This window comes from Coffea eugenioides, chromosome 10 (genome assembly GCF_003713205.1).
Source record: "Coffea eugenioides isolate CCC68of chromosome 10, Ceug_1.0, whole genome shotgun sequence".
Classification (NCBI taxonomy): Eukaryota; Viridiplantae; Streptophyta; class Magnoliopsida; order Gentianales; family Rubiaceae; genus Coffea; species Coffea eugenioides.
The window spans coordinates 37514982-37586250 of NC_040044.1; the positions used below are offsets into that span (position 1 = coordinate 37514982).

Genomic DNA, 71269 nt, shown 5'->3' on the forward strand with positions numbered 1-71269 from the left:
ATGGTAGATTATCCTAATACAGTCATTATAATGACACTGAAATTTCAAGACACGACTTTTTGTGAATTAGTGATCCGTTTTTATCTGTCGAGCCAACACATGTTGGCCAGCAGATTTAGAGGTTGAAGTGATTATTAGATGGATAATTAACTTGAATATTCATGTGCACATGTTTTTCAACAAATTTGTCAAGAGCAACAAGATTGTAGGTCTTATGACTTTATTTTATTTTTCATGTAAAAAATGCATCATTTGTATATTTATACTAATCGTGATTTGCGCACAATCTAATTATTAAAGACCCTTGATTTGAAATTTCAGTTAATAAGAAACGGTGACTTTTTTTTTTCCTTTTTGTTGGTCATCAGATTCACGTCATATCTAATCTCTGATTGCAGCTTAGCTTAATTATCAGCTTCATTAATCTTTCATTTGTATGCATCAATATAAACAAAGATTTCCTGCATGCTGATCATTACGTATGGATGATGGACTATGGTTTGACGCAATTCATACCATTTTCTTTTCCTGCCTCCAACCACTGTACCTGAGAATATAATACAAACCAAAAGCAGCCATTCCTTGTTCTCAAAAAAAGAAAAATTCTTGTTCTTCCAAAATCTGGACAAAGTAATTGGAGATATATGGTCCGCAAATAGTGTCAAGTGTGGAGAAATTGGTGAGCTTCTTGCATTGTTAGTTTAGAAAATTAACAATTTATTGATACTTTAGGTTTTCCCAAGATTTCATGACAATTTGAGCCTGCTAGACGTTATACAGGTATAACTGGTTAGGTATTCATTGAACTCAGCCTATCGTATACTATAACGTGCAAGCCTCGAAAACAAGGAGAAGATTTGAAAGTGTTTAAATATTAGTGAAAAATTTACTGAAATGGTTAAAATTTAATGACGTGTGTGCATGTGAAAGCATGAGGGAATAACCAAAAAAAAAAAAAAACGCCATGTTGAAATACTATGACAACTTTGTAATTAAATTTTAGCAATCAACTTTGAATGGCAAGAAATAACATATGTGAAACTCTATACTTTCACATTTCCAATTCCTCCCTTCACAAGAAACTATTATATATTTCTTTTGCTTGCGTACTTTGTCTAACTGCAAAAACCTTCAACTCCATATATTTGAGATTGTCTATTAAGCCAATCATCAAGGGAAGAATTCAGGGTGCCAATATATTGTTGATTTCACTAATTCTTTTGACCAAATTTTAGATGTGCAGATCAACTGCAGAGTATGAACGTATGAGCAATATAAAGGTGAAAATATGGAGATTAGAGATGTACATTGTTTGAAACTAAAAGTTATAAAATGGTGTGCTAAAACACCATGAGTACTTGGGTACAACTTCAATCAACTATTGTGTGTCCCATGTTTGTTATACAATTAACTTGTGCATCTTAATCATAGGATATGGGCCCTAAAACATAGATATTCATTCTCACTTGTGACCCTTTGTAGAAAACTTGTAGCAAAAAAGAAAAGCTAATTGTACATGTAGGTTTACTTAAGAAAAGATAAAATGTACATTTATGGGATGTATTAAAGATTTAATTGGTCTACTTGAAATTCATATATACATGCATATTAGGTAAATTTTAAATCTTCCTACAAATCTTAACACACTTTTCCACACTTTGAACTAAACTGAGAGATGTATTTGTCCCCCTAGTCACTTGCATGGTCCTTATTACAAGATTGTTGTAATGTATGATGGGATATTGTGGGTATTTCTTTGGTCGAATCAAGCCTGTGTTTTTACAATCACTCTTGATATTCCAATCTTTCCATGAAATCTTAACTTAGCAAGGCTAGAGAGGTACAGGTGACACTAGTATTTGGGAGATAATCTTTTTGACAAGAGCAAGAGCTGCATGTAACAGCTAATTCTGAATATAAGAATCTCAACAATTGCACCTAAGCAAAAAATAATTTACGTTCTAAGAAGAAAGATATGATCCATGGTGAGGCCATTGACCTACAACTCAGCAATTCGAACTAAACAAAAATTTGGACAACTGGTTGTGAAGTACAATTACAAGTACAATCGATGCATTGCCCATGCATGATAAATAAATTAAGTATATCTGAACAGATGTTTTTCATCAAACGGTCAATTTCATCTGTCCACACTAATTATGTGCCCTAATTCTCGGACAATTAGAATCAGATCAAAGGTCCAAGATCTGCCAAGTGTGTGAAGAGCAGGGACGTTTGAATGACAGATCATTCCTTTTGTATCTTTTATTAATCTATTAACCAAAGAACTTAATTAAAACTTAATCTATATACAATATAGTAATGATAGTTGACATTGAAAAGATTAAAATAAGGATTTTGGGATAGCTGTGTCTACTTTATATTTTTCTTCCTTAATGCTCAAACTGTGCCTAGAAATAAGGGCAAATTTTCTATATGTTTGTCTGATCTATCTCTAGTCATTCAAAAACATTTCATGTGATAAAAAGTCAAAGGGGCTGTTAAAGATAGTTAGGGGCAGTCAACGTTGTGAATTATGCTGAAATTATGTTAGTCGGCAGAGGTTTCCATGACAAGTAATTAAACTACTAAGCATGCATGCAACATGTAGTGCAGTGACAACTACTTCTGTGAAGGAAACCGTGTTGCACTGTAAAATTGCCGGTTACAATTGGTTGGCAAATGGCAACTACCAAGCCTTCAATTAATTCAATTGCACTCCACCCCAGAAGAAAAAAGAGCAAGATTAAGAATTAGAGAAATCGAAAGTACACTCTTTGAAGCTTGGATATACATAAAGAAAAGGTAAGGAGTACATTCATGGGATTTTGGGATGTAAGAGAAAAGGTTAAATTGCATCTCTGATAGGCAAACAATTTGAAGTTAGACCAAGTATTTTGCTCTCCTTTCTTATATGAGGCTATGATGCTTAAATTGTTCATGTTTTCCACAAAGAAATTTATGGTTGATACATGAAAATTAAGCAAAGTGGATAGAAGTATAGAATCATTCCTATTTCTGTCAATAGGATAGGTATTCATAAGTCTTAGCTACAATTTATATCATAGGGTTAATAACACTTTGCCCCCCTAAACAAAAAAATACACTTTACCCCCCCCCCCCTATTCTAGTAAATGTTAGGCACTCAAGACGTGAAAATGTTGCTTCCAACTTTGCCCTAAATATTATTTACACTTTGCCCCCTTCAATAAAAAAATTTACACTTTGCTTTAATAATTAGCAACTCTATCTTTTTTTTTTTTTTTTTTTTTTTTTTTTTTTTTTAAAAGGATACCATCCCTTAATATATTAAAAACCGAGAAAAAAATACATCAAATTAGAGGGGGGCCAAACCTGACCTCTGTTAAAGAAAAAGAAACATGTAATGATGGAAAATAAACACACATATAAAGGAATTGTAAAGACATAACAGATCAATCCAAAGAAATCATCCACACGAGGGTGCTCCACATTTGTGTGATTGCGAGTGAGCATTGGAATTTGGTTTGAGATCTTGACGTGTTTGCATTGTTTTACCTTTTTTTGAAAGCTGTTTCCTCGCTTTCTTTGAAATCACTTGGGTAAATTGCTGTTGTACTAGATTCTGGTCTTGATCTTTGTGTTTGTCGTGTTGTGAATCGTCTTCCTCTTCTTCTTTTTTGTCGTTATTGCATGTTATACTTGAACGAATAAAACTAATTTGATGTGGTCGGGGAAGTGTACCATGTAATTTTTCCCATTTAACCTCTTCGAACACATCTTTGAAAGCTGGCACTGGATTTTGAGGCACCGTGGTTTTCGTTTCTGTTCTTGTACTTGTACTTGGAACCACAAGGAGTGGTAAGGCAACGTCGGGGTCAGTGGTGTCGACCTTTTGATGATTATCGTCTCCCAAATTCTGCTTCTCAAAAGCTTGGGACCCATCACTTTTATTCCAATTAGAATTTTCAGCATTTTGATTTCTAATTGAAGTATTGTCGGCCATTTGCTGCTGACCATCTCCCAATATTTGCTCCACTAGAATATGGGACTCCTCACAATCATTTCCAGCAATGTGATCGCATGGTCCCTCCCTTTGGTCATCAACAACGAACTTTGCTTTTCCATGCTTGACAGCTTTTTCGTTGCAGTTTTGCCCTGGCACAGCAGCCCCCTCTATGGGCTCCATCATGCCTGGGCCTGCTACCACGTTCAGCTCCACCAGCGCCAATTCTCCCGTATTAGCAGTCCCTTCCATCACTTCCTCTGGTTCGCCAATCACGCGGTCAGCCATAGCGTGAAGAATGGCATCAGCAGCAGCCTCTATCCCCTTCTCCACAAGCACAACCGTAGACCCTCCAAGCTGGTTCAGTAAGCACGATGCATCTCCCACAGCAGTAGTAGGGGTGTCAACGTGCAGTGACCCCTCGGAATGGCTCTTACCCGAATTCTGTGTCGCACCAGATTTCACCCCATCTCCTTCACTCACCCCCCTTCGCTCCTCATCCTCTGTACGCTGCGTGTTAGCTGGTGAGGAGCGAACCTTTGCGCCCATCACCCCTGTGACCAGATCCTCCTGCGTCTTGTGCAAGCGCAAATCAGGGTGCTTCACACGGCAATGATTCTCGCCATGCCCTTGACGATAGCAGTGGCTGCAATAATTAGGGAGGTTCTCAGGGATAAGAACCTGCCAAAAACCATCCCCATCTCCCATATCGACCCACACCCTCGACGGAATCGATTTGAGCAGATCCACCTCAACACATACCCGCGCCACATTCGGTCGCGAAAACGAAGACGTAGCCGCATCCACGAATAGCGGCGTACCCAAGCAGGAGACAAGATGAAATAGACATGGCTTAGCAAATAAGTGAATTGGGAGTTTGGGCAATCTAAACCAGACGGGAGCAAGGGAAGACTCTCTGTTCACATGGAACTTAGATGTCCACTTAAAAACCCTCATGGGGGATCCATTCACATACCACAAACTTCGTCCCCAAACGCGAAGGAAATCCGCTTCACACTGAAATTTCAGCAACACATGCCTATCATCTAACAATCCCACAGTCGCCGTATCCTTCAAATCAAGAGTCGACAAGAATTTCCTCAGGTCAGGCAGCAGCGGCCGCCCCTTAGAGAACTTCCCAACCAAAGTGTAGCGGAATGGAGCAGCAACCACTGCTATGTCAGCCGCACTGAAGACCACCGCAGGCTCTCCACGGTGTGTTGTCATCCTCGCTTGAACTTGCACTACCTCGGACGTCGGTTGTGGCTCAAACAATGCAGAGAAGGCCTTCTTCCTAAAGGGGGAGGAAGAGGCCGACAGCCCCCCACCCGGAGGAGGGGGGGCAGTCTCGGCTGCCATGGTTAAGAGAGAGTCACAGAGAAGAAGCCCTTAGCCATACAACTATTATATTTGAGAATTAGCAACTCTATCTATTATATATTGAAATGATAAGAAAGTTATATATTTAAAGTATAGTCATAATACATAAAACTAACATACTTTTCACCAAAATATTATTGATGAAAAATACCACTATATATATAGTTCTTCAAGATAGAATAAAAAACTTCTATAGTAAAAAATGTACTATAAATAATCTAATGTGCCATAATATTTTTTGAAATGTGTAAAATAAATATTCAAATCTTTAATCTCGAAAAATAAAAAATGAGTTATGTACAAATTTAATAAATTTGATATGAACAAAATACATATACCCTTCCTTACTCTTGGAGCAAATATCGTAATTTAAAAACATATTTATATCTTTTAGGTTAATTAAGTAAAAGCACACAATTGTTATTTTTTATGTTTAGACTTATATTGAACATGATCTTTTTAGCTTTTAAGAAGTGCTTTTAAATTTTTTTTATAATGTTTTGTCAACATGTTTTGTTAATATCAATTTTATTAAATTCCTGCATAACTTTTTTTTTTTTATTCTTTGAGGTTCAAAATTTAAAAGTTAATTTTAAATATTTCAAAAGATATTATGGCATATGAAATTATTGATAGCCCATTTTTAACCATAAATTTTTTTAATTCTATCTTAAAAAAACTTGCAAAATTACATCGTAAAAAATGTTATAGAAATTTTATTTTGAAGAACTATATATATGATACTTTTCATCAATAATATTTTAGCATAAAGTATGTTAGTTTTAAATATTAAAATTATATTATAACTTTCTTAATGCTTCAATATATTTTATATAGAATTGCTAATTATTAAAGCAAAGTGTACATTTTTTTTGAGCTAAAGGGAGGAACAAAGTGTGAAAAGTGCTAAGCAAAGCTGGAGGAAAAATTTTCAGATGTTTTTATGGCCTCACATTTACTAGGGTAAGGGACAAACTAATATCCTTTTTAGTTCATGGAGGCAAAGTGTGACTACCCTTATGGTTCAGGTGTTATTAGCCCTATACTATATTCTTAGACTTTGGTGCCTAGCTCTTGTTTCTCATTTTAGATCGATCCTTTTTTCTTCCATTGTCATTGCAATATTGCCAAGTGTCATCATAACTCTATCATTATGCAATTAAAAGAAATCAAATAACAATTATTATTATTAATGAATAAAAATGCCATCACCTCAGGCAGAATGCTTCTGTTGTGGGCTAGCAATACCTCATGAACATTGACCGTATTTCTTTATTCTGAAGTTATTATTGTGTCACCGTCCGTTACCTTACTCTTAACGGCCAACAAATAACAAAGTTGTAATAATTGACTAAAATGTATGAAAGTGTTGGCATCCAAAATGGCTGGAGGAAATTGTTATAAATAGCTAGCTTAAGCCAACATCTTCATCACCAAAAAGTATCAACTCTAATTTTGCCAAAAAGCAAAAAGAAAAAAGAGTCACTTCTGTCTTTTGCTTCTCACAAAGTTTGTGAACTTTTTGTTGCAATGGCAATTCCAGTGATTGATTTCTCAAAGCTTAGTGGAGAGGAAAGAGCCAAAACTATGGCACAGATTGCTAATGGATGTGAAGAATGGGGATTCTTTCAGGTACTTTGTTTAAATTATTGTTCATTGTTTTTTTGGTTGAAATATTTCAAATTGTTTGGAGATCTTTACATTCTTTTCTGTGCTGTTGGCTATAGTTGGTGAATCATGGGATTTCTGAAGAGCTTCTTGAGAAGGTGAAGAAGGTCGCATCCGAGTGCTTCAAGCTGGAAAGAGAAGAGGGTTTCAAGAATTCAACCAAAGTAAAGTTGCTGAATGAACTGATGGAGAAGAAGAGCACTGACAGATTGGAGAATGTGGACTGGGAAGATGTCTTCCTTCTCTCAGATAACAATGAAAATGAATGGCCATCAAAGACTGCCAAATTCAAGTAAGCATAGCATGAGAGATTCTTTAAATAAATGAAACCAACCAAAGTTGACATTTTTCTCCGATAATTCTTAGATGAATGCTATATAAATTGATCAAATCTAGAATGAACTTTTTCCATGATGACTCATAAATCCTCAAGAAAATAGACTGATCATTTTATTTAGCACTTGGTCATCACCTTTTTACTCGAACAACAATTTTCAGATTGGTTAAACAAATTTTGAAGAATAATGAGGCGATCTTGTTTCGAATATCTGACTTCTGATGTATGGAATTCACAGGGAAACCATGGAGGAGTATAGAGCAGAACTTAAGAAACTGGCAGAGAATCTCATGGAAATAATGGATGAAAACCTGGGCTTACCAAAAGGTTACATCAAAAAGGCTTTCAACGGTGGAGAAGAAGATAATGCATTTTTTGGCACTAAGGTCAGCCATTATCCACCATGCCCAAATCCTGAAAAAGTCATTGGCCTCCGAGCTCACACTGATGCTGGAGGTGTCATCTTGCTCTTCCAAGATGATAAAGTTGGAGGCCTGCAAATCCTGAAAGATGGCGAATGGATCGATGTTCAACCTCTTCCCAATTCTATTGTCATCAATACTGGAGATCAAATCGAAGTCCTGAGCAACGGGCGATATAAGAGCGTTTGGCACCGTGTTTTGGCCACCCAAGATGGAAACAGAAGATCCCTTGCTTCATTTTACAATCCATCACTCAATGCAACGATATCTCCTGCTCCTGAGTTAATCGAAAAAGCTCAGGGTAAAGACAATCAAGAAGGTGCCTACCCTAAGTTTGTGTTTGGTGATTACATGTCCGTTTACGTTCAGCAGAAGTTTCTTCCAAAAGAACCAAGATTCCAAGCTGTTAAAGCCAAGTGAATGTGAGGCTCAGGCCAAATGAATCTAAATTTCTCCCAAAAATTAAGGGTGGGGCGTGTAGGCAAATTGATCCTGTTGAGGTGATCTAAAATAACAGTTAGCTGCATAAGTGAATAACAAAACAAATATCAAGTGTTCATTGTATAATGTTCTGGTGGCCATTGCTTCATGAAGAGGTGTTGAGAAAACTAAGGAGAACTGGCTTTTAGCAGTACAATGGACATTTTGCTTTAGTTTTTTCGCATAGAGGCCCTGGCAACTTTGTATAAATTCTCCATCTGCTCTGTGTTATGCAATATTGTTCCCTGTAGTTGGTTTTTGTTTGTGTGACTGAGGTCTATGCCACTCTCAGGATCCGTTTGGTTCAATGTAAAACGTTTTACCCTTGAAAATATATTCAATGCATCCAAATTATTATCCAAGAAAATATTTGTTTTTATTTTTTCAATTATTTAAAGATTCTTGAATAGGTTTTTAAATGCTTCTCGTGAAACCAGCCAATTTTCTATTGGTATTACCTACCTCTTGTACTACTTGACACCCTTGCTCACCTCTGGCAAAGGCAATTTCTGACACAATCATTCATAAATTTTAGATGTAAGGTTAAGATATATCATCCCACATATATTTCTAGTGCAACCGACATTGATGACCCACGTTCACAGTAACTTAATAATACATGCATCTTTGTTAAAAAAAAAAAGTTTTAATAATATTGGCGAGAAATTGTTTTACACTAAATAATGTTTGTAAAGAATTTACCGTTGTAAAACGTTTACCAACCACCAAATTGCTTGGAAAATCATTTTTTGAGAAACTTTTACATTCAAACAAATAGAACCTATTCTAAATCTGTACCTAAAAGAAACTCAATTTGGTGTTTTTTGTTTTTTAATTATTTTTGTGCTACGACAAATAAAACATGAATTAAAACTAAACAATCAAATTCAATGAGAACCCTTGGATGTTAATGGGACATCTAGAAGTGGCGTAAGCATTGACCCTTGGGTCTTTGTGTAAGTTAATTGTTTTGTATATTCATTAACAATTCTAATCATGTTCCTTATCAGTTATTATTGGAAAAAAAAAAAGGACCAGAAATAAATTTTAAAAAAAAAAGCATTTTCTTATTATAAGAGTACTTTTGAAACATGAATTCAGATATAATTGGGATTAATATTAACTAACCGTCTAGAAGTTTTTTTTTTATGTCTATTTTAATTTTGATTATAAGATTTTCTACAGTCCCTTAATCTTATGTCTAAATCGATTATGGACAAAAAGTACAAACAAATTACAGGATCTTCAAGTGATCTTTGTCTTTCTCTGACAAGAAGGATCAAAGCCCTTAACATAAATTCAAAAAAAAAAATGGAAAAAAGTAAACACAAATAAGATTTGGATCCAGTTTGTGAATCCTTTAATTCTACTTTTTCTATCACCAAAATCAAAATATTATTAGCAGAACTGATGTGGCTTTTGACATACAACGCCTATACAATATTATAATCTGCATGTATAGTTATACTTAAAAAACAGGCTTGACTTCTTTAATGCATTTTCTAAGTTGGATGTTGACTCTATAATGTATTTTTTTTTTTATCTAATGTCAACGTACCAATTAAACAGAAATGGCCAATCTCTGTTTGCTCAAACAACTACCACATAATCATCAGATTCTTTGATTAGCCAAAGAAAGCAAGGCAACTATATATAGCTAGACATGTCTGCCACTGTATTTCTTTTCTATTCTTCTTCTTTTTCTTGAAGCTGTACACGTATAGGTTATACACGTTCTGATGAAATTAATTGATTGATGAAGAATAAAAGACAGTCCGTCCAAAAAGGAAATCTATGTACATGCACCCTAGACCATTTCCTTTGTCAGCTCTCATATCTGGATGCTTTCAGAGGAACACAATTAGTCAGCAACATGTGCGAACTTATCTCTTAGAATTGAAGGAAATGGAATTTGATCCTTCTGTTACGGAAGGAATAGCCTTCGACATATAGATAGGAAATATCAGCAGTGTTATTCCAACTTAGCATCTGCAACCACAACTTTTATACAAGGGATTACAGATAGGAAATGTTAAAAACTGTCATTCTTTGTACATCTATATATAAACGCGGGTTTATCAAGAATATGCAAGAAAAGCAGTAAATGTGAATTTAAAGGGAAGATTTTATCTTACAGAATTCTAAACAAGAGTCTTTTTCTGTTCTGTCTTGACATATAGATGTTTCTTTTTAAAAACACCATAACCTATTAGTACATGCATGTTTTCGTTAATGTGATGGAAACGGGTTATATTAGCATTCATACACCTGAAAAACAAATTTGAAAAATTATACGTATGGAAATAGTATGTGTACAGAGTCTTGTGAGCATTTTAGCTGTATATTTTTTATTTTAAATATCCTATGTGGGTCTGTAATAAATAGAGCTATTTTACCTTTGCCTCATGCATATATGATAACATGCATGAACGTTACCCGGCGTCACTTCTACTAGGGCAAGCTTGATCTTGGCAGGTTATGAATTGATAATATCAAATTCTGAACTTTTTTTTTTATTTTTTTTTAAAGAAAAAGGATCAAATCAACATCCTCTTACAATTTTGCTGCTGATTCTTGCGACTGATTGATTATCAGTTATGATTTTCGAATATAATGATCCTTTCTTCTTTTATCTAATCAGCAGTTTCAGCAGCACTAAATGGTACTTCTGCATTTGACAATATTCGAAACCAGGGACTGAAACTATGTGATTTCTTTCTCTCTCTACGCCACCCTTTCTCTCATCTGCTCTAGTAAATCATTTCTTTCTCATCCATGGCAGCCCTTCAGCCGTCGGCTGAGGGGCAAGCATTTTCTCCTACAACAAAAAAATCTTTCTCTCAGCTCTTCTCACAGCCGGCAACATCTCCAATTCAACTTCGACAGGCTTCTGTTTATAAGGGTGAAGCTGTGGTTGTTTTTTCCAGAGTAGATGCGGACAGACTTGCGGCGCCATTCAGATGGACTTTGGTTGGCAAATTCTCTCACGGACGACCTTCTTTGGAAGATATTCGAAAGTTTTTTGCCTCTTTGAACTTGAAAGATCAAGTTTCCATTGGATTGTTGGATTATAGGCATGTCCTTATTAAATGCTCAGCTGAAGTAGACTTTAACAGAGTTTGGTCGAGAGGAACTTGGCAATTGGGCAAATATCCAATGCGTGTGTTTCGATGGACCAGGGAATTTCATGTGCATAAAGAATCATCTCTAGTACCGGTATGGGTAAATCTTCCATCTCTACCTATTCATTATTTTGATAAACATTCTTTGTTTTCAATTCTTTCTCCAGTAGGAAGACCTTTGTTCTTAGATTCGGCCACGGCTGCTGGGACTCGTCCTAGTGTAGCCAGGATATGTGTAGAGATAGATGTAGCTAAAATTGTTGTGCCAAGGGTGTGGGTTGCTGTCGAAGGTGAATCAGGTTTCTGGCAACGTATTGTCACAGAGAATATCCCTCCATATTGTTCTTTTTGCTCAAGGCTAGGACATCATCATGAGGGGTGCAAGAAGAAGTTGAATAAGGATGAATCTCGGCTCAAATTTAAACAGGCCATGAATACGCAGCAAGATCTACAATTACATGGAAATCAAATGGTTAATCATCAACCTGAGACTAATCCAGCTGCTATGGCAAACGATAGGGTGGCGGAAGTGGCTGCTGATATTGCGAAAGATACGGCTGCGAATGCAACTGCTGCAACTGGGAACGAAAATGCAGTAAATATTTCTGATTCTCATGAAGTGCGAACTACTGCTACGGTTCAAAAAAGAAAAAATATCTTAGCAGCAAAAACCACTATTGCTGGGTCTGCCGTGCAAGTGGAGGAAGGGGAAGTAAATGTTCTGCAACATTGTGCTATTCATGATGATCATGCGGTTGAAGCAACCAATAACCAAACCGCTGATGCTAACGAAAAAACAGAAATAAGTAACATGATGAGTTCGACATTGCATAGGGGACAAAGAGAAATGGACTTCCAACTGGATAATCATCATGGTCTTCAACTTGAAGGGTCCCATTCCCACATTGTGAAGCCTTTTAACACCGATCCAGCGCATGTGGACAGTCATCAAAATGAAGGGTCCCATTTTCCCATTGAAAATCCTCTTAACACCGAACCAGAACATTTGACCGGCAATGGTTCAAACTGTAAAGATAATCTGACCCACAACAATGTGAGGGGTGAACATCACTTGCTAGCTGACAATGACAATGCTGATCATGAACTGATGGCCGACATTTCTGTTTCGGAGAATCTCTATGTTGATTTGCGAGGAGGAAAGGATTCTACACACCAAGAGGTTTTGGAGCAGTCTGCTGGTGATGTGGATAAACAGGAGAACCTTGTTGAGGAGGGATTATTGGATGGTGGGTTTGCATCCCTATCAGAGGGGGAGGCTGACGATGGCGATAGATTCTATGGTGGGAAGACACAGGAGCGCATGGGCTCCTCTGGGGTTGTAGATATTTTTAACCTTGACCCAATTATTCAACAGGTTAGTGACAAGCTCCAGCATGGGGAAGAATTCCAGTTGGTTAAGTATGGCAAGAAGAGAGGAAAGCTACCTCAAATTTCGTCGAATAGGTCGCTGCGATCGAAAGCTAAGGCAACCTCGAACTCTTTCTCTGCTGTAAATCAATGATTAAGTTCCTTTTCTGGAATATCAGGGGTGTGTCCCGTGCCCCAAATTTTCGTAGATTGAGATTTTTAGTTAATCTTCATGAGATTCAATTGGTTGCTATCTGTGAACCGAAAGTCCAAGCAGTGGATATTCATTCGATTAGGATGCGTCTTCACATGGATCAAGCCATCTGTAATAGTAGGGGGGATATTTGGGTTCTTTACAAATCCTCTATCTTGTGTAGCTTGGTTGGAGAATCGAGTCAACACATGTCTCTATATCTTAGCTCTTTGTTATTTGAGAGACCTATTACCTTCTCAGTTACTCATGCAAAGTGCACAGACACTGAACGGCTAGAATTGTGGTCTAGTCTCCTAGTGGACAACCCGGATCAATCCCCTTGGTTGATTGTGGGGGATTTCAACGTCATCGTGTCGGCGGAGGAGAAAAGGGGAGGGTTGCCTTTTAGACCAGCAGAGGGTTGGGATTTTTTAGATTTTATGTCTCAGGCAGGGGTTTTTGATGTGGGGTACTCGGGCTCTTGCTTCACATGGTGCAATAACAGGCATGGTCGGGCGCGTATCTGGAAGCGATTAGATAGGTTGCTAATGAATCAAGTTGCTTCTAATTTCGCTCTGGATTTTAGCATTCGCCATTTATCTAGGGATCCTTCGGATCATGCGCCATTATTATTATCGGCTACGACAAAACTAGACAACAAGCCGAGGCCATTCCGTTTCTTAAATTTTTGGGCATCTAAGCCTGGGTTTTTGGATGTGGTCCGATGCAACTGGAACGTGGCTTTCTCGGGGCCTCCGTTAATGGTCCTTGCTGCTAAGCTTCGAAGTGTCAAGATGGCGTTACGTGCCTGGTCTCGGGAGGTTTTCGGAGATATCTTTGGCTCGGTACGGGTGGCAGAGGACATGGCCCTCAACGCTGAGTTGAGCTATGACACTGATCCATCGGAAGACAAGCTTGTAGCATTACAGAAGGCTCGGGCTCATCTTCGGCGGTCGCAAGGGGTGGAGCATATGTTTTGGCAACAAAAATCAAGGGTCAAATGGTTGAAGGATGGAGATCGAAATTCGAGATATTTCCATGCAGTGGTGGCAGAGCGCCACCAACGGTCGGTAATCCATCGGATTAAATCATCCACTGGGGATTGGCTGGAGTCTGCGGATGCCATTGAGAGTGAAGCCGAATCCTTTTTTAAATGGTTATTTACGGCAGAGTCCCCTAGTGCATCCTTTAATGCTCTTGACGTTATACCGAAATTGCTGACGGACCAGGATAATGACATGCTAGACGAGATCCCTTCTAAGGAAGAAGTTAAGTTAGTGATTTTTGCAATGGATGGTGGGAGTGCGGCTGGGCCGGATGGGTTCTCGGGTAGGTTTTTTACGTGTGCATGGGACATTGTGGCAGAGGATGTCCATGCGGCTGTGGTAAGTTTCTTCTGTGGAGAGGTGCTGCCTAGGAGTATATCTTCCACTTCAATAGTGCTGGTTCCGAAGGTCCAGTCTCCGCAGGATTTTACCCAATTCCGTCCGATTAGCTTGTGTAACTTTATCAATAAGGTGATATCCAAGGTCTTGTCGGACAGATTAGCATGGATCTTGCCGAAGATTATTTCCCCTCAGCAGAGTGGCTTTGTGAAAGGTAGGCATATCTCTGATAATTTTCTGTTGGCTCAGGAGCTTATATCTGGTATTCGTCGCTCTAATAGGGGAGGGAATGTGGTGTTAAAGTTGGACATGGCCAAGGCTTACGACCGCATTTCATGGGTTTTCTTGTTACAAGTACTGCGTCGATTTGGTTTCACGGAGAGGTGGATTGATATGATTTGGCGATTAATCTCCAATGTTTGGTTTTCGGTTCTGGTCAACGGCTCTCCTTGTGGCTTTTTCCAATCTACTAGGGGGCTCCGACAAGGTGACCCCATTTCACCGGCTCTTTTTGTTATTGGGGCAGAGGTCCTGTCTAGGTTGCTTAACTCTTTGGTTGGCCAGCGTGGATTCCTGCCGTTTAAGATTCCTTCCACATGTCCTGTCATTACACATCTAGCTTTTGCAGATGACGTAATTATTTTTTGTAGCGGGATTAAGAGTACTTTGCGGCATGTTATGAGGGTTTTGGGGTTGTATTGTAGTACGTCTGGGCAGCAGGTAAATTGTCTGAAGAGTTGCTTTGTTACTCATGATAAGTTGAGCCCTGCTCGTCGACGAGTGGTGTCACAAGTTTCTGGTTTTCAGGCCAAGTCCCTCCCACTTAAGTATCTTGGATGCACTCTCTATTCCGGAAGACGGAGATGTAGCTACTTCTTGGACATCTGCTCCTCAGTTGCAAAGCGGGTTCTATCGTGGAAGGAAAAGTTATTGTCGCCTGGTGGGCGTTTGGTTTTAATCAGGAGTGTTTTGTCGTCGTTGCCTCTGCACATCCTTGCTGTCACGGATCCTCCAAAGGGTGTGCTTCATACCCTCGAGAAGGTTTTTGCAAATTTCCTTTGGGGAAGGTCTGTGGGGGGTAATCGCTACCATTGGATTAGATGGGAGACTATGTGCAAACCGCTTGATGAAGGGGGGATTGGTGTTCGGTCCCTGGCGGATGTGTTGGAGACATTTTCAGTGAAGCTATGGTGGTCCTTCAGGCAATGTTTATCCCTCTGGGCGAAATTTATGCACGATAAATACCTCCAAGGCGGTCATGTGTGTGAAGCGGAACTTCAGCGCTTTCAATCTCCCACCTGGAGGAGGCTAGTCAGGTGCCAGCCTCTGGCAGATTCCCATATCCGGTGGGTGTTGCAGAATGGAATGGTCGACTTTTGGCATGAGAATTGGATGGGTGAAGGGTCGTTGTGTCAACAGGTTGAGAATTTTGGTGATCACGCCGTAGCGGACTTCGTGTTGAATGGGAGCTGGAACGTTTCGATGCTTCATCAATGGCTACCTGATAGCATTGTTTCTACGATTATGCAAATACGCCCTCCTGATATTTTTTCTACAACCCCAGATAGGATGGTGTGGGACTTGGAGACAACTGGTTCCTTCTCCTTCTCATCTGCATATAATTTGGTCCGACAGGAATCCAACATTTCCATCTTCTCCTCTAATATTTGGTTGTCAGCTTTGCCTGTAAAAATCTCTTTTTTTATGATTAGGATGTTATCGGGCCGCCTGCCTGTGATGGAATCGCTGCAGAGGCGGGGTGTCTGCGGTCCATCTCGGTGTTCTTGCTGTGTCAACCCAGCGGTGGAGTCAGTTGATCATGTCTTGTGTGTTGGAGATGTCCCACGGTGGGTATGGAATTCTTTTCAGGTAGAGGCAGGAGACTTTGCACATGTCTCAACGGTAAAACATGCAGTCATTCAATGGTGGATGCGCCCGGCTAAGAACAAGTTGATGAAATTGTTGTATCAGATATTGCCTTCGCTTATTTGTTGGCATCTCTGGAAGGCTAGAAATGTGGCGGTGTGGGAAGGAAAGGTGTTGTCAGCGATACAGGTACATGGCTTTATTCTTTCGGATCTCTGTGATATTCTTCAGATGCACTTTAAGGATATGGGGGTGGGACGTTATTCGTGGCATCGACTACACATTTCGCTGATGGGGTGGAAGAAGGAAATGAGGGTCACTTTAGTCAGGTGGCTGCCTCCGGCTTCTACCCTCCTAAAACTGAACACTGATGGGTGCTCCTTAGGGAATCCGGGGAGGAGTGGAGGTGGTGGGATTTTGCGAGATAGTGCAGGTTTTTTCAGACTTGGTTTTGCGGGTTATTGGGGAGAGACGACGAGCCTACATTCAGAATTGAAGGCCTTGTTATTTGGGGTTAAGTTGTGTGTCACGCAAGGCTTTTGTTGCTTGCACCTGGAGTCTGATTCCATTCTTTTAGTCCAAATGGTCACAGGGGTTGGTAGATGCCCATGGGCCTTGCAACGAGAGCTGGACGAGTTGCTTGCCTTTCGGAATGCTTTTCAAGCTGTCTCCCACTGTTATCGCCAAGCGAATGTGCCAGCAGATCGGCTTTCTAAGATTGGGACAGATACCCGCTCTACTGTTATCTATAACTCGTTTGCGCAATTGCCGCGTTTGGTTCGAGGAGACCTTAGGTTGGATAGGCTTGGCTATCCTAACTTCCGTGCTTCTTGAGCGCCGGCGTGCTTGTGTTTAGTGATGTTTCCATGTACTCGTTCAGCAAAATGGGGGGAAAAGGGGAGGATAGGTCAAGTCTTTTGTTCATGGCCATGCTGCAAATCTTGTAACTTTTATGATTCTGTTTGAATAATAACGATGAGGGCTGTCCTCTTTAATCAAAAAAAAAAAAAAAAAAAAAAAGAAGAAAAAAAAAAAACCAGGGACTGATGAATCTGGTCATATTTGACACAAAGCCTTGCTTCTATGTCATGTAAAACGAACTTCTATGACTTTTTTATAATTAGGGTTAGGGACCACTTAAATATAATCATAACTTGATTGATAAATAATTTGAATTGTTTATTTACGTAAAAGATAATAAAATTTGACTGAGATTTGAGATACTATCTTATTAGGAGATCTGATTTAGGATGTAGTTTATGTAGTTAATTAACATTTGTTGCCCTAATTGAAATAGAACTAGAGGTAATTAAGAAGGTTGAAGTTTTCAAAGAAAGTCTCATATTTGGAAGATCAACTTGGAACAACCACAAGCATTCGTGATCTATATTAGCTTATCATTTTTTGCATCAAAAGAATACCCCATGCCATGGAATAGGACTAGTTCCATTTTGCACCTTTTAAGTTTACACTAATTCTCACATTTCACTATTAAAGTTTACTTTTTTGGGGTAGGTAAAAAAAAAAAAAAACTTTTAACGTTTACTTTGGTAATGTTAAAGGGTTTGAAGCAAAAATTTAGGGTGCAAAGTGAGAATCGTTAAATATAATGGGGGTGAAAGTTGAGCTAGAGCAAGGATAAGAATATCACTAGGAAAAGATATAGGAAAACGTTACAGGTTTGTAGTAAAAAAGCTAGCTTGTTACCTTTTAGTTGGACCATACTATTCAGAAAATGCCTTATTTATATTCCTCTACGGCCTAAGCATGTTTCTCTTTGTGTGTGTGACACTGATTTCAATCAAACAAACAAACATATGAAATATTGTTTGCAAATAAAAGTTCCTTTCAAGTTTTATCTAACCAATGAATTAGTTAGCATGAGGATTAGGCAATAATGGTCTTATAAATTCAGAGGTGGGAAGGGTGTGGCAGGAGGGGTAGGAAGGTAACAAAAAAAAAATCTAGTGAACCAAACACACCTTAATCATATTAGTTATTAATACTAGGGAAAATGATTCCAATCCTCCCTCACATTTTACCAATTTTAATTTTTTTGTCTCTCACGTATAAATTAAATAAAGCATTTTAGTCCCTTACAAACCCAAAATTTATACATTTTTGTCCCTCCTCAACCATGCATACACCTCTCTCCAATCCCGTTTATAGAAATCCCTCCACCACTCTACCCTCCCCTTCCCTCTTTGTACCACTTCCAACCCTTTCCTAAACACCCCTTCTCCTCCTCCTCTTTCTTTCGAGATTTTAGGGAAAAAGATGAGGAAAGATGAAGAAGATTTTCAAAAAAAAAAATATAAGCAAATATGAAGAAGATTTGTAAATAAAGAAATTTTTTATTTATCAAACTTGTCATTACTATTCATTTTGAATTTTGATTGATAAGTTAAAATCTCTTCAATATGGGTTTGTTTAGATTAAATAAATTTATGGGGAGCTTTATTAGTTTCATGAGATTTTTTGTGATCATGGTTTTGATTTGTTTTCTTAGGTTTTATTAAGAAAGGTATTAAAAATATTTGTGGAGCATTTCTAAATTTTTATGAAGAAAAAACTGTGATAAACACAGTTGAAAGGAGCTGTGGGATAATAAAGACAAAGTGGATAATGAGATAAAATACCAATTTTGTCCTTTAAATTTTTGGAGTCTGGTTTGCGAGCACTATTTTCTTCTTTGTTCGGTTAATCAAATCATCTATTTATAAATTAAGCTTCAACTGCACCATAATCACACAAAAAATATCATCTTGATTCTTATACTGCTTTTTTTTTTTCTCTTAGCAGCCGGAGCTTCAATTAGGCATCAACATGAATCTGTCTCCATGCATGTGGACAATTACCTATACATAGCCGGACAAATTTTTTTTACCAAAGCTTTCTTATCTCAAAACCATTATTCTATCTGAGGAATATAATGAAAATAAAAAAAGCCGCCATCAGACGTTAATCCTGATTAGAGTTCATTGATTTTTCAGTTTCTTTTAATTAAAAGAATACCAGATCTCAATGTCGCTTTTGGAACTTTGTTTTGTTCCTTAGTCAAATATCGGCTAGCTGATGGCCAAATTTAATATGCAAAATCGAACTATTACTTTGAACAACAAAAAATCAACCCAAGAAATTCTCCTCAAAGTTGAAATTCAAGGTCAACACAGCATACCACAAGATAGTCTTGAGGGCGTGTAGAAAAACAATTAGCTGCTAATTTGTTAGTTTAAGAAAGAACCGACAGATGCTTTCGACCCTTCCAAGTTTGTGTGACATATGAGGCTGCTAGACGATTTTGATCAGGGTTCACTGGTTCAGTATTCATTTGATCGTTGGACAAGGAGGGAGAATACAACGATTTCAAGAAGAAAGTAAATCTATAATTGAACCACAAATACATGTTTGCTAAGGTCGAGAAGTCGAATCCCACCTCAACATGAAATTTGTGCCGGTCCAAGTCTGAGGATATATTCAAATGAATGGCCCTTTAACTGATTCTAGATTTAGATTCTAGTAATGGATTTTAAATGATAAACTGGTTTTGCTACTAACCAATGCTATACAAGTTCAACTTCACCATTAAATGCATGACAAAATATGCCGAACATATCTCTCTTCATCTGAGTTTCCCTTTGGCTTCCTTGTACATTGAACTATTGGTTTTGCTCGCATATCTGACAATTTGCTAGCATACTACAAATCTGTACATTTACATGACAAATCGAATTAATATCTGAATAGATGTTTTCCATCGGACGGTAAATACTACCTGTCCACATTAATTTTGTATCATTATACTCGGACAATCAGAATCAGATCAAGGGTCCAAGGTTCGCCAAGTGTATGTTAAACAGGGAGGTTTGAATTACAGGTCATTCTACCTCTAATGTATGATACATTTTAGCAATGAATTTTAATTTTTAGACAAAACCCTGATCACATATTATATAAATACTTGTGGAGTTGACAATGTAATGATTAAAAAAGGGTTTAGGGGTAGCAGCTTTATTTGAGTATAATATTCTTTCTTAATCCTCAAAATGTGCCTAGAAGTCAGAAGTGTCTGATCGATCGCAAGTCGTACAAAGGCATTAAATGAGAAAAAAAAAAGTTAAAAGCGCTGCTACAGGATAGATAAATAGGGGTAGTCAACGTTGAATTATCGTAGTCGGTAGAGGATTCTATGACAAGTAATAAAATTACAAAGCATGCATGAAGCATGTAAGTGAAGTGACAACTATTGTTGAGATGGAAACCGTGTTGCATTGTGGATTAATGTTGGATTGCTGGTTAAAATTGGCTGGCAACCAACAAGCATTCAACCCATTCAATTGCACTTAACCCTAGAAGCAGGAAATATGAAAAAAAAGGGGGTTTTTTGTGTGTGTGGGAGGGGGGGGAGATGGGGGAGTAATTTCAATTTGACAGATGAATTTGGATTCGAGAAAGGATTTTAAATGAATAAATTTGCATAAGTTTTATTTTTAGAATTAGGAATTTAACTAATCCTAATCAAGTAAAATACTCTAATTTTTAGTTTTTTTTTTTGTTTACAATACGAGCTTGAAATTGCATTCAATTTATAATTTCGTTGTTTATTAAGCTGAACTTTTAGACAAGTTATCAAATCATGCATTTAAAATTATTACGCATCCGTATGTTTGAGATTTTTACATATACGTATTACATTTTATGCTTATTGAGTCAAACTCCAGTCTAGTTAAAATTATTACAAATACTAAATATTTTTTATGTTTGAGTTGATTGTTTGTTAACTAAAATCGATTGAGCTTTTAACAAATCAAATTCGTTTGAATATCAAATAGTTTGATTTCAACCCTACACAAAAGCACATGTACTTTAATGTATTCAATTTAATAAAGATATCAAATTTTATATTAATGTAGGTAAACACTACCAAATATTGCTTGTCTCTAAACAATATGGATTGTTAGTAGGTGATTAAGTTAATCTTTATATTCCTTATTGGAAATGACAGATACCCTTGATGTCTAGTCTCCACATAATTATTTGGCCAGTAATGTTTGCAAGGAATAGTGTGAGACAGTGCAAGGAAGTTAGTCATCCCTTCAAATATGCATGATTGTCAAGAAAGTTTGAAAGTTCTCCACACCTTTCAGCAACTTCTGTCCAACAACATTTGCATGTTCCATAGGAAAATAATTGATCAGATACAAAAATGTTAACCATAGACTACAAATTTCCTTTTATGGATACAAAAATTTTAATTTCCATTTTATTTCAAACTCTTTCTTGGAAAAACAAACATGCATGACAAATGATTTTGACTTCCTTTTATCTCACTTTCTTGTACGAAACTTTCTCATACAACTTTCCTTCCCTATTCAGACGAAGAGGCAGAATCATAAATGGGACAAACAAAAGATTGTATTTAAGAGACAAAGAGGCAGAATTGTAAAAGAGCCAAACAAAAGATTGTACTTAAGATACAAAGAAACCCTTCAAATCCTTTTGACGCACTTAAAATTGCTTCATATATTATCCATTTTGATGTGCTTCATATATGATCCAAATAATTTTGATACTGTGAAAAATTAAGGTCTCATACAATTTTCTAAGGAAGCTACAAAAGAACACATGTAGAATAAGCTATTGAAAAATTTTCTAGTTTCCCTTATTCATGCAATTGTCAGAGTCATAGCTAGCAGTTAGTCAATTTCTCTTAACACTTTGCAGAAATTAAGAGACCCTCAGTTATGCTTTCCTTAGTCATTGCAAAATTGCCAAGTGTCAAACAAGTTCAAGCATCATGTAATGCAAGTGACTAAGTAACCAATAATTGAGTTTAAGACATGCAATCACCTAAGGGAGAATGCTTCTGTTGTGGGCTAGCAATAATACCTCATGAAACATTGACCTCAATTAATAATTCTAAAAAGAAAATATTGTGTCACCGTCCATTACCTTATTCTAACATCCACACGATCATGAAGTTATAAACAAGTAATTATAGTTATCAAGAGTTTTTTTTTTAAGGCATAGTTATCAAGAGTTGACATCCAAGATGGTGGAAAGAATTGAAGTTTCTATAAATAGCTAGCTTAATGCAACACTTTTATCACAAAACAGCGTGAACTCTGATTACCAATAGCCAAAAAAGGGTCACTATTATACCTTTCATCTTTTCTCACTCCTTTGCTTCTTCTTTGCAATGGCTATCCCTGTGATTGATTTCTCAAAGCTTAGTGGAGAGGAAAGAGCCAAAATTATGGCACAAATTGCTAATGGATGTGAAGAATGGGGTTTTTTTCAGGTACTTTTTTTTTTATTTAACATTACTTCTTTGATATTTTTTGCTTTCATAGAATGAAGTTAAAGTGTATCAGAACAAGATTAATTTCTTCAGCAAAACCATCTCTCCTATACTCTGTCAATCAACATCTTCATCGACTGAGTGACATTTTTTTTTTATTTATGCAACAGGGTTTCTAGATTAATGGTTGATTATCACATTTATAATTGTTTGAAAATATTACTAACATTTACTTTCGGAACTTTTTTGTTTTCGGCTATAGTTGGTGAACCATGGGATTTCTGAGGAGCTTCTTGAAAGGGTAAAGAGGGTCGCATCTGAATGCTATAAGCTGGAAAGAGAAGGAGGTTTCAAAAATTCAGCTAAAGTTAAGATGCTGAACGAATTAGTGGAGAAGAAGAGCAGTGATAGACTGGAGAATGTGGACTGGGAGGATGTCTTCCTTCTCTCTGATGACAATGAAAATGAATGGCCATCCAAAACAGCCCAATTCAAGTAAGGATAAGAAATTCACCAGAATCACCGCTACATACATATTATGTTAAAAGATGTAAACCAAAGTCGGCATTTTCCTTTCTCCAATATTTCTTGTATATACAGGTGCTGCAAATTGATGAAAACGTGAAAACGAGTTAATGGCAGTGGAATTGGACAATTGAAACTAGTAATTAAAGTTCTATCCAAGGAAAATAGAAGTATTGTAGTTTATACTTCAAGTTATGTGTTATAGATTGTCAATTGTTTCACTCACGACATGACCTATAAATTTGAAACATTTACAATGATATATAATTTTCACTTAGCACTTGGCAATCACCTCTTTGGTCCGATTACGATTCTTGAGATTGGCTAGCAGAATTAATTTCAATAAATTTAGAAAAAAAAAAAAAGATAAGCATTTTTTCCCCTTTTTCTGGGTTTATCTGACTTAGTGTTGATTCAAATCCACAGGGAAACCATGAAGGAATATAGGACAGAACTAAAGAAACTGGCAGAGAAACTCATGGAAATAATGGATGAAAATTTAGGCTTACCAAAAGGTTACATCAAAAGGGCATTCAACGGTGGAGAAGAAGACAATGCATTTTTTGGCACTAAGGTCAGCCATTATCCACCATGCCCAAATCCTGAAAAAGTCATTGGCCTCCGAGCTCACACTGATGCAGGAGGTGTCATCTTGCTCTTCCAAGATGATAAAGTTGGAGGCCTGCAAATCCTGAAAGATGGTGAATGGATCGATGTTCAACCTCTTCCCAATTCTATTGTCATCAATACTGGAGATCAAATCGAAGTCCTGAGCAACGGGCGATATAAGAGCGTTTGGCACCGTGTATTGGCCATGCCAGATGGAAATAGAAGATCCATTGCTTCATTTTACAATCCATCACTCAAGGCAACAATATATCCTGCTCCTGAGTTGGTGGAAAAAGCTGCGGATAAAGAAGTCAATCAAGAAAATGCTTATCCTAAGTTCGTGTTTGGCGATTACATGTCTGTTTATGTTCAGCAGAAGTTTCTTCCTAAACAACCAAGATTTCAAGCTGTGAAAGCTCTGTGATAGCTCAGGCAATGAAGCTGAACTCTATAAGAACTACTCAAGAAGTAAATTCTTGTTTCTTCTTTTTTTTTTTTTGGTCTTTTCTTCTCTTGGTTATGGTAAAGCTGATAATCAAAGCCAACTAGTGCATCGGCTTCTGATAATCAGTGCATATGCGTGCTTCTGATTCCTGCTCTTTTGCTATAATTTAATTTGGTCGTTAACGTATTTGTTGAAAAAGAACTGTAAATTAATTATTGTTCCATTTCCACCTTTTTATTTGCAACGTTATTTCTTTAGCTTATAAATGCAAGTTCATTTTTCAAAAAAAGAAAAAAAGGAAAGGAAAAGTATCTATGAATGGTTTTTTTCTCCTTTAATTAATTGGTGAAGACGCTCGTTGCCTTGAATTTCAGACAATTAATCTCTCAAGGAATCCAATAGAAGCAAGCCTAAAATAGATTGTTAGTGTTAAATGAGAAAATTAGATTTGAACGTATAAATATATCGAGCACAGTTATCTTTCATGATAGCTATACTTATATCACTAATTATGACCTTTTTTTTTTTTACATTAGCTATGACTTTACGTGGCAAACTATTTATGGTTTCCAGTCAACAATTTTATTTTTGTAAGTTACAGAGGAATTATATACTCTACCGTTGAGTTCAAGATTGATGTGGAAAATGTTCTAGGACTATGCAGCCGTCTTGTCTCAAGAAATCCATCGAAATCGCAAACGTGGACCTAAAGAAAATATCGCAAATGTAGATCTTTTTTAATATTCTGAGACTAAGGTGCATTTGATAAAATTGAAATCTGAAATTTGAATCCATTAAATTATTGAATTGTTAAATATTAAATCTAATACATTTGAGTACATATCACATTCAATAATAAGTGGATAACATATCACTTAATTTTGGGAGCAAGTTTTGATTAAAAAATTCAGTGCCACTTAATTAATTCAGATGTTCAATTTTTTATTATCAAGCAGTCTGAAAATATTTAGATCTGAATCCATTAAATTTAAGTGTTGAATTGAATTATCAAACAAAGCCCGAGTTATTAAATTTGTTCTGGCAACCATTTTTCTTAATTCTTTCCTTTAATTTTTTTTTTTTGGCTAAACTATTCAACTACATCTCAATTCTCACTTTGATTCTTAAATCATAAATATGGATACTTTAGTCCTTAAACTAGTAAGACCATTCCATTCAAGTACTAATGTTAATGGAATCTCCAAAGCGGAATAGTGGATCTTTCAGCATCATGGTTGCATGTTGCAAGGACATAGAAGGAAAATTAGATTAAAAAATAACTAATAAAAAAATCTCCAAAATTAAAGGCAAGAAAGGATTTTGGGACTCCAAAATAGGAGTCGAGTATAATTTAGGGATTGAAATAATTCGTTTTAGAGTTTAGTGACCAAAGTGGGAATCAGAATATATAGTTTCTGAACTAAAGTGCTTGAATTTAGAGTTTAGAGATCAAAATAAAAATCAAAAGTATGCTTGAAAGCTGCAAGATTGTTTAGGAAAGCAAGAGGATGATATATTATTGGGTTAGCAGTTAGCAGTGACAATGTACACCCTAAAAATGACTCTGTATAAGCTTTCACTGGCCTGTACTAGTATATATATATAGTCCTGTTACCTTCTAATATGTACAGTGATTTACAAAAAAAAACATAGGAACAGCTGAGGATTCAAAGAGCCTTCTGGTCAAGTCTCTCATTCCAGTTCAAGCAACGAATTAAGCTATGAAACCAGTCACCAGTCTGGTCACACTTGTTCACAGTTGGAAGTGGATGCTGGCTCATTGATATTCGGACAGAATCTCCTCTTGATAATTGTTGCCTTCTCTTTCCATCAAAAGAAACCCAAGCATTACTACGTGCATCCTCAGGAATCTGCAAGATGGAAAGAAGATTTTGAAGGAATTGTTCAGAAACCGAAACCAGAATCAAGTTTCACAAAGAAGGGCTATCCCAAACATCTGGTAACTTCTACACTTCGTTCTTCCTAACAAGTGACACTCTTCAATTCTATTTTCTTTTTTTTTTTTTGGGCCTCTGACAATTGCTGGATTTGAAGGTTTTGCTGACTAGTACTCCCTAATCACTACAGGAATTCAAGTGAAGCATCCCAGTTCAAGAAGGTGACTGTGTTATATGTCAGATCTAAAGGACCACTTACTGCTGTCCATTTACCAGACTTTACATTTCTGATGACACACAGACTTGCAGCTGAAAATTCAAATGTACAATGAACACACTAAGACAGTCCCCTTCTTGTAGCACTTCTAAAGTTCTTAAAGACCAAAGAACCTATTCACGCCAACATCATCAGATCTGTTTTGGAAGAATATAATGTCAAAGCAATTGATACAACTCCTTTGGCACATTGAACGTTGATAATGTTGCTAAAACGCCATTGTCTAAAACTTATTTCTAGAGCTCCCAGACCAACAAACATGAAGACCCAAGAGAGCCGAAATATTATAATTGCATTCCATCATGCAAAACTAAGAATTAACCACATTCAACAGAGAATCAATAAAGAATAAATCTGTTTTCCACCAGCTATTGAACTTTTCATAAAAACTAAAAGTTATAAATATCACCTTTAGTTCAAGCCGGGCAGAGTCTGGAAGTATGACAGGTCTAAATGAGAGGGAGTGGGGGCAAATTGGAGTGAAAAGCATGCATGGAACATTTGGATGCACCTGCAATGGAAGCACCATTTGTTACAGGCAATGGTCTACTATGCGTTGAGCAGAATAATCAAAATTAGGAAACAGCATGAGATTAAAAAATCTCAGTTTCATCACTTGTGGTTTATCTTTCCATCATTGATTGTATGATTATCACTCACACATCACAAATCAGATGACATAAAAACCAAGGAAAATATACAAGACCATTAATAGATATCCTCAAAGAAAGTAGATCAAAGAAAACTTGGAAGAATAGACATCAGCATATGAGGAAAAAACCATAGGTTATGATTACATGGTAAAATCACAGTCGACCATGCAGACTGAGTGTTCACTGGTAGTTACTCTTTTACTGCTCGCCGCTATGTGGTCTAAGCTCTCATCTCTCATGTTCATTGTTCGTGATGATGCAATTAGCCAGCCTTCCTACGAAGATGTTAGAAGTCTAACTTGTTGACATCGACCCAAAAGAAAACTATATATTCTGATATTTCGAATATATTTCTCTGCTTCTTGCTTCAAGTTTCTTGTAGCAGGGAAATCTATGGACACGTACTGTGTCCTTGAGAAATTGAAGCATTCCATATTCTGTCTGTTTCTAGTTTCTCTTTGTTGATTTGTCATTTAAAGCTCTGCATTTTTTTTCCCAAACATAAAGTTAAGAAATTTTGTTTGACACTCATGCTTCTGCTAAGAATTGTGCCCTCTCAGAATGTAATTATCTCACATGCCAAAAAATGAAAAAGGAATTTGGATGTTGAAAATCCTACTCTGCTTCTAAGGAAAATGCACATACACTGATATTACAATCATTGAACATACACAACATAGTCAAGTAAAGACAACTTGACAACGGCTAGGGAATACGAAAACTAGTACAAATTTGATGCTCAAATTGATTGGCCTTGCAGGTCATAGACAGCATAATTTGTGAACTCCATGCACTTTGCACCCAAAGTATGATTCCAGTCACAACAATCTAAACATTTGAACAGCTGATACAAGCAGACTGCTCAAATTGGCCCCTTAATTCAACTTTACATACCAAAGCCAACTTGCAGTTTTTGACGTTATTGCAGATCTCAAAAAGTTTCCCAGCAACTCCTCCCTCCCCCCCCCCCCCCCCCCCTCTCTGAAGCCCAAAATAAAAGGTGAAGACCCCTGCTCTAGGTAATGGCCTGAATAAGATAAGAACCTTAAAAGTCTGTAGGGTTACCGCTCCTGCACTTGCTCTTAGTCTGCAAACTGTTTCCCAGGAAGAATAGCAAATTTGAGCAAATCAGCTAAGAAATCCTTGCATTTTCAACTTTCATACAAAACCTAGTAATCATCAAACCTTCTAAGATCCCTTCCAATAGTCAGATTAACCTCAAACATCTAGTAAAACCTTTCAGAAACTCCATCCCTTGGAAAATTCTTACAGAAAGTCTGTCCTCGAGTGTAATTTTGTTAATCTTGTATTAGCTCATTTGTAATTTCCCAGAATTGTAAACCAGCATCAGTTGATCATTCAAATCAAAATAGGCTGTCCAAACACACCAGAAGTTAACATACAACATGTAAGAAAGGACCCCCAGTGTAGGGAGGCAACTGCCTTGGTAGGTTAGGGGCAGCAGTAAACGCTTTATCGTTATTTTACTCAGCTTCAAAAAGCCCTTGAAACTCTTTTTCAAATTTTTTTTTTTTTAAGTTTCTCAATTAGTTTAGTGGAAAAAAATTGTATTTATTTAAAGCAAGGAATTGAGGGAAATTTAAAACATTTGTGGGTTCTGGCTCCACCCTCCTTCAGACTAACAATCAGCATTGTAATTCTTTGACTTGAAGATGATGTGCACCGGTACAATAATTGTCATTTTCAAATATCCTAAGTTTAATGACAATTGCACACGCAAAAGTTTCATTACAAAGTTTGACCTTGATTTCAACCATTGGGGACATATATTTACTCATTCTGTACCGACATATATGCACTCATAGATGATTTTAAGTTCTCAAGCAAATCTCCCTTGGATGGACAAAAACATATGCTAATAACTAATGACCCCACTGTTTCCCCCAACCCCCCCCCCCCAAAGGGCCCTCTTCCAGTCCCACCTCTGAAACCATTTCTTTTGAATTTCTACATCAACAGGTTCATATCTTTGCATTCAAGTACAAGCAAGCCTTACCATTGAACCTCCAGCAGCTGTAGAGTAAGCAGTACTTCCTGTCGGTGTGGCCACTATAACCCCATCACCTTGCACCTATCGAATTAGTAGACAACATCAAAGTTTTCAAGAATTTCTGGCCTCAAAAATCACTCAGTACTGAAGTTTTTAGAACATGTACCTTTGTTATAAGCCGGTCATGTTCATAGCATTCAATTTTTGATAGATATGGATTAGAACCACGATCAACTACCACTTCATTGAGGACATCAAACAGTTTTCCTGGCATTGCTTTTCCATTTCGAAAAATCTCACAGCGAAGACGCATTCGAAGAGTTATATAAACACCATCCACTGTGTTGTTACCATTAATGACTTGTCTTAGGTCCTTCTTACAATCTTCAAACTGAATAAAATGAATAAGGAATCACATAAAAGCTCCCATGATTATATTGAAAAGATAAGTCAAGAGACGTACAGTATGAGAAGTAAGAAATCCAAGAGACCCAAGATTAAATGAGACGACAGGAGGAACGGCATCTCTGAATATATTTGATGCATGAAGAATAACACCATCTCCTCCCAAACAGGCAACAAAATCAACCCTCTCATGAAGATCACTGAAAGAAAAATTCCATGTAAGGATAGCACACCTCTAAATGTAGAATTTGATTGCATATATTGAAAACATATGCATCTCTACTAAACATAAATAAATGCACAAAATAAAAGCCATGGCATCAATAGTCAGTTCTTGTACCTTGTATCTTGGCTATAGAAAGTCTGAACAAACCCAAAACCAGGGATTCGAGCGAAAATGTCATGCACCTCAGGTTCAACAAGAACATTCATTTCTTCTTGGTAATACAAGAAACGGGCAACCTGCAGTAAAAACATATAATACTGCTGAAAAGGCTGCAGACTAAAGAAACGAAATTACACACGTGCAAGTGAACCCTCCCCCCCGCCCCCCTTCTCTTCTTTCGATAGAGGAGAGGAAGGAAAAAAGAAAATGTGACCCTCGGTTGCCAAAGGAAGTCAGATGTGTAATATTCAATATGCAAAACCATGTTTTGACGTTTTAGTACATCCAACAAGAAATCATTCTCAGCAATCTGCAAGAGCAACACACATGCATACATGCAGCAAATATGAAGAATCATGTATGATATCAGAAGCAGTCAAGCTAGAATCAAGGCCAGTAGAAGAGAAACAAAAATGCACTTGGGTCTCACTATCTTTGCTGCAGATGGTAGAAAGAGAATTGAATTTCTCATGGCTACTTTCCATAAAGCTAACAACCCAAGAGATGTGGAACAGTAAGAATCCACAAATTTGATGTATAAAATCTCACGGCAATATTAGGAGCAAATGTAGCATAAACAAATAATTAAATCAGTTTTAGCTACATAATCCATATTGAGTGTGGTAACGAGTACCTAAAAAAGCTTACTGCAATTATGCTCTCCTGAGACTTAGGAAATACCCAAGAATTGTAAGACTAAAAGACTCTAAAGACCTGATACTCCTCAAATTACTGAAAAGACCTGAAAGAAAATATTAATGCATATACAAATTATAACAAGACGACTGAAATTCTTGATGACCTGACAACCATAAGTTTAGCACACCGATATAAGAGTTACTATTGAAAATCATGGTACTAACAGAAACTCATCACAAAGCTTTACTAATTTTTATTCCAGAATTTGAAGTGAATTTGGGACAAACTGCAGAGCAGGCATGAGATTTCCTCTCTCTTTACTACCTTGTGCAGTGATCTTGACCACTACAAGCATCAAGGAGATCTCAAAGACAATGAACAACTATTAAAATCATTGTACCTACATGAAGACTAAAAGATGAGCATCAGACCACCCTCAAGTATAAGAAGCAGGCTCAGAGCTGAAAGTAATGAATATGCACGTTAATGGACCCTAAAGTTAGAATTGATCAGTATTGCAGCTTGCTAAATCTAGCTAGATGACAAAACTTACAACAACAGAGAAGATACTAATCCAAAGTAAAACTAGCCCATTCAAATATTTCATTTTACCATATATGTGACACTAAAATTAACCAAAGCATGCATGATGCCCCCTTTAAGGTACCTACCGCACTAACAGCTGCACCAAAGATAAACTATTAGAAGATACACATTGTAAAAGGAGGAAGATGGATAGGACAACATAATCCACATACCTACTATCATAAACTTTTAAGCTATTAAATAAGACTAAGGCAGACTACCTCTTTAGCTTCTTCCATGAGTTCTTGTCCCAGCTTCTTCAACAATAATACAGTCTTTGGAGGAGATTTCCACAATAGCATCTGCTGTTGCGTGCTAGGGTGAGTGAAGGCCAATGAAGATTCTGTAACCTTCTCTCTGGCACAAGAGAATCCATCTGTGCGTACCAAGAACATCTCTGCTTTTTTCCTAGATTGCACTCTCACAACACCAGTTGCAGAAGCACACATGTTTCCTTCAATGACCTCCAAACCATCGTCACCCACAGATACAGAAGCAACAGGATTGCTCCTCTGCTCTGTAACGTTTGCTGATGGAACCTTCTTATCCAACTCATATCTTGAATTCACAGACCCATTTTTTTGACTAGCAGAAGACCCATTATCATTGCTCAATTCATTCATAAAGGAGGAGGAGGAAGAATTATTACCATTGAGATATGTTCCATCACTACCAGCGGAAGTCGCAATCTCTGCGGATGAACTATTGCTTCGAAATGAACTATTTGAAGTTTGGGCTTCAGAAAGTCTGATTCCAGAGTATCCAGCATAATTTTCATTATTTTCATTTCTCCAAGATGTCTTATTCAAGTTATACATTGAAGAAGACAGCTTCTCAAGTCTATTCCTTTCATAATTAAAATATGTCAATGGTGCAAGTTTCCTATTTCTAAAGAATCCAGACATCTCTTTTTTGGAGAAGATGTTAGAAGGAGGCAGCTGAGACTCAAGAGGGTTCACATTACTATCAAAGTCCATTGGCAACTCAGCTCCTTGTTCATTTATAGAAAACTCCAAATCTCGATGGGATACTATTGTACTATTATTTCCATTGTTGCTGGAGTGTTGCTTATCCGTAGTTTGACAATATCCATTAAGATATTCCCCTGAAGAACTACTAGTCTCATTCAATTTACTGGGTCTAGAACCATTTTGATCGTCATACTCCATTCCTCCTTCAGACTTTTGAGAAATGCAATATTTTTCCATGCCTTTAGTATCAAGGGACTGGACACCCATGGAAGTAACTGCTATACGCGGAACAGTTTGAGATCTACTGCGAGCCATGTAATGTCTCCACCTTGACACCAAAGCTGATGTTCTCCATACTCCTTCCTTACTGTGGAGATATATGGGCCTTTTGCTTGAATCTGACAGCAAAGCTGCAAACTCTTCGACCTGCTTCATTGAAGGAGCAGTACCAACTTCAACAGGAAGTTTGACAAATTCAATCCTCCCAGACAAGGTAGCCTCATGTAGCTTTGTTTCATAAAAGATGTCCTTCACCGTCTCTGCTCTAAGATCCACAATGGTTTTGAATCCTCTCTCCAGAAGCCATTCTAGACCTTCTTCTGTTACCTGGCCACCCCTCCAAAAAGCAACCTCAGAATCTGACGCTGTATCTTCTTTTGAAGTTGACAAATAAACAGGATTCCAGTTTGCAAATAATGTCTGGCAGGGATCATCACCCCGACGGGGAAATCCAGAGTCATAACATGCATTTTTCAGTTTTTGCAATTTCCGCCATACATCCACACTTCGAGCATCATCAGGTGTTAAATAGCCTTCAAGAGCAACATGCAAGCTCTCACAGTACCTTTTCATTTCACCCCTAAAACTGGCAAGGGGTGGAAGTGTATCTTCCATTAGATTTACATCTGATTCACGAAATGAATTCATGGCTGATGCTCTTCCAGAAAGAACATCCTCTCTTCCTTTATTTAAGAGACATACCATGCAACCAAGAACAGAAACCATTTTCTCTTCCAGTAAGGATTTATCCTCTGATGGTATATCATATGAAATGTTGCATTCTCCAGTCAATGGGTTGCATAATGTGTCCATTAATGCATTATGAAACCATTCAGCAGCTCTAAAGATCCTGCAATAAGCTTCCACTTCAGCAATATCCCCAGGAAGTGGGCCAACCCAACGTGATAGTGATAACTCACGGGTCTGGATAGCCTGCAAGTCAAAAAAATTGTTAGTCCTCAATATAAATTGATGACTCTCACCCTGTTTTGCAAAAAATATTATGCAGTATCAACAGAAACTAGACAGCCAAGGAAGGAAAACAATATTTAGCAAAGCTTTCGGTATATCAAGTACAGAATCTAATAAAATCAATAATACCATCACAGGTTAAAAGCTCGAGCAACTCAAATACGTTTCTGAGAAGATACAAATTGCTGAAGTAGCACATTGCTGACACAACTCATTTCAAACAGGGTAAAGACTTTAGGAAACTAAGCTCAACAGATAGTATTTTGGCAAGATTAAAGATTAACTGTCGTAATCATGTGAATTTTCAACGAGATAAGGAAAGTCATGTTGTTGTATAACAAGGAACTCTACCATTGAGAAGGATCATGTTCCACTTTTGTGTATTAATCAACTACGTTAACTAATATATCTTTAGATCTACGAGAATAAACTAAAGCTCAAAACCCATCGTTGCAAATGATTTAGTACATAAACAATCTTAAAGAATACTTAAGCGAATTCACAGCGAACTCTCATTTAATCCATGATCCTCAAATTCGCAAACTCAGCTGGTCGTCCAAATGGCCACAAAAATTAAGCCTGTAAAAAGATTTAAAAAGCATGGCTTGCCTCCAATCTTCGCACCCCTCTTTTACTTTTCTGGGATGCTAAAATTTCAACCTTTCACTTATTTTGCATGAGCAGAAAAACAAGGAAAAAAAAAAGTGACTGCTTTTGAATTAATTTAAGCACAGAAAATAAACCATCGCATTAATCAGAAACTTACTAATCTTTTCCAAGCCACTTGATCATCAATCCCAATAGCCAAGCTCTATCATTTTCACTAACACTCCAAAAGAATATTTTAAAACAAAATTTAAATCATGAAACCTCTTGTTTTCTCACTCATTTTACCTGAACCGATTTTTTCACAACTATATATATATATATATATATATATATATATATATATATATCATAATTCGATATTGTGGCAAAATATATACAATTGAAAAAAGAGCTATGAAAACATATAGGCTAAATAAAAATAACCCAGATGAAGATTTCAAAAACTAAAGAAAATGACAAAAGTTCACCTGAGAATTGAAGCCACTGTTGAGAGAAAAGGAATTGGAGAGCTGGGAAGCTGCTAAAACCCTCAAACGGCGTCGTCCAGCTGCACCCTTGTTCTTCCTCTGCAACAGAAACCCAAACCCAAACCCGGAAATCTTGGTCCATTTCGGCTGCTGGTAGTGAAACAGGGGATGGTTATGAATATGGGTTCCGGTTGGCCCGCCAACAACGACCCGATTCATGTGCAAGTGAAGAATCAACATATGTTGCTGCTGCTGCCATACCACCATTAAACTGAGGAGGAAATGTTTTTTTTTATAGTCTGAATATTTTTTATCATTTGGGTGTGAATGTGCATGTGTTGAGTGTGTGAAGTGCGTGTGTATATTTTTTAATATTTAATGGATGGTTATGAGAAGTGTTTGGATTTTGGATATTGGAAGAGAGGGAAAGGGAATAACACTCTGGATAATATGGATAGGGATTGTGGTGGGGACTAACTACAATAATGTTGCATGTTCTGTTCCAATAATTTTGAGTTGGATGAAATTTCTGTGTACAAGGATGGGGTTTGAATTGAATTTTGTGGTTGTGCATATCCATTTTTTGGATTTGATTTTGTTGTTGTTATGGAAGTTTGGGGAACTTTGGATATTGACAATTTTGATGTGATGTTGGTGCAAATGCACGGTGGAAAAATAGTTTTGAGGATGAGGAGGAGTGGTGCTTCTAATGTTTATTTTGGATAATGATACAAAGTCACAAAATGAATTTTTGAAAATGATGTACACATAAGTATTTAATAATGAAAAACTAGACTCAGTTTAGCGATGACAATGGATAGGATAAAATATGGATGCTCGATTTAATGATTAATCTATGACGAATGGGTAATTCATTAAGAATTTGGTATTTGATGGGAAGTTATGGATGAATAATCCGATAAGATTTGGTAAGAGAGCCTTAAAAACTTGATACTCCATACCTTTTACATATATATATATATATATATATATATATATAAATTCTCTTTAGTTTGTATTCAGTTAGTATACATATTTGTCTTGTAGACTATTATTTATCATGTTTTATATACAACTCCTTGTTAGAAAAATATGGAATTCAAACAACTATTATTTATCATGTTTTACGTATAATTCTTCGTTGAAAAATATGAGATAGTTATTTGAATCTTCTTTTGGAAGATTATTAAATTTATCTTTCAATAAATGTTGAATTTTTCTATAACTCTATCCAAGTTTAAAATTCAATGTAGTATGTTAATTTAACATGATGCGTGTTGGTTTGAGTTTTGTAAAAGTTAATTCCCTTTTTTTGAACCATTTAAAGGCATGCCATGAATGCACGTAATGTTCTTTTAATTACTTTTAATTTATAGTACATACCAATTAAGTACATAACAATCCCTAATCTAAAATGGTTTTTTTGCTAAGAATGCGATTCTAGAGTCAAGAATTTTAACTAAGTGGAAACCACCCTAATGAATGGTTGATTTCCCAAGAACATTCATCTTTCTAAAATCAATGCAAATAAGTGGAAAAATACATCAAACTTTATTTACTTGATAGGTAATGGAAATCTATTTTACAGATTAAACATGGAATTGTTAGAAAAGAACCCGAATCAAAAGCAAGAAATCCCAAAATTACACTAGTGAGGCATCACGTCTCTTAGCTCAAACTCACAATTAAATTGTACACCAAATTGATTTTTCCAACATGGAAACACTAAATACCGTTGAAACTTAATCTTTTTATCAAAAAGTGCTGAGAAGTGGACTAACCAAAGGGCATGTGTTGTAGATATAGATCTACCCCGATTGGATTGCTATTTTTAGAAGTTCCTGTAGAAAAATATACTGTAACGATTTGATGTATATGAGATAAAAAAATAATTAAAAAATCTGTTCATAAAAAAACGTAAAAAAATATTTTTTTAACAGAAAATCACAATCCAAACAACGCAGCGCTTAATGTAAATTAAACAATACAATTAGCTATAATCATGGGAGTGAAACTCCCCTAAAATCCTAAAAATAAACACTATAACAACTTGAGGGATTTGATTATACAACATGTAAACCCTCTCCTTTGCCAAAACATTCACGTACTTCTTGCAATCTTGCCGGTAACTCCCACCAATCATTGATGATAAATTGATAATTGATAGGACAAGAAGTATGAGATTTTATTTATTTATTATTGAAGCATGAAAATTAGGACAACCATGCATAAGTAGGTGTAAAATGGCTTTTGCATCAGCAGCCTGAATTATAAAATGACAAATATTATTATGCAATGGAAATTAAAATCCATCCATTATCGCCCAAGCATCTGCCACTGAATTTGAGGCTCATCTTAAATTCCTACCAAAAAATCTCCAGCATTGGCTTTTTAGTGACACCAAGTGAAGCCCCGTGTTTCTGTTGAGTTTGGCAACTGGGGCTATAGGATAGGAACAATTGACTAGAATTCCTATTTTTTTTCAAAGTTCTTAGCAGGTTAGCAAGTCCAACATGGCAAAATTCACAAGCAAACAAATGAAGAAGGATACATCATATCCTTAGGCCTCGATGTATATTGGCAAAAGGAAAACGATAGATCAAGGAACTTGATGCCAATAAGGAAGATAAACGTTAGCCATATCAGGATGGTTCGATGAGAAAAAGACAGAAAACTCTAGAACTGAAGTGCTTAAGGAGATTTCAATAACTAGAAACTACACATTGATCTTTGTTGTAGAGCTTTCAGAAGAATGGCCCTCTGGTCTTGGCAAACAAACAATCCCCTAATAAAACCTTTGTGTGGCAAACACTAGAGAAAATATACCACCCATAGAACAATGAAGCAGTAAAATGCTGTTGCTTTACTTAAGTTCATGTATAACTGATAAGATATCTATAGGTGACAATCATTTAATTTGGTTTACAAATATTTGTTGCTCAAATTTTCAAACTATTTATGTGCTACCAACTTTCGTCTCAGGCACCTATAGATATCTTTCCTATATCTTATGCAACACCTAAAAGGGCACTTGGTTTATACTTTGGAAATGGAATTGGATACAGAATGACATAATGCATATAAATCTTAAGGAATGAGAAATTAAGAATGAATAATATTAAAAAAAAAAAAAAAAAAACAGGAGGGGTATGAGCTGTGACATAATCCAACACCTAAAGAACAGGATGGGTATGAACTTTGACATGGTGCATATAAATCTTAAGGCATGAGAAATTAAGAATGAATAATATAAAAAATAAATATGTAAAAGAGATGAAATTGGTTAAAATTGCATTTGAATATTTAAGATCAAAATCGAATTGAAATTGTTTTAACCAAAATTTAATTGAAATCAAATTCACAAAAATTGATGGACCAAATTTGCTTTAATTCAGTCAAAAGTTTGATTAAATCAAAATTGAAATTTTTTCTAACTTAAAGGGTGCTAAGTGACATTGTCAATAACTTTAGAGGAGGTTTCTGAAATTATCCCTTATACCGTTTGAATGGTAAGCTTTTTAAGTGTTTGTCTAAAATTTTATTGTAACTTATTATAGAATTTATAGAAAAACTTTTGTGGAAAAATTGAAAAACTTTTTTATTTTTTCCTTTCCTTTTATGTTTCTTTCTTTTTTCTTTTCTTTTCTTTCTTCTTCTTCGTCCCTCCCACAACCTATACTCCAACCGCCAAGGGCCCAACACCTTTCCCAGTGCCAATGCCATCACCATCTCTCCTCCTTTTTTTTTTGTCTCTCTCTCTCTCTCTCTCTCTCTCTCTCTCTTCTTCTTTCCCCCTTCTTTTGGATTTGGTCTTCATTCGGCAGGGGAAAGGCAATGATGTTAAACATGGATCTCATAATGATTCGCTAAACTACTGAATTAGGAGTTAATTGATCGGATTGGTCGAACCATTTTTTAAAACTCACTGACGTCGGCATAACGTCACAATGATTTTATATTTTTATAAGTTTCAAAAATATTGAAATTAAGTTCTTGGTTATATTCGATTAACCATACAAAATGTTACAAAAATATTACACTTGCAATCAAATATACACCTAAAAATTATATATAAAATTGTGAAATTATGTATAAAATATGTCCATTCTGCAAAATTACTTTAAAAACTAAATTAAAAAAATTATACCTACTTTGTGATCTTTTTGTTGGGAAAATGGCTTTATAACGCAAGCTGAAATCACTGATGATAAATTGATAAGATGATAGGGATGAAAATTTCTTGATTTAGAGATTATTTAGGGAAATGAGTGATTTTGATGTTTTCACAAAGTGGTTGGCATTTTTTTTTATTCCTATTAATAAATAAAAGTTTTACAATTTAGATAACCCAAATTATGTTTCAGGAAAACAAGAAAGAAATATTTGAGAACCAGATCACTTGTGTGCCCGATTTTTTACATTTTTTTATTGATTTTTGATCAAAATGATTTTGTGTTACTAATCAATTCAGAAAGGGAACCGGTTCACGGTCGAACAAATCGAACTAGCCAGTCTGGTCCAGATCTAACAACACTAGAGAAAGAAGAAGAGAAGAAAGGAAGAGAGAGAGTGTGTGAGAAAAAGAGAGGAACTGAAGTGGCGAGGGTGACAAACTGAGGTAGGAGGGTTGAGAAAGGAGGGTAGTGATAGAAAAGAGGAATGGATGTATATTTTTGGGTATTATGGGATGTGTACTTTGAAAATTTTGTGGGCTCTTCGAGGTTACTATAGACAAAATTAGAAAATTTTTGGCTCTATATGAATTATATGTTTATGGGGGTATTCATCAAAAGATTTACTATAATAGTATTTGTGAAAAACTTTTACATAATAAACTGGGGAAAGGGAGGGAAGGGAAGGGGACAGGGGAGGAGAAGGAAGGAGGGGGATGAAGAGGGAGAGGGAGAGGCGATAGTGGTAGTGACAATGGAGGAGGGAGAAGGAGCGGAGTGGTGGCAATGGTGGATGAGGTAGTATGTGATGAATGGAAACAAAATGTGATAGAATTTTTTAAAATATTTTTGTAAATTGTATTTGAAATTGTGTATATTTTTGGAGTTTTTTTGGGAATTATTTTTGGAGTTATTACTGTAGACTTTACAAACAAAAACATTTTTTTTTTAAAGTGCAATTCATCTATTAAAAGCTAGCAATCCAAATAGACTCCTAAGGGTTTCCGAAGTTGGACATTAAAAAGTGAGATCATCTAAGAATGTTGGGCTGGCTCATTGAAGATCACATCACAAACTCACGACCAATAAATCATAAAAGTCCACTTACGGTCCATTTTGGCCCATTTCTTCACATAACCATATAAATGCTCTCATTCTCGGCACCTCCTCAGTGGAAGCCCTAAAACCCTAGAGGGAGAGAGATCCGTCTCCGCCATCAACGCAACCATGGGTACGGCGCCGTTTCACCATTTCTCTCTTGCGTTCAACAAATCGTCCATTTTCGGGATTATTTCTGATTAATTAATAAATATTTCTGTGTAAAATCAGGGGCTTATACCTACGTTTCGGAGCTATGGAGGAAGAAGCAATCGGATGTGATGAGGTTTCTGCTGAGGGTTCGTTGCTGGGAGTATCGTCAGCTTCCTTCCATTGTCCGGGTTACCAGGCCTACCCGACCCGACAAGGCCCGCCGCCTCGGGTACAAGGCCAAGCAGGTCCGTGGAATAGTCCTTTTTTTTTTTCAGTTTCTGTGATGTGAATTTTTTGTTTCTAGGATTTTAGTTTGCAATTGTTGTTTAGATTTTGTACTAATGCAGCTGATTTTGATTGTTTAGGGATCTTGATAGACTTTATTACTACTTATGTTACAAGATGTTTGGAAATGGTTGGCTAATTATGATTTTTCGTTGGATTTTGTGCGTAATTATTTGCTTAACCATTATTTTGTGGGGATTTAATTGAAAGATTATAAGATGCTCATTTGCAATTTTTCTTGCACCATTTCTTGGCTTAAGTGATAATCTATGTTTTTTCTTTAAAGTTCGATTAGTGTTTTAAGAATTTGAAGGCTTACTTGTAGGACCTAAAGGATGATATTGTAATTGGTACAGCCTTTTGGAATTGCATAAATGGCTGTAGCTATATGATATTACGACTGTATATAGAATGTGGTTAATTTTTGTGGGATACTTTCGAGAAAGGAATCTCTACAGTTGACATCTCCTTACCGAGCACATTGCATTATTTTAGTTCAAGTAGATTGATAGACTGGAACTACTACAAAAGATGATCTGTTTGAGAATATATCTAATCCTACTACCTTGATGCTTTGCATTTCTTTTATTTTCCTTCTTTTTTGCTTGGTACAATGTGACTGTAGATTCATCTCTTTTGGGGGTAAAATTCCTTAAAGTAGCAATTTTGGGTTATATGAATTGTGTGATGTGTGGAAATGATCTTGATGATTTTGAATGATAGACGAAATTGTGATGTGCTCATATATTTCTTCTGTTGTGCTTACTGTCATTACTCACTCAATTTGTTAAGGGTTTCAGTTTCCAACTTTTAATATGCAGTAAGTGATTGATTTTACTTTTCAGGGTTATGTGGTTTACCGTGTACGGGTGAGACGTGGTGGAAGGAAGAGGCCAGTTCCCAAGGGTATTGTATATGGGAAACCCACAAACCAGGGTGTTACTCAGCTGAAGTTTCAGAGAAGCAAGCGCTCAGTTGCAGAGGAGCGAGCTGGAAGAAAACTGGGTGGTCTCAGGGTTCTCAATTCTTATTGGATCAATGAGGTGTGTCCTGAGAGTTTGTTCATTAATTCAATCAAGAATACTGTCTATTAGAACTTCATTGAATTTGATGTGTATGGGTAATTGAAGTAGACTTGTCAGATCATTTTTCTTAAGAATATGAAGATAATGCTTAAAATTTTCCATGCCTTGCACTCTCAAATGCAGGACTCTACCTACAAATACTATGAGGTAATCTTGGTTGATCCTGCCCATGCTGCCATCCGCAATGACCCTAGGATCAACTGGTTGTGCCAGCCAGTCCACAAGCACAGAGAACTTCGTGGACTTACTTCAGCAGGGAAGAAATACAGGGGTCTTCGTGGAAAGGGGCACTTGCACCACAAAGCACGACCATCAAGAAGGGCTACTTGGAAGAGAAACCAGACTCTCTCCCTTCGTCGTTATCGCTAATCTTAGTTGTGTTTTCTTGGTGTGTTCCCTAATTCTGGTCAGCAATTGTTTGCTGAACATGCTTATTAGTTTGTCCGAGACCGGAATGTTGAGTTGTTATGTTTAGCACCTTGGGAAAGATCACAATTTTGTTATGGCTGACGTTTTAAAATATACTTCTCTTGCATATTGATGGTTTTAAGTTCTTCAGGCCTATTTTGAGCCTTTGTGGCTGAATTCTTTTCTTAAATTGACCTTTCTGATAGAGCAAGTTAGTTTTGAATGGTATCTTCTGTTTTAGTGTCCGCGTTTTTAATGAGCTTCTGTAGGAATATGTTATGACCTATTCCAGCTCAGTCGTGCACAACATCCAGTAGCTGGAATTTTTAGGGGATAGAACGCAATGAAGTGTATTGCGTATGAATTTTTAGGGGATTCATATAATCTAAGCTAACTAGGATAGAAAGCAAACTTAAATTTTAAGTAAAAATCTATTTTCCTCGCTGACTTCTGTCTGAAAAGTTCTTTTGCATCACTAGTACACAGCCGAACTTGATGTTCAACAGTTCAAGTGACAAATCTGGGATGTAGAAAGCGGAATGGACAGCAAGATGGATAGAAATCTTGGTTTTCACAAGTCCTAATATGAAGAGGAATTCAGAGAAGTAAAAGCAGCACATCATCATGTCTTGGTAATTATAAGCACCCTATCATTTGTGCATAACCTGTGAATCAAGTCTAATTGATATATTATATACCTCAAACACACTAGGAATCCAGGACATCCATGAGCAAGTAAAATGCACATTTGCTCTAGTATAAAACACAAACTTAGAACTACTACTGATTTATCCACAACTTTCCACTTCTTTGGGAGCTTCGACAGAGGAGTTGAGGAAGCCATAGCTAGTTTCCTGAAAAGGATGAAGCATCAGTAAGACTTGTCTCATCGACAACTATACAGATTTAATACTCCGTTTAGGACGATTGACTAATTTCAGACAGTAATTAACGTATAATTAAGAATTCTTCATGACTGTTGGCCAGCTTCATAATGAACCGCAAATTGCAAAAATAGCATGGCAGTCAAGAACAAGTTATCAGAGTGTCAAAATAGAGGCTATTAGTCAGTTTTAACTTCTATTTAAGACGCCAAAGACAATTTTTTCAACAAAAGTCATATTTGACTGAAATATCCCATCATCCATGACAAGTTACTGCCAAAAATGATAGCAAAATTCTTTGGAAGAGAGACGCATACCCTATATAATTGACAGTATGGCTACTCAGGCATTTCTGTCACACTACAACATAATGCTAAACATCCTAGTAAAAATGTAACGCAGCAGGTAAGTTATTAGTGATAAGCAAACAGGAGTATTACGCCCCAGATATTATCCCTTTCAACTGTAAATAGTAATCCATCTAACATATAATCTAGACGCAATCTTAAGTTAAAACATGAACTTTTGTATATGGATGATGGCGGCGATGGGTACCATAGCTGCAGCCTGGTTGACCATAACCCTGGAGATTAGGCTGAATAGGCTGGAGGCGATATTGGTGAATGTTTAGAGGTAGGTTAGCAAGTTGAAGCACTTCACTTGGCTGCTCTTCTCCAGAAAATGGGAATTGATCCAGTATAGCATGCTGTCCTACTAGCTTCAATTCAGTCATTGCCTGTTGATGGCTATGCTCTAGTTCCACACGTTGCTTCTGATAGTAATTACTCATCAACTGCTCAAGAAACACTTGTTTAAGGAAGCAAAAATTGTCCAAGAATGAAACAGGTGTTCCTACTAAGATTTAATTAATTTCTTAATTGAAAATTGAGATGTGAAACTTTGTATAGACTATTGATCAAAAGCCATCATGATAAAATAGAATTAATTAATTTTGATGAGAATTTCTCGAAGAAAAGAACTGATGTTAAACATTTTATAGGACTGATGATCATTCAGATAAGCAGGTAGCATTTTAGTGACGGTAGGCTTCCTTCTGTTTCAAAAACTTACCCAAGTGCACATTTCTTGGTTTTCTTTCTCCAGAAGCTTTTCCTAAAAAATCGAAAAGAAAGAGGGATTTAATTCAGGGCTGGTTCCTAAACGCATACATTGTAGCTGAAACTGATAAAAGAAAGAAACATTGAGAGAAGTAGGATTAGAATGCCACATCTATTACCGTTCGCTTCAGATTTTCCAGTTGCTGATCTAAGAGTTCAAACTGCAAAAGTAGATAATATTAGCTGCTGTAAGTTCTATAGTGACTTGCCTCCATCTAATAGCAGTTAAACAGCACAACAACAAGAATAGAAAACTATGCAAAGAGTGCATGATATCATAATAAGAAAATGAAGATGGAAATTTGAACAAGAAAATCAAGATTCCTTATTTATGTATTATGAAAATTGAAGAAAAATACCTTTCTTGCTCGGACTTTGGTCACGGAGAGTTCAAGCTGCTGCTCGAGTTGATTGAGCTCATCATAGTGAGCAGAACTCAAGTCATCACCTTTGTAGCGCTGGAGGCTTAACTGAAGATTAAGGGTCTCACTTTTCATCCTTTTCAGCTCACCAAAAACCCTTTCCTGCAAGTTGTAAGGCCAAAGGAATAGGATCATCATGGAGGGCTACTGAGATTTGAGGAGCAGCACAAAGCAAAAAGCATGATATACTACTTACATTGTGTGATTTTGCAAGGTCTTCGTGGTCTGGAATGGATGTTCCTTTAGTCTTCAAGTACCTTTCTATGATTTGGTCCATACTGAGCAACATAACAAGTGTTCCAAGTCATTCCTGGAAATGTGTTATCAATCCAATGCGTTTTGCATATCTAGATCCTAGAAAGAGTTTGCAGTAGACTAAAGATTTGAATTTTATATTTCCATTTGAAATGTTTGATAGCATTATTTCTAATATTTGGCTGATTTTATACCCGACATAAGTAAAGTAAATCAAAATAAACTGGTCTTTCTGATCCTGCTGACACTAAACCCACCCCCAAGAGAAAAGATTAACACAGAATATAAAACTGGTCATAAGCTATACAAGCAGAAAAACTTTACCCAAGAACACAAAAAAAAAAAAATTTATCCAAGAAATGGGAATATTTCTGTTTCCGAATTTTAGCCTAAAATGAAGTGAAAAAAAAAATGAATTGCTTTCCATGAAAACAAGAAAGAAAAGAAAAATCTCAAGAAAATTTACCTTAGTATGTTAAGTGCATCTTCTAGCATGCGAAAAACAAAATAAGAGTTAAATTTTTTCGTAGTGTTTTCCCAAGAATGATGTATAGTTTGAAGGATCCACCAATCAGTACAAAACCAAAGTAATTTTATACTCAATTATCAAACCACAAATAGTTTAATCATGCATCTTGGTGAGATTATAGTGTTAAGATGTTCATCAGGTATAAGAATTGAAGTGGCCAACCTAAATTCATATCTTGATAACAAAACCCTAACTTTTTCCAGAAGATGGAAACTTGTTAGTCAAACCAGTCAAGGTTCTCAACTTGGTCTCTTTTAGCCCTTTTGGCAGTGTTTGTTGGAGAAGCATGAAAGCCATCATTATTAAGCAGAAGAGCAGTGGGTGCATGTGTTGCATACTAGCATGTACTCCAACATAAGTAAAAGCTGAGATCTTTGCACATGGAGAGAGCAGTTTTAGAGTTTAGACCACCAAAAATAGGGGTCAAATTACCTTGTTCATGCATTATATTTTGATACATGCAAAAATTATTCTTTAACTCCAAGAAATAATAAGAAGATTAGATGCCCAGAAAAGAATCTTTTGACCGCTTGGAAAACAAAAAGGTTGTTTTCTTGCATGCAAACCTGAAAAATTAAGCTACAGAAAAAGAAAAAGCTAGGGATTGCCTAAAGATGCAAGAAATATCATGGGATCACCTCAGGGGGTTAGAGCAGTACTCAAACAGCTTTCCTTTGTTTGAAAAGATGATGAGGCCGATCTGAGCATCACAAAGCACTGAAAGTTCATGGGTTTTCTTGAGCAGCCCAGATCTTCGCTTGGAGAAGGTGACTTGCCTGCTTGTGTTGTTTTCAATCCTCTTCAGCTCTATTTTACCTCTACCCATCCTTATCAATCTTTAGGGAGTAATATTGTCTTCCCTCTAATTGGAGTTATTGAAAAAAAAAACCCCACTTCACCTGTTGAATTTTCTGGATTAGGGAAAACAAAATAATGAAAAGGATTGACTCAAAAAGAAATTGGAGAATGACAAGGATGCATATAGTTCAAATTAGATGTTAAAAAATGTAAATTATGTCTTAATAGAGACTATGCTGAAGATGAAAAAGATTGGCAGACCAAGAAAATTTCAGCTTAATCGGAAACATATTCAAGTTCAAATATGATGACTTACTTTGTTATTTGTCTATAATTCTCAAACAGGAGATGGATGATGAAGGGGATATGGTTGAGAGAGAAGATATTGATAAGAAAGAAGGTTGATCTTCTAAAATGAACTTACCTAGGTATTATTATTATTATTTTTTTGCTTTCTTGTTGGATCTTTTTGAAGTTTTTGGTAGACTCGTGAAATAGAAGCAAACCCACTTTTGTAGATATATAAACATACTGGTTTTAGATCATAGCTCATATTTTTTCCCAAAACCACAATTTGGTGAGGACACGAGGGATTAAATGTTGATCTTGGTCTTCCTTTTACTTTCTCCCCCCCCCCCCCCCCCCCCCCCCCCTCAATTTGTTTCTTTAGAACGTGATAAAAAACAATTATACACACACATATATAGCAGAAACAATTATGAAGAGCTATAATGTACCCAAAAAAGAAAAAAAAAATGATGAAGAGCTATATTCGAAAATTGACATGCATGAAGTGTTTGGCAAAGTTGTAATGCATTGGAAGGACAATTAGGTTATGTTCCAATCCTTTTGAGGTGCATGGCAAACTTGTAGCATAAGTCCATGTGCTACTTTCATTTTTTTTCATTTACATTTTGAGGATTGTTACATTTTTTATTTACCATCTCAATGCAATCCGGACATTGAATTCTTAGTTGATGATCAAGGAAAAGAAGAAAATGATTACCATTCATTGTTGAAAATACTCCTAGGAGGATGAGGACCGCCATGATTTAGGTAATCAAAATTTGTGGTATGATATGAACTGTTTTCAATAGGATAATATAGAGCCCATAATTGTAAAATGAAGACAAAATCTTATGAGTAATCAAGATTATAACTAATCGATGCTTGATCAGGTAAATACTAAGCTGAAGCTAAAAGAAAGTCATACTTACATGTGTTGCCTATAGTTTGACAGAAATGAAACTTCTTTAACATACACCACTAATATCAAATAGCTTAAAACTTATGCATCCATTAAATTGCATCACAATTAAATCCTGTTGTCCAAGCTAGATCAGAAAATAAATGTTCATTGTTTCATTTGTTTGCCTAACTATAATGAATGTAAAATTTCTATATGTTCTTGGAGTTTTTGCTGCAAATTCATTCAGCAACTTGTGTTGCAATCTCCTCTAACAAAAATGTTGTCGTTGACATATAACCACCAATATTGTTTCATAATAACATGTACCAATTCTGGCATCTTTGTAGAATGACCAAGTGATGACCAAGTGATTCGACTCCTATGTTTTCCAATCACTCTTTGACCAACACAAAAAACTCCAAATTACTCTCCAAGGACTAGCTATGTAGTATTACTTTCCACATGAATTTTCCCCACCATAAAAATGCATGGTGAGTTCATAAAAGAGAGAAAGAAAAAAAGAATAACAATATATTACAAGAGTAGCTCAACAATTCCTTGTTAATCATAAGACAATTAACCATGATTACAAATCCTTGAAGACTGAACAACTCTCTTTGACAAGTTAATTATTAGCATCCCACATGGATATAGACAGGAGGAGTTTCTACTTGGGGAGGATGCATTTGCATGCTCGACATGAATAGGGATATGACAAAGTTGGGGGGCCAAGCCAAATGTTAAGTCATGATCAATTCAAGAGAAAGAATTTTTGTGGACAGGGATTGAATAATGAGATCATGATTTTTCCCAAAAAGAGAAACTGCCATCTAGATAGGAATTTTGAGTCCTTTTCCATCCTCCTCCTAACTACTCCACAAGGACCACTTTCAGTTTCACATGGCATTTCCAGGCCTTCTTAAATAGTTTGATAAGCAAGATTCCCCACATGTATTAATTGCAATTTGTTGTTTTAGAACACTAATTTCCTAGTCTATCATCATCAAACCAAGAGATTTGTAATAGTAACTATAATAATTCGCCAACAATCAGCTTTCTCATGAGTGCATATTAGAAGCATTAGAAGAAAAATCCTTCAGCATTGGATTAAATTTGTTATGACTAAGTTATGGGTTAATTCTGATTGCTCTTATCCTTCCCAATACAAAGATTGTCACCCACTCCTCCCCAGTTTTAGAAAGAAAAACCTGACAGACACCAGGTCGTAGTACAAGCAGGGTCGGAACTAGGGGTCGGCGGGGAGGACCCCGCCCCAAGCTTCGAAAAATTATTCCTTGCTTGGATTGTGATTTTTTGCAGAAAAATTTTTACATTTTCATGAACACATTTTTCAATCACCTTTTTATCTCACATTTATCAAAATCGTTACAATTTTTTACAAAAACTCTTAAAGAAAGCAACCCTTAAAAGTTTTATAAATTTAACTTTTTCCCATTGAAAAAATTAAAAATATTTTAAACTACATACTAATGATTTAATTGAATCAAAGTTTGCTCCCTCAAAAGAAATTTTCTGGTTCCATCTACTGAGCACAAGAATGATTTTGTATTGAGTTACAGGACAGTTTGTCTAACGAGTGTCCTATTAAAATATATTTTAGGTTTCACAATTTTAAAAAATGAGATTAATTAGGGAAAGTAAATAAATATAAGGAAGTGTATGTAAGATTAAATAAGGAAGTATATAAATGCAAGAGAGGATAATAATTGTTAGTATGTGTATAAATATATTAGATTAGGTGAATATTAAATGTATTAATGAATATGCTATGGACACCTGGTAGAAAAATCCGTTACAGAATGATATAACGAATACTAGAGGTACTTGAGCTGTGCAAAGCACAGTTTGGGCCCCCTAGAAATTTAGTCAAACACATAACATCAAATTATTCTGGTACATGATAAATCAATAGAAATATAGGAGAAAATTGGGCCTCAAAACAATTAAAATTAACAAATGTTATTTGAACTCTCATTTTTGTTAATCACATTTTCACTATTATTTTTATCATATAGTTTTTATTTATTGTAGGATATACAATTAATAAAATATGGAGTATAAATAAAATTTCCCTCAAAATTTGTTGTGAAGAGAAATTCCATCTATGAAGTTAATACCCCTATTTATTGTGATTTGAATAAAGATTTTTGAACTATTATTATGATAATACCCAAAAAAGAGAGAAAATCAATACACTACAAGTGCATTGATGTATTAATTAGCAGCATAGTCTTAGTTGTAACTAAATCAAAAGCAGTCATAATGCTTCCAGTATTTTAATAATGAGAAAAAGTTTAGAAAGCCACTAAGACATGTCACAATCTTCAACATCAATATAACTTACTCTAAAGTTTCACATTTTTCTTTCTTTATTTATTTAAATCCCGTTTAAAGGTGACAACATTATCCTGCAGCTCCAGAATATAAATAGCAAGGTTAGATAAAAAATATGAATTGCTACGTTTCCAGATCTACATATACAAATTAGAATTGAACCATTTTTTTTATTGCAAAAACATCTTCCTAATCAAAATTGAATTTTCTAACAATTTTTAATTGTGACTTCTACCACCAACTACAATTTTTATATGCCAACCCAATTGATACTACAGAACCTGAATAATTAAAAAACAAACAAAAATTAACGTTAGTTTAAATATATACAAAATCTTATAGAACACAGAGGTAGAAGAATGCCTAACTAGATTTATCTTGGTGGAAGCATCACATGATATATCTTTTCTCTTTAAAAAATACACAAAATTAGTAGATAATTACAAAATGTAACCAAAAAACAAAGAAAAAGAAAAAAAATGTGAAGTAAGAAATCAAATCGTGGGAGGAGAAAAGAAAAGAAAGAATTATTGTTCTATTCTTCATAGAAAATGATCATTGGTATAAAATGAATTCTAAATCTTTTTACATATTTTAATATTTCACCTTTTATCCATGAAAAATACCAAATAATAGCATCATCCTATAAATTTAACAAACAAATGCCAGTTGACTATAACATTATGATCGAAGAATAGAGCAAATATGAAGTAGCTAATCATCTCAACGAAAAAAAAAGAACATGGCAACAATTTTAGTTAGATTAGTTTTAAAAAATAAAAAATAACAGCACTTGCCGCAAGAAGAAGAAGAAGCGACACAGTTGATTTTCTGAAGGAGAAAAAATATTTTAATTATTTTGGCCCAATTGAATCAAAAAAGGGAAGGAAAAGTTTAGCTAAAATGACCAAGAATCCACTTGTCAAGAATATGTGCCATACATGTGTCAAAAAAATGGGGTGCTATAGTAACTTGGCTTTTTTCTTATATAATTGGCTTTTTTCTTATATAATAGGTAGAGATAGCCTATGGACATTTGAAATTTTGGTGAAGCAATTTACAAACTGTTACTACAGTGGTTTTATTCTCGTGTCAAGAACATCTCACATAAGACAAAATTTCAACATCGACATCAATGGCTGGGGTGCCTTTTCCAGAAATAAAACATGGGAAAGATTTGTGGGTTCTTTAGATCTATTATGCAGAATCTAAACTCGGACATCTTTAAGACATAAGAAGGATTTGTAGGTTCTTTTAGATCTGTTATTTTTAGGCACCAGCCTTAAACTTTCATCATTCAAATTCATATAGGTTGCATTTGGATTGAAGGATTTGAAGTCGTTCAAATTCCTCTAATTGTATAGATTATTTAGGAGATATTTGAATTTGTAAATCACACCTTACTGCAGTGTTTAAAATATGTTTTGATAACTGGTGAATTGTAAATATAAATGCTCCTTAAATAATCCAGACGTCTCGAGCTACTTTGAATGAATTTCAAATTTTTTGTTAAATTCCTCAATTCAAATAAGGATTTTTCTAACCATCGTCGTCTAGTAGGTAGGTCATAAGTAGTACAACTTAATTAACATTTAAACACTCATTCACATTTATTACCTTTCACATTCCAAATAATTTTTTAATTTAACTTGCATTTTGTTTACCCAGAAAAGAAAAAAGAAATAGCAACAACCACCACCAACACTAGCGCCAATTTGACACCCGTTGTACAAAGCCATTCTTCCCTTGGATCACTTTCTACTGATTCACTTAGGAAGGGCGGAATCAATGCAAGACACCAATGCACGGATGAATAAGTTTGTACTCCCTCTGTTCCAATATTAGAGTCGTTGTTTGGGAAGTTAACCTTTTATAGAGACATAGTTAATTATTATGTTTAAATGAAATGACACTGATAAACTTACGTATATATTCTTTGAATTCAAAATATTCTTTTATTAAATGCGTATTGAGACTTAAAATAATGATTTTTATTTTGAGATATTAATAAAGTGAAACATAGCATTAACAATGAGACGAAAGAATTACTCGATCAAATATTAGATACTATTAGATGTTCGATACACACCATTTTGGTACTACTGCACATATTGCATTAGTACTAATAATCTAATCAAACAATAGTTGTAGATCATTTCTTATCTACTGTCAACTTAAAAAAAATATATGGTCAGGTTCACCACACAATTGATACTAATGCACCAGGTGGAGCATACAATATCTTCTCGTCCCCACACTCCTGCTCTGTGCAACTACCGCTGTAAACATGGTCAAAATTAGAATAATGGACTATAGGTATTTGGCAGAGTGATGAGTTTCCTGAGTAACTTTTGTATAAATAAGATACCTAATTTAGTGCTTGTTGAGTATTGTCTCAGAAGCATATTTCTCATAAAACTTTGGGTTGGAATACACAAGAATGCTCTGTCATCCTAGCATGTTGCCAACGTAGTCTCAAAAGTTTCTCTGCAAAATTTCCAAAATCCTCACATTTCATAGAACTTCAAATAACCCCTCTCCTCCATTGAAAAGATAGGAAAGTAGGCACGAATGTTCAAAGCTAAAGTGGTCTCTTTTACATACTAAATTAAAGAAACACTACAATAGAGGCAAGCTACAAACCAAGTCCAGAACACATGATATTCTCAAGCGTGTTCAGTCAGCATCACCAAGTCCATCACTTCCATCACCTCTCTTAGATATAGGAGCAAAATTAGAACTAGGCTTCTTCTTTTGTGAAGCAATTTCAGCATTTTTCCGCAGGACTGCTCCAGGAGATGGGTAAGGACGTTGCTGAAAGAGAGGACCCTGAATTCAAAAGTACCAGAAACAATTCATTGGAATGAAGCAAGAGACGAACAATAACAGGTGGGCTGTGAAGTTTTCTATGAGAGACTGTATAAACCTGACAAATATAACTACCTACCATTGATGTGATGAAAACAAGCAACTGACTAAATGAAACAAACATACTCGCGCAAGTTTGACTGCACCAATTCTTGCAGTTGTACTAATAATACCTTACTTTATCCTGGACCGCTTATAGCAATTAGAGAAATACTTACTAAATCAGATATGTATATTCCTTTAAACATTTATGACAAGATATTTCCAAATGACACTAACAATTTCAATCTAACAAAAGAATGAACAAAATCTAGGAATCTTTTTCCTCCCACCTCCACCCATCTGATTTCCAATCCCACCAAAGGACAAGTCATTCATGTCAAAAGCCATGCTACTGTTTAGCAGGAATACCCACTTCTTCCCCATAAAAGAAACAGGCAAGTATGAAAAATATAATTCCGGAATTAAATACACAATGTATACCGTGGCAGTGGTGTCTGCAGCCCGTGGTTGTACTCCTTTCAGGCCTACAACCCTGCATAGGAGCAATAACTAAAGTTGATAATAACTTCTTGCAAGTTTTGATTTGTCTAAATAAACTAACTAGTAAGATAATAAGTAACAGAGAAATGTCCATGAAGGAAAGAACAGACAGAGCAGAGAAAGAGTTTACAGGGTCAATTACTTGAATTAAACAAGGAAAAAAACATACCAACCACCACGCGGAGCATCAGAATACGAGCTTGGATCCATGGGATCCAACTCATCATCCTCAGAATATGAACGTTTTCTAGTATCTCTTTTATGTCCTCTTCCCATTGGTGGTTTCATGTTAGACCTGCAACCCAGAAGGTCAGTTAATTCTGCAGGGATGGACTCTAAACAACTTTCCATGTTTCATATTAAACTAACTGTGGACAGGTGAATACTCTACTTAATATGGAGTCAATTACAGAAACATCACCTATATTCAATTTTTTGCATGAGAACACCACCCTTGTGCCTTCCCACAAATTGGTATATAAATGTGACAAAATCACTGTTCTAATTCAAAATATCCTTTCACAAATGCCTATTGGACCAAGCAAATAAGCAAGTAAAACCAATTCCAAAGCCCTAAGACCCTCCAATGCACCTGTGCAGTCTATTCCTAGGAGAACACTTCTTTAACTACCTAAAAGTAATTACCCAAGGACATTTGATTGTAATAATCTACAAGTGTGTTTGCTTATATGGCACACACATTAAGCAACAAAAGTATTTCAAGTGCCGTACCTTTATGGCAACATAAAATCATCATTTCAAGGTGAACAATTACAAGTCGATGGTACAGTTACAATCATCTCCAGATCAGTGATTCAAGTTTCCAGATATAGTAGCCTACCTCGGCTTGGAAAATCCCTTGTCCGAAATTTCTCCAGTTTTCACAGCATTGGAGCCATGCTGCCTGGTTTCCGGCTGTGTCGACAAGTATTGGCTTTGAGGAAGATTCAGAACCCTAAGTAAAGACAGCAGTTTATATTTGTAGAACAGAAAAATACTTGCAAGAAGCTAATCACTATAATTTTCATTAGTTGAAAAGAAAATCATAAAAATCTGTAGTGGACTTCTATGAAAAGCCGAAGCTCAACTGTCACACATGAGCCATGTCCATAGTTAGCATTTTCAAATGAATAAGCATCCATCTATGATCACCTACTGAAATATATTTCAAATAAAACCTTCCACAAATATTGTCTTTACTCCACAGTTTTTTCGGGGATCATGCATAATCACCAGGGCATCAAATTTCATTACAACGGGAACATGACGAAAGCGATGTGAGTGAATATGAAATATAGGATAAAAAAAGCGTATTATGTATCAGCAGAAGCAATTTGTAGAACAAATATATCTACCCAATACCAATGAAAAAAATTTCAAGTCTTTAATCACAGGGTAGACATGATAAATGGACACTTGAAAACAGCATTAACAAAAGAAACCAATTCTTGGCACTACTCAAGAAGTGCACATTCCCCTTTCCCAATTCCCCATTCCCCTTTTCCCGATTCTTAAATCCCATCCCTCCCCTGCCTTTTATTTTTTTTCTTGTTTTTAAGGGCACATTTTACTATCAAAAATCTGTCTAGTATACTTGGCATGTCACAAGCTTGCCACTCATACAGATTTGAATTTTTTTACCTCCATATATGCAATTAGTTTTACTATCAAAGAACCTGAATTAATGGGTCTCAACACCCCAGCTATTGAAGCTGCATGAAAGGCCCTTTTAAGTAGTAACACTCAAATACACGAGTGTAAAAATTAAATAAAGCAACAAAGGAAAGGAACATTACAAATATTAAACAGAAACAGAACCTAATATTAGTCATTTTCTTCTGTCAAACATTTACATCAACTAAAACAAATTATGTAAGTAGCAGTACAACAAAAAAACAATGAGCTCAACCAATGACCATACCGAGTGCAATGACTGCAATAACCCCATGTCTGTACGAGGCCTACACCCCATCCACCACATCCCATGCATTTATTTGATATGGATGATTTATCACCCTGAGGATGAGAGGAGATTTTAGGTGATGTTCCTGGGCGCTCCCACTGTGATGCATTGGTCATCCTGTTGTAATAATAAGTTTGACCTGTGAAGACACATGAATCATGAAAAGGATAAGTGAGAGTGTTATGTCATCCTCAAAGGTTCCAGTAAGCATTACCTAAGTGAAAACTAAAACTATTAGAACTTCAGCATAATTTGAGAAGAATCATCCCAAAACTAACGTAACCAAAAGAGGAATCTACAGGTGAGCAGCCATCACATAGACCATACCAGTCCTTTCATCCACCGCCTCTTGCCAATCTTCTGGAAGTTCTGAATGTGATGCTGCTGGAAACATGGGTGCAGCATCGGTTGGTCTTTCCCACTGACTTGTCCCAGAATTTTCATTATAATAATAGAAAGAGCCACTTGCAGGATCCCTTGCCTCAATCTGATGGATATTTCACTAGGTTAAACATCAAATAAGAAAATGGAATATATCTTAATTTAGTAGGGAGAAACAGAGCATAACTTTGTATGAACCGCATGAGGAGTTCCTAAGAATTTTAAAGAAACCTCAAACGATGAACTGAGCTTCATTTAAGAAGAGATAATCAATGGGAAAGACTTTACAGTATTGGCCTCCCAAGCAGACTTCCACTCAAGTAACCTTTCAAATTTCCTAGTTTGAACTTTGCCCAACTCCAAGAGAGTTGGGATGGGTATTTACAAACAATTAGGGCAATGTGAAGCCAGAAAATACTTTTCTATTCTAAACCAGTGGAGACTATTATGTCAGTTGGATCATTCTCAGTCCTTGTTTTACCAAAATTACTTAAGACGAACCATTTTGTTACAGACATTAAGCGTATGTTTAGGCCATGTTTCCTGACATTATTCCCCATGTAAAATATCTGGTTCTTAGTTACAAAGAATATAGCATAACCACATAGAACAGCTGTTTAACTGTATGTCATCCTCCATCATCCATTAAAATCCAATTTCATTCAATCCATAAATCAGGGATGCATATAGAAATTACTCAGAAATACATTAAGAAAAAGAATTAAAAAAAATCGGGAAAAGGAATTAATGCTCACCCATCCTGGAGGAAGCTTCCCAATTGCCATGTTCTGAGATGACACAGCTTCTGTACTCTAGAAAGAAAAGTACAAAGGAACATTTAACTGGACGACCAAATAAAAGGTAAAACCAAATATACCAAGATAAGAAAACACATTTGACACCTTTGAGAGTACCATACAAAAAGATATATAGACACATATGACAGGTATATCACTTAATGGCAAAACTATTAACAAATGTTATTGTTGCATCCTCAAGATTTATTGCTTCCATAAGAGCATGTAACATCTTACAAGGTGTACATATCCAAAAAAAAAAAAGAAAAAGAAAAAAAAAGACGAGGGGAAGATGCACTTGCATTATCAGGTAGGGCTTGATTATTAATTTTTGGATCATCTTTCAATATGCCTCTGGCTCTCAATTTCTGCTTGAGGTATTCAGGCAACTCCTTACCCACAGGCTTCAACCTGGATTCAGCACCATGCTCTGTATTTCTTTGGCTTGTTTGATGATCATCAACTTCAGATACATACACGGATATTAGACTTTGACCAGCTTCATAAGATAAAAATTAATGACCAAGGAAGATAATTTTACCGGTGGCAGTGATATTGGCCTTTGAAGTAACATGATAAGCACCTCCACCCGGAACACCGTATCCATTTCCAATTTCCAAGTTACCTAACACAAAGATCAACATTCATTAGCTGTTCACCCAAATTTTGCTAAATTGCATTTTCTAATAGTCAACCCTTTCTTTTAACTAGAGAATATCTGACTGCAATAAAAACTGGCATTTTGATACTTTTAAGGAAAAAATTTTGTCTTCCTCTTACATTGCTTACCACACCCGAAGGCAGAGGAGAGGGCAGCGTACGTAATGTAAATAAATTATAATTAATCTCTCATGTAAACCAAGTAACTAGATAAAAACACATTAAAAAATCAAAATTAATATTTACATAGAAAAAAAGGAACAAAATGACCTTATGCAGTTGAAAGGAAAAACAGAGCAAATAATTGCAGTATTAAAATAAATCGTTCTATGGTACAAAATCATGAGTGTAACCTTTATAAGGTGGAAAACATAGCTAAGGGATCATACAATAACAAATGTGGAAAAATTAGATGCACTTCAATCAACTTTATCCTCAAGTCTTTTTTATCTCAATTCCTTAAAGTAGTTTCAATTCATTAAAGTAGTTTTATCTGAATTCCTTAACGTAGTTTCATTCTAGGCTTCAACTGAGCCTCCATGTTAGCAAGGTTAAGTATGCCAAAAAGAAGGGTCATAAAACATTCTTGGTGGCAAAACAATGTGAAGGAAAGATCTCACTATTTGATGTGTTTGTAAGTCTAAGAAATCATGCGCATTCTAAACCACTTCATTAGCTCTCGATTTAACTAGCAAAACCTTCAACCATGATAGCAGAAAAATGAACATTTGCATGTTTATTTCCAAAAAAGTGAGTGACTCAACTAAGATAGACAAGTGGACCAACCTTCCTCAGCTAAGGTAGATTTTCCACGCTTTAGAGCCATTTGAGTACGATGCTCATTAGTCATTTTAAGTAGATGCTCCTGTAGATTCAGAGTTCAAAATGAACCTTAGAACATCCAAATGGAATATAGAAGGCTGTGATTCACATGAAATGCCAAAATAAATAAAAGGAAAAGAAGGGAAAAGACATAGCAGACTCAAGACCTAAGACACCTTTATAGCATTTGGGTCATGACGTCCTGAGAGAATGTCTCTCTGCTCTTCCGAAGTTCCATTTCCATACCCTGCATCTCTGAACTTACAAAATAACATGAAATTATTCATCATGTTTCCACCTCTATTTGCACAGCTTCTAGGGTAAGTAAAAAATGAAATAAAAACAAAACAAACCTCTGACTCTGTATAATTTGTTGAGTGGCAACTTCCTGGAACAATACAGGCAACCATGTGATTAATCAAAAAGTGAAAAAGAACAGTCACTTCAATGCCTGTCTTAAGACGAGAACATACTTGCTCATGTAGCACAGCGTTCTGAGCAGCAATTTCAATATCATTTTGATTTTCTGCTTGCAGTTGAGAAGAGCTAAATTCCAGATAAGTCTGCATCCTCGAGGTCGGCTATTCCAAGCCCACTTCACTAAAGTCAAATGCAAAAGTCCTTGAATTTTAGTTAAGAGGCATATCAAGTAAACATTCAAAAACAAAAAGGTACAGGAAAGGAGGCAGAAAGAGCAATCTCTATATGTTTTCATGATAATCACATTTTCTGATTTACGTAATCCATCCCTTCCCCTTCCAAGAACTTCAATAGGTGGTATTGTTAAAAAATTAAAAACAAAAAACACACACACACACACACACACATCTGAAATTTGAAATTGGTCCATTCTTCGTTCCTCTTGAAAACTCATCCGCTCTACTGCTACACATAAACCTTCAGAACTTACAATAATCTCATTCTGATTCAGTAAGTTGTTACAGATATCTTCTAGATCTATTTTCAACAAATTGAAAATCATATTCCCTTACATCATCAAACGTTTCAAAATTGCCAGACTACCTGTATGACCTGTCCATTGTATTGTCTCCTGAAGCTTTTTAGCCCACATTCGCATTATATACAGGTCAAACTTTAATCAACACTAGAGTATTTACATTCTTCAGCCAATCTTTGTGACTAACTGAACTTTAAGAGAGAATATTAACCAAAAAATGCACACCGTTAGTGCCAATCGCTTATGCTTCAACCTGAATAGCAAGCACAGAAGCCAATCTAAAGCCAATCCAGTGACAGGATTTAGACGGAAGGTACATTTAACCACAACAAACTATCTTTAAGTCTCTAAAATGCACAACATTTGATCCTTTATGAACTCAAAAATACTTTTTTCCCAAAACCCTTTACTAATTTGATTGCACAATGCAGATAAACTAACTAAAATTCCTAATAACACACTCCCTGTTTAACCCTTAACAGCTTGTTCATAACCTAGCTAATTTTTGGACCATTATCATTTACATATTCTTAAATTTTCCTAAATTTCAAGTTTCCATAACATAACCTTTGGTGAAATTTCCAAACTATTGTTCAATCATATTTTTCAAAACTAAATAAATCAATAAAACTTACCGAGTCTAAACCAGCAAGGCCTGACATGAGCAAGTAGAACTAGTAAATATTTAATCGAGTTTCAATGGAAATAAAGATTTTATCCAAGTTATTTAACATCATCTTTTCATTCTAAAATTTATGATTTTCAATACAAACCCCCACCTATACCCACGAAAGAAAAAGGAAAACAAGAAATCCACACAACACTTATTTTCAATTGAACCAGCTAGCAAAATCTGGTAATATCCAATTACTTCCACTTTTCCCAAAATTCAAAAAAAAAAGTAGCAAATTTACCAAAGCTATAAGAACAATTTCGAATTTCCCAGCTCAAGTCACTGCATACGAAATTTAATAACAAAATTGCATCAATATTAGCTAAGTATACATAGACTCATGTTACAGGTAATTTAAGAAAATCATTGAAATCTGCACTAAAATTAAACGAACCTGGAATTCGGAATTGTTTAGCGAAATTTTTATGGTCATCTGTTGGAAGATTCTTCCGTTTGCAGGAGTCGGTCGATGGTTTTAAACGTTGTCACCGAAGATGGAAAACTCCAGGCAAAACGACGTCGGAGTAAGGGAAGTAAAGCAAGTGTATATTGCCGAAATAGTCCACAAGTTTCCAAGAATTGAGTATTTGACCATTTAAACTTGAAAAGGGATCAATTTCATCGTTAATCAATTGTTCTAAGGTGTTACCGTTTGGAAAAAAAAAAATTTGTTCTAAGGTGCGCAAGTAGACATTCAAAATTCTGTAGATACTACCCTTCTCATTGCTAGGATGTTGATTACTTAAGTTGATTATAAATTTGACTAAGAATATATAATCAGTTTCTTTAATGTTTTCGTTTGTTTTTTATTTTAGATTACAAATTCTTTTAATAGCTAAATTAGATAAAAATAAATAATCTATCAAAAATATAATTTTTACTAATTCTGATTATTCTTTATAACCACTTTCTGTAATTAACTTATACAAGATCTAAATCAAACAAGAAAAAAAAATATTCCAATTGATTTTATAAGATAATAATTTATAGTTAAAAATTGATGATTAATTTATAGTTAATAAGAAAGGGATTTAGGGATAGAACAGTAAGTCGCTAACGTAGCATAAAGCTGGAAAACTTTTATTTGAAAATCAATTAGACGATCACCAAGTATACTCAATATATGTAAAATTGATTTTTGTATGCAGATAATGAAAGGTAGAAATGCAATTTTAGTCCTTGATGTTTGGTATGTGCCCTAAACTGGTCTCTAATCTTTGTATCAAAACAAATATGATTTTCAATGTTTTTGGTTTTAGCACATTTAGGACTAATAATCAAAATTAAATTATCGTTAGTCAACAATTTCAATTTTGCATTGTCGTCCCCAATGTTTAGAGTTTGAATCACTATAGTCCATTAAGTTTTAAATAAGGATATTGTTTCATGATGAAATGAGATACAAATTAGATCAGTATTGTGTTAGATTCTAATATTTAAAAATGTGGAAAAGCTAACTAAACTTCATTTTATCCTTTTTTTTATTTTAATTTCATTCATGCATGCCACTAACTTCTTGTAAGCTTCTTCTTTTTTGGCATTATTGGTTTCGAAATTCGTTTTGCACCATGAATAATTAATTGATGATGAGTTTAGTCGTTTGTTCTCTTATATTGACAATTAAACACTCCATCAAAAATTTCAAAGTTTAAATTAAATTAATCATCTTCTTTTTTTTCTTTTGCATTACAACAAGTTATCAATTTAGTTTAGTATAAAATACATATCTAAAACATGCATTTTAGCCACACAAAAAAAAATCAAATCTACTCACACACACACACACACTTGTATAATTGTTCTCAATCCTAAGATATATATCCTTATACTATATAAGATTGAGTTTTGGTCAAAGAATAAGTTGAATTTCAACCGCATAGGTGGGGGCTTTCTGGGAATGTGAAATATTGTGTATTAGTTTAAAAGATTTAAGTACAAGTTAAGAAAGCATGTATTTGGGTATGTTTATTGAAATGACCCCATTTTAATACATTTAAAGTTGTCATTGATGAGCCATCTGGGTATTGATGGAATATTTAATTAGTGTGCAACTGTTTTTGCATTTTGTACAACCCATATATGCTTGTATATTGGTGTAATTACCGGAATATCCCTTAGCTACCAATAATTCCCCTTTTTAGCCGTAGATAACCGTTTGAGATGTTGCTTTGTCTGAAACGTTTGAATGGCAATCGGATTTAGGAAATGAGCCAACGATTTCTCTATCAATGGTAGGACCCATTTTTCTATCATTTATAATCTGCATTTATGAGCCACAAACGTTGGTCAATTTATCCCTTTTCAGTTTCAGAAGTTAAGTTTTCCTTTTTTGCCTTTGTTTACAACGATTTGCCTCATCGTTTTCTCTTCCATCCGAGCTCAATTCTGAAATTACCTATTATTTCGTCATTAATTACACCCAATTCAATTGCCGAACCGTTGGTATGTTAGCGATTCTTATCGCGTTGCCTAGTTGCAAGATAGCATTTTTCGCGTTGCCTAACCCCAATTGGTCTGGGTTGGTGATAATCTTACAGGTTTGGAGCAACAACAAGAAAGAGTTCTCGGTGGGGATTCTGGAATAAGGTTAGCTTACTGTGTTGCTCTGTTTTTCTACATTATCAACGACCTTCAATTTGACACAATTTTATTGTAACGCTGTGTGAATTGATTGATTATATCGTTTATCTTTTCATACTAAGTTTTATTTCTTCTTACAATGTACTATTGTTTGTTCAACAAAAAAACCTCCTTCCCCACTGACACTAAACAGCCGCGCGATGCGCGGGCACTCCCCCTAGTATATATATATACAATGTTCAATTTGATTTCAATAAGATGGACTAAGTTTGAATTGAAGAGGGGAATTTAGTGGAAAAAATCTTGAAAAAAAATAAGTGTTGAAAAAGAACGGTATAAAGTGCCAAAACTTTATTTAGGAGAATACACCAAGATATGCTGAGTTTAGTGACATAATTAAATTCCTTCAGACTACAATTTTACAACTTATGTTAAATTAAAGGCAATTGGTGGCAAAACTTGGCAAGAAAAGTATAACAAATTGTTTAGTAGTTACAACTTCAAACATTTTGCTAGGGAAAAGTATAAACATGTCACCGAGTTCATAGCAAAAGAATTTGTAAAAGAGAAGAGTAAAAGAGAAGGAAAGAAAATACAAACAAGGGCTTCGTTTGGTAAATAAATTTTTTGGGTGTTTGTCTAAAACTTTACTGTAACTTATTATAGAAGTTGTACGAAAACTTTTTGAAGTGTGTAAATTTTTAAATATTTTGAAATATATAGTTTAAAATTTTTTAGAAGTTTTTTGAAATTGCTATAATTAAAGTTGTTAAAAAATTTGTAATAGACAAACTTGACAAAAACTTGTTTGTCAAATAGACCCAAGCTCTGAGGTTAATCATGATTGGTCAGATTTGTTATTCACCACGTGGCAGCATACTACACACTCTTTTGAGATTTACTGGAGTTAAAAACAGAAGGACAAAGGTCACATTTTTGTTCCCGAAGATAATAGGAGAAATTAATTATCCTAGAATCAAGAGTTCTGGGTTTCCTAATATTTACAAAGGTTATCTTTTTGTGTTTTTTTTCCACTAAACATATGCAGCAAATATTCACATATTTTAGAATTGTCGAAGAACTAAGTTAAACCACTTTACTTTTTGGGTTTGGGACAAAAAAATCTTATTATAATTTTGTATGTAATTATCTCCTTAAATAAGTCCACCCAAGAAAACGAAAGTCTTAAGTAAAACATATTAATTTCATGTGAATAAGACACTAAAATGTTAAATGTATATTGAGACAGTAAAATGACACTCTAATAGTATAACTTGTGTGAAATTATATCCCAAATTAATTTTCCAAAATTCCAAAGTGATGGATCCAACTAGTACTGACGAATTATGCCAAAATGACAAAACTATCCGCCCAAGTCCAAATGCAATTTGGACTTGGAAAAAGTAATTTTGGCATTTTATTCAAAAAATTGCTCTAGAACTAAATTATAGATTGTGACATTAATAGTACAATAATTAATTTCCAAATTATCTTCATTCTTTAGCAGATAATTAAGTAGAGGATAATTAAGTTGAAAACAAAATCTCCCACTTACCAAAAAATTATTTTAAAAAAAAATTGAAAACTTTCCTTATCTAGTCTCCCATGTCACTACGTTTTATCTGTCTTCTGCTCCCTAAACCCTACTATCCACCAAACTCATGTACCGGCTATAAATATCAAAAAAGTTCTAACTACCCAGAGTTCCAAACCCTAATCCAGGCGCATTAAAAAAAAAAGAAAAAAGAAAGCTAAGCTTCACTTGTCTTTTTCAACGAAGCCATGAAACGTTGTCGAAACAAAGCTGACAAGAAAATTCTTCAGACCGTCAAGAAAGGGTTCAAGAAAAGTCACCCCAACCCCATCAAAGAACGTTGTTTTGGGTCTAAGAAACCGCGGATGCGAGTGATAATGCCAAGGGAAAAGTTCCAGTTCTCCGTTGTAGATTGGGCTCTTGTAGATTGGGATAATTTAGAAGAGACTTTTGTCAATATGGATTCCCTCTATGAAACCGATGCCCATGCATGATACTGCTACTATGATAGATTTCGATTTCGATTCTGGCACTGGTGTTAGTCATGGAAAAGAAAGTAAGTTTGTTCGTATCCAAATTCAATCCAGTTGTTCTGGGAATACCACAAAAATACATAATACTGGTTACTTTGGTTTAGTAATTCGAACGTTAATTTCTAGTAGCAGTTAGTAGTATTTGTGAGCCTTTTGTAAGTATTTGTGAGTTGTATTTCGAACGTCAATTGAATTGTCCATCGAATCTTTGTACACCTACGGAAGTTTTTTGGTGGATCTTTTTTTTTTTGGTTTTTATTTTACTTGATCATTATTTTTATTTTGTCAATTTTGTTTTGGTTGTGTGGTTTGGAAACCTAAAAATTGGGTTCCCAAAATTGAAGCTAGATGTAATGTGTAAAGCTTTCAGATTTTAGTTAGCAGTTCGAGATGATGTTGATCCATGGATTTTATTTTATTTTTTTTAAATATACATCCCATAATTGGGCATGAATTTGGACCAAAATTCATAATTGGGTTTTTTCTTTTTATTGTACTTAAAGAAGATAAGCAGTTTCAGTTTAAGCCATTGTTTTGATTTCTATGTCCTGCTCGTGTTTTTAAGGAAAACTTGTAATTAAATGGCTTCTTATTTGTACAAGAATTGACAAAATTAAAATCCTATGTAGTTTAAAGTAATTGAAAATTACTGAGGAGCTTGGCTAAAATTGGTTTGTAAAGGCAAATTAGTTCATTACTGAAGTATTTGGCAGAAATTATTTGCACAATAAGAACTTGCAATATATATATATATATAAAGAGAGTGGAAGGAAACAAAGAAGTACATAGATAATTGAGTTTTTACTGAAAACTAGAGCGTACTGAACTTGTACGAATTCTGGTTAAAGCAATTTGGGAAGAAAAAATATGAGTTTAAAAATAATTTCTTGCTTGGGTTGCCTCAATAATTCCAGCAAATGAGAGAATGGAATCAGTTCAGCCTCCATAAGTAACTAACTAAATATTTTTTTTCTTTTATCATTTCCTTTTTCTTTTTCCTTTTTTCGGTGTTTGAGCGGAAGTGGGAATCAGTCGCACCTTTAAACGTTTCAACCTTAACCACTTTAGATGTTTCGCCTTTTTAAGTGATTGCCTACTCAATTTTGAGACCTCATAAATAAAAAAACTTCAGATGTGTTATATCCAAGTTTCACATGTTAATATTCATCCCATTATGGGTGAGTTATCAGTTGTAATATTGTTCAATTATTCAGTATGCTTTGATTCCAACAATTTCTTTTACTTGTATTCCAAAATGCCCTCAAAATGACATTTTGTTTCTTTTTCCACAAAATTCAAAAAAGATTGTGGCAAAATTTTCTTTTCTTTTCTTTTCTTTGCACTTGTGGTAGTATCAAAGATATATCCGGCCATATTTGGGCTTTCATTTTGAACGAAAATATTAATTCTTTTAAACCTACAAATACGTATTTATACTTTTGAGATTGGATAATATCTTGTACTGATGCAATACGAAATGCATATATATGTTAAATGGAACTCCATTTGGAATTATTTTGATGGATTCATAGCTATAAATCGTCTATCAATAAATTATACCAACTAAGCTTGTTTGAATAAACCATACAACTAAACTGCTCTTATATATATATACACAAAACTAAACTTAACAGTCACGTACAGATACAAAATTCATAATTTTGAACATCATGCAAAAGCCATAGGATAAACTTCATGTCTTGAAACTCACGAAGAAATGACATTTACTTTTTTTATTTTTTATTTTACAAGTAAGAAACAAGCTTGTATCTAAGTTGCTTCATGCCATGACTAAAAACAAAAGTTGATCAAGTTCAAAAGATAATATGATTTTTTATGTTAGCCAACTAAATGATTGGTTCTTGCTAAAGGTCAAAAATGTAAATAACCACCATATTAACGCTGTTGGGTGAAAAAAAATTACCTCTATGGAGGTCACTGCAATTTATCCAAAATATAATAAAGGGTTGTTAGCATGTAACATGTTTAGTAAACAGACTCCTAATTTAGGGACAAAGAAATTACTTTTTTTTTTTATTTCAAAGTTTACATTGGTATTTCTTCGAAAGGCAATTCACATGTACCAAAAGGGATTTTATCAACCCTAGATAAGATAACAAATTTAATATAATTTTTCTCATGATAAAAAACAGCCACCAGTAAGGTACTTGTAGTACTCTAAGCTTGCTCAGTTAGGTTTAATATACCTTTTTATTTATGTTCAAGCTGGCTCAGTTGGACTTAATAGACCTTTATATGTATGAATATGAAGTGTACTTTAGATCTTTAGCAGGGTGGTTTGCTATGTTGCAGCCCATTGAAAAAACTATTCGAAACACCCACCTGTTTGGCCAGACGATTTAATCCCACCCCTTAATGGTGTCAAAAGTATTCATAATAGTATAACTTGCGTGAAGTTATATCCCAAATTAATTTTTCAAAATTCCAAAATGATGGATCCAACTAGTACTGACGTATTATGCTAAAATGATAAAAACTACCCCGCCTAAATCCAAATTGCATTTGGACTTAGAAAAAGTAATTTTGGCATTTTATTCAAAAATGGCTCTAGAGCAAAAAAATAGATTGTGACATTAATACTACAATAATTAATTTCCAAATTATCTTCGTTCTTTAGTAGATAATTAAGTTGAAAACAAAACCTCTCACTTAGCAAAAATATATTTAAAAAAAATTGAAAACTTTACTTATCTAGTCTCCCATGTCACTACGTTTTATACTTTTATCTGTCTTCTCCCTAAATCCTAGTACCCACCAAAATCATCCACCGACTATAAAGATCAAAAAACCTCTACCACCCAGAGTTTCAAACCCTAATCCAGTCGCTTTAAAAAAAGAAAGCTAAGCTTCACTTGTCTTCTTCAACGAAGCCATGAAACGTTGTCAAAACCAAGATGACAAGAAAGTTCTTCAAACCGTCAAGAAAGGGTTCAAGAAAAATCACCCCAACCCCATCAAGGAACGTTGTTTTTGGTCTAAGAAACCGCGGATGCGAGTGATAATGCCAAGGAAAAAGTTCCAGTTCTCCGTTGTAGATTGGGCTCTTGTAGATTGGGATAATTTAGAGCAGACTTTTGTCCATATGGATTCCCTCTATGAAACCAATACCCATGCATGATACTGCTATATGATAGATTCCGATTCATTTTGCTATTTGCAGCTTCATTTTGCCTTCATGTAATATAACTAGCCTTTAGATAGGTAGTTGATTTAGATCTGGAATTTGAAATGGTGTGCTTGATTTTTTTTTCAGATTTTTAGATTTTGCAAACTGTTTTAATATTCCATACGCAACTGGCTTCACTTTCTCTTTGAAATGATAGATGCAGCGCCAGCAGCTCATTTGGATCAGCACTGCTGGAGACATTCTATTTCTACGAAACCTTTCAGATCACCGCACCCCCCTCCCCAAAAAAAACATCCATCTTCTCTGTCATGGCAACCACTGCTCACAATAATCTCAATGCCAAACTCACAAGGCCAATACCCAAATAATCCATTTCCATAGTTTATAACCGATTTCTTTCTTACCACTATTTATTTGAAATTTTTTGTTTTTGGAATATGTGGAAATAAGTATATTCTATAACATTTTCTACATGCCAACTACATAGTTTGTAATATTATTTACTATACTGTAAATGTTCCTAGCATTGTACACTTAATTTCCAATGAAAGTTATCAAAAATAAGATAAATGGTTTAGATTGATTAAAAAAATCTAAAACAAAAATCATTGAAATATCCTCTTATTTTGTTAAATATAAACATAAATCACAAATTTTAGAACTCCAATTAACATTCTAGAAAAATTAGTACTAGTAATTTTGGCAAATTCCTCCAACATTTCTTCTGGTGACCCTCAGCAAATCTATGGCAAATTTTTTGTGAAAAATTTTCCCCAAGTAACTATTGTTCTACTATAGCAATACCTGTGAAACCATATTTCTTCTCCTCCTTGTAAATACATTTGTGCAATTGCTGATTTTTTTCATCTTTTACCCCATGTATCTGAAGATATTTGTTAGTTTTTCCGACCCATTCCTCAGGACTAGTGCTGTTAATCGAGCCAAGTCAAGCCGAGTATTTGGCTGTCGAGTTTGCTCGACTAGGCAGACGAGTTTTGAAATATGTTCGAACTCGATTCGCCAAATGGAACATATGGCTCGAGCTCGACTCGTTTATCACAAACGAGCCGAGCTTCCACGAGTTCAAGCTCAACCTCGTGCAAATTGACCCCAATAAAAGTCTATAATTTTCAATTTTTATACTTTTGAATTGTAAAATGACATATATACCCTTCCTTATCGAATCTAATCGAGCTACTCGAATAACAAACGAGTCGTGCTTACTCGACTTGTTAATTAAACGAGCATATCTCGAGCTCCAGCTCGACTCATTTACCACAATTAATGAGCCGAGCGCGAGCCTTATCGAATCAAGCTCAATCGAGCTTTCGAGCTGTTCGTTCCATTTAACAGCTTTACACAGGACCATCACCTTCAATCAAAGAGCAATTATCTTTTGGAATTTGATTAGTTATTTCCTTTTCATATTTACCCTCTTGTTCTTTTCAATTGTCTCCTTCATTCTTCATGAGTATGAGCTATGAATTCTCCATTCTAGCAAAACTCTACACCTTCATTTTTTGTCAAGCGAGTTGTGTCACTACCACATTGAGCCATTCTAACCTTGATATTTTGACATTTAAGATCCTGATTCTTCATAGATTTCTCCACACATTCATGCCTATTCTTTGACACTCTTAGAGTTCGTTCAAGCCCTTTAGTTCATTTAGTTAATTGTAATACCCCAAAAATTATCACAGACAAATAATAATTGTAGACGGTAGGATATAATTTTTGTACTTCATCAAATAGAGTTTCTAGAAATATTAGATAAAAATATCATAATTATTATTAAATAGTTACAAAGGAAGTTAGACAAAATATTGACAATTAACGAATGAAAGAACTAACTATTAGAACTTAGAAGCACATTTAATATGTTTTATCTACTACATCATAAAATTGGACACTTATTATATTCTGTGTAATCGATAACTTGAAGTTAAAACTTTGAGCATGTTTAGATTAAGTAATAACTAGAATTTTGCCCATGCCTTAGCACGGTCTATTTTTATTTATTATGAATTTATACAAATAAGAAAATTTAAATACAAAAATTAACAACAATCCTACATATTCATTCATATTAACTTTAAAAAATTAATGTATTCTAAATGTTCAATTATTTACTAATTTTTAAAAATTTGTTTACATACTTTTACTATAATATGATAGTATATATCAAATAATGTATCCCATATCCAAAACTTGATAGATATTCTTTTTTTATAAATATTATTTTAGATAATTTAAATTTTTATAATGACCATAAACCTAGAACTATATATTCACATTTAATTAAATAGAAAAGATCTAGCAATCCACTTTTTTCCATTAATAAATATTTAGTTTCCGACAATATTGGTAATTTTATCTTTGTAACAGTTAATTCTCTTTTTTTGCATTAAGTTAATTCAAAATTAAGGGAAGAGATGATGAACAATTTGAATACTAATCAATGATATGGTGATGAAAGGAAGTAATTTATGAAATATGTAAGATTTTGATAATTGTAATTTTAAAAAGGTTTTACTATAGTTCCATGTAATAATTTGATAGAAGTTAGATATCATTAAGATAAGATTAGTTTTTTTTAAAGTTATTTTAGAAATTATTAAGATAAGATTAGTTATTTTTTAAAATTATTTTAAAATTAGGGATAATTTTTAAATATATAATATAATATTCAATATGGATGAAACCCAAATAATCCATAATCCGTTAATTCTCTTCAATTAGACATGCCATATAGGAGTGAGAAACGTAATGGCTTCTAATTCTAGATGATTTAACTAATGAGTCACTATCAAAATTAAGTGATAAATTATACTCCCCTCACTTCTACCTTTGTGCCACTCCTGGCTCCCTCCTGCCACTCCAACTCTTCTACCACCTCCTTCCCTCTCTTTCCTGCTCTTGTCCCTTCCCACCCTATTGCCACCCCTTCTCATTTTCCTTTGCCCTCAACAACCTCCTGTTTCTCTTTAGCTAACAACCCCATCACCCCTCCTTTCACCTTCAACCTAATTTTCCCTCCCTTTTTGATGACTAGATTTAGTCAAAATGAACATAAGTTATGGCTATTAATTAATAAATTAAAGAAATATGTTGATCTATACGTATTTCATGCCTTTTTTTTTAATTAACCTAATCCCTATGTCATCTTCAAAGCTTAATTCAATTGGCATAAATATTAATCATATAACCAAAAAATTCCTGTTCTAGTAATGTGGAGTTTAGAAGTAAAAACTATGATAGAAAAAGTGAGGAGCAAAATAGTAAATTTGTTAATGTATCAAATTGAATATTATTTGCTTCAGAAAAGATAAGAATTTAGATGTATTTGATAAGTTTTTCTTTTCCTTTTATGAAATAAATATAGTGTATGAAAACTTAATCCAGTAATTTTTCTTGGTTAAAAGTTTATATTAGGTAATATGATCACATTTAAGTAGGATTACCATATGATGGGTAGGATTATTCTTTTTCTATTTTAAATTTGAAAACTTTCCAATTTGAAGTGATTTATTTATGTTGTTATCCATTCAAAGTGTTTAAAAGCACTTATTATGAATAAAATAATTCAAAATTCTAGAAAGAGCGTTGATGAGAGTTCTAGTCCAAAAATCCCTCCCGCAATGCACCAATATGTATAGATTATATGTGGAGCAATTTTGACGGCAACATATTATAACACTCAAATATTGAAGGCGCGGGTAAACGAGCAAGGAAACACTAGCAGCTTCAATGAATTAACAGTTGGAACTTCCCCACTTTGGATGTGCCCAATAGTTGACTGCTCGTGGTTAGCAAAACCTTTGTAATCTTGAGATTACAAAAACCTCATCCCAATGGTGTTGCCTTATAAGACGGTGGAATACGGCCTCAAATATCCTCGAATTTCCTTGTCGATCTTTTTCACATTCATCCTTTTCATAAATTATCCTTTTGAACCCAATTTCATTGTTTGGTTTCCGTTTGTGATTCCATAGTATGGATTTAACCAATTTGCATCTCGCAATCCTTCCAACTTAACATTTTTGCAAATGTTGCTGGTCAATGCAAAACTTGGCTCTGTAAAAACTAAAAAGGTGTCTGATTGAATCAGTTCATTCCGCTTCTCATTAGTTTTTGAAAGGGGAAGGATCGATGCCAAAATCAGTTCATCACATAGTTGAATGTTTCTTGATGCATGGGAGAATTTAATACTTGGCCATGCCATTACACCAAATCGAATCTCTTTACTGATCTGATTCGTTTGTTCTCACTTCTTTTCTAACTTCAGTTTAATTTGATCTTTCATCTTTTTCACTAACTTTCATAGAAATCTTTCTCGATGTTCTACAATGTCTCTTTTATTTTTTTGTTTTTCAATTCCATAAAGTATATCCTGTAAGCCTCCCACTGTAGTCGCCAAATTTATTTGTGCTAAAATATGCCTAAAAGAATTACAATCATAACGTAGACAAGAAAATAAATATAGTGATCAGAAGTTCTTACAGATGTGCCCAAGCCTCACCTAAGAGGACTGAAATTGCTCTTCGACCAACTACTACACTAAGAAGACAAGAAAATGAATTAATGTGATAAAGAAACTTAAAAGGAAATAATTTTGAATGGCAATCAAATGTACAAAATGTGACTGACTTGTCGAACCATTTTGGTAAGCATTTGCTTGAAACTTCCACTAATTAAAATAAGAACCTCTACAGGTAGCCAAAAAAAAAAAAAAAAGATCCTATACATCTAGAATTGATTCGAATGATCAATTAGAAATAGCAAGACTAACAAAAAAAACCAAAACTCGACTTAAGGCACTTT

General features: G+C 35.1%; 6 protein-coding genes and 1 long non-coding RNA gene across 7 annotated transcripts; 3 read left to right on the plus strand and 4 right to left on the minus strand.

The window, feature by feature from the left end:
- The first annotated feature begins 6895 nt into the window (after positions 1–6895).
- On the plus strand, positions 6896–8212 carry LOC113750817 (1-aminocyclopropane-1-carboxylate oxidase 5-like). Its single transcript, XM_027294759.1, has 3 exons — positions 6896–6997; positions 7093–7325; positions 7609–8212. The coding sequence occupies exons 1-3, from the start codon at positions 6896–6898 to the stop codon at positions 8210–8212; spliced, it is 939 nt and encodes a 312-aa protein (XP_027150560.1).
- A 14193-nt stretch (positions 8213–22405) lies between these two features.
- Positions 22406–24065, plus strand: LOC113750865 (1-aminocyclopropane-1-carboxylate oxidase 5-like). The gene is made up of 3 exons (XM_027294798.1): positions 22406–22507; positions 22770–23002; positions 23459–24065. The coding sequence occupies exons 1-3, from the start codon at positions 22406–22408 to the stop codon at positions 24063–24065; spliced, it is 942 nt and encodes a 313-aa protein (XP_027150599.1).
- A 1509-nt stretch (positions 24066–25574) lies between these two features.
- On the minus strand, positions 25575–34586 carry LOC113749006 (NAD kinase 2, chloroplastic-like). Its single transcript, XM_027292625.1, has 8 exons — positions 34238–34586; positions 31161–33122; positions 29671–29792; positions 29389–29530; positions 29092–29316; positions 28932–29006; positions 26671–26772; positions 25575–25957 (listed from the first exon to the last, which is right to left on the minus strand). The coding sequence occupies exons 1-8, from the start codon at positions 34502–34504 to the stop codon at positions 25754–25756; spliced, it is 3099 nt and encodes a 1032-aa protein (XP_027148426.1). The 5' UTR covers positions 34505–34586; the 3' UTR covers positions 25575–25753.
- Positions 34587–39531: 4945 nt separating this feature from the next.
- On the plus strand, positions 39532–41622 carry LOC113748854 (60S ribosomal protein L15). The gene is made up of 4 exons (XM_027292435.1): positions 39532–39640; positions 39739–39905; positions 40791–40988; positions 41154–41622. Exons 1-4 carry the CDS (start codon positions 39637–39639, stop codon positions 41397–41399), a joined length of 615 nt encoding a protein of 204 aa, XP_027148236.1. The 5' UTR covers positions 39532–39636; the 3' UTR covers positions 41400–41622.
- A 1205-nt stretch (positions 41623–42827) lies between these two features.
- On the minus strand, positions 42828–45472 carry LOC113750818 (MADS-box protein defh21-like). Its single transcript, XM_027294760.1, has 6 exons — positions 45285–45472; positions 44059–44140; positions 43800–43964; positions 43560–43601; positions 43394–43435; positions 42828–43115 (listed from the first exon to the last, which is right to left on the minus strand). Exons 1-6 carry the CDS (start codon positions 45470–45472, stop codon positions 42828–42830), a joined length of 807 nt encoding a protein of 268 aa, XP_027150561.1.
- Positions 45473–51378: 5906 nt separating this feature from the next.
- Positions 51379–57503, minus strand: LOC113750819 (polyglutamine-binding protein 1-like). The gene is made up of 13 exons (XM_027294761.1): positions 57474–57503; positions 57376–57410; positions 57199–57277; positions 56987–57065; positions 56082–56165; positions 55843–56003; positions 55499–55555; positions 54690–54849; positions 54321–54501; positions 53241–53354; positions 52569–52694; positions 52340–52391; positions 51379–51817 (listed from the first exon to the last, which is right to left on the minus strand). The coding sequence occupies exons 1-13, from the start codon at positions 57501–57503 to the stop codon at positions 51665–51667; spliced, it is 1311 nt and encodes a 436-aa protein (XP_027150562.1). The 3' UTR covers positions 51379–51664.
- LOC113748666 lies at positions 57501–59092 on the minus strand. The gene is made up of 3 exons (XR_003464435.1): positions 59048–59092; positions 58895–58935; positions 57501–57622 (listed from the first exon to the last, which is right to left on the minus strand). It is a non-coding gene; the product is annotated as an uncharacterized LOC113748666 (long non-coding RNA).
- Positions 59093–71269: the final 12177 nt, after the last annotated feature.

What these genes read in the sequence shown, in the direction of transcription:
- LOC113748854 (XM_027292435.1), top strand. An exon ending in TCGGGTACAAGGCCAAGCAG is followed by an intron (nt 39,906 to 40,790) that starts GTCCGTGGAATA and finishes TTTACTTTTCAG; the next exon opens with GGTTATGTGGTTTACCGTGT. An exon ending in ATTCTTATTGGATCAATGAG is followed by an intron (nt 40,989 to 41,153) that starts GTGTGTCCTGAG and finishes TCTCAAATGCAG; the next exon opens with GACTCTACCTACAAATACTA.
- LOC113750817 (XM_027294759.1), top strand. Translation starts at nt 6,896, where the DNA reads ATGGCAATTCCAGTGATTGATTTCTCAAAGCTTAGTGGAGAGGAAAGA. An exon ending in AAGAATGGGGATTCTTTCAG is followed by an intron (nt 6,998 to 7,092) that starts GTACTTTGTTTA and finishes TGTTGGCTATAG; the next exon opens with TTGGTGAATCATGGGATTTC. An exon ending in TCAAAGACTGCCAAATTCAA is followed by an intron (nt 7,326 to 7,608) that starts GTAAGCATAGCA and finishes TGGAATTCACAG; the next exon opens with GGAAACCATGGAGGAGTATA.
- LOC113750819 (XM_027294761.1), bottom strand. Translation starts at nt 57,503, where the DNA reads ATGAGCAAGTATGTTCTCGTCTTAAGACAG. An exon ending in GGCCAATATCACTGCCACCG is followed by an intron (nt 56,004 to 56,081) that starts GTAAAATTATCT and finishes ATGTATCTGAAG; the next exon opens with TTGATGATCATCAAACAAGC. An exon ending in GATGCTCCGCGTGGTGGTTG is followed by an intron (nt 52,392 to 52,568) that starts GTATGTTTTTTT and finishes GCTCCTATGCAG; the next exon opens with GGTTGTAGGCCTGAAAGGAG.
- LOC113750865 (XM_027294798.1), top strand. Translation starts at nt 22,406, where the DNA reads ATGGCTATCCCTGTGATTGATTTCTCAAAGCTTAGTGGAGAGGAAAGA. An exon ending in AAGAATGGGGTTTTTTTCAG is followed by an intron (nt 22,508 to 22,769) that starts GTACTTTTTTTT and finishes TTTCGGCTATAG; the next exon opens with TTGGTGAACCATGGGATTTC. An exon ending in TCCAAAACAGCCCAATTCAA is followed by an intron (nt 23,003 to 23,458) that starts GTAAGGATAAGA and finishes TCAAATCCACAG; the next exon opens with GGAAACCATGAAGGAATATA.
- LOC113750818 (XM_027294760.1), bottom strand. Translation starts at nt 45,472, where the DNA reads ATGGGTAGAGGTAAAATAGAGCTGAAGAGGATTGAAAACAACACAAGC. An exon ending in ACCTTGCAAAATCACACAAT is followed by an intron (nt 43,965 to 44,058) that starts GTAAGTAGTATA and finishes TACAACTTGCAG; the next exon opens with GAAAGGGTTTTTGGTGAGCT. An exon ending in TGGAAAATCTGAAGCGAACG is followed by an intron (nt 43,436 to 43,559) that starts GTAATAGATGTG and finishes TCGATTTTTTAG; the next exon opens with GAAAAGCTTCTGGAGAAAGA.
- LOC113749006 (XM_027292625.1), bottom strand. Translation starts at nt 34,504, where the DNA reads ATGGTGGTATGGCAGCAGCAGCAACATATGTTGATTCTTCACTTGCAC. An exon ending in TTCTATAGCCAAGATACAAG is followed by an intron (nt 29,531 to 29,670) that starts GTACAAGAACTG and finishes TTTTTCTTTCAG; the next exon opens with TGATCTTCATGAGAGGGTTG. An exon ending in CTGCCCGGCTTGAACTAAAG is followed by an intron (nt 25,958 to 26,670) that starts GTGATATTTATA and finishes TCCATCTTGCAG; the next exon opens with ATTCCTGAGGATGCACGTAG.